This window comes from Falco peregrinus, chromosome 5, assembly GCF_023634155.1.
Source record: "Falco peregrinus isolate bFalPer1 chromosome 5, bFalPer1.pri, whole genome shotgun sequence".
In the NCBI taxonomy this organism is placed as follows: domain Eukaryota; kingdom Metazoa; phylum Chordata; class Aves; order Falconiformes; family Falconidae; genus Falco; species Falco peregrinus.
This window is the reverse complement of record NC_073725.1, coordinates 31182149-31254237: the sequence shown is the minus strand read 5'-3', so window position 1 is coordinate 31254237 and position 72089 is coordinate 31182149. Positions and strand designations below refer to the sequence as shown.

Here is a 72089-nt window from a genome sequence, read left to right as displayed (position 1 = left end):
ATAGTAACAAGCTATTATTGGTGCAACTATCAATATAGTTACAGGACAAAATACAGTTTTACTTCCCTAACCCTCTCTTTGCTATGTGACAGAAGTGAGTTGTACTAGCATGCACTCTGAAAAAAGAAAAGAACAGAAGGGCCAAGTAAATACAAAGTCACCTGATCTCACTGGAAGCTTTATACAAATGTTTGTCCTCTATAGTCAAGAAATCTTGGCTCAACTCAGAATTCAATACAACTCTTCATTTGTAGTCCAGGGGAACACAGAAAGCTGAACGTTTATAACAATCAAACTTCAGAGAAACTTTTATGGTTCAGCTTCTTTCCTTTTTTTAATTTCAAGCATTGGAAAATCTTACTTTTAAAGCAAAAAAACACCCAAAGAGAAGTGATTAAAAGTCATGATTAGAGTGACAATTAATTTCTGAAAATCCAAATTTTCTTGCCATGTTTAGTTAATGCAAAAAGATTGTCTACATCAACAGTGCAGCTGTGAGACTGCCAATTTTGCCTCCAACTGTGAAAAAACCTTTTCTCTTTTTTTTTTTTATTTTAAATTTTTTCTTCACTCTTCCCCTTCCAAAGACATAAACCAGCAGAAAACAGTCAACTGTTTTGTACAACTGTCAGGCAAAGGAATCTACAATTTTATTTTTAACCTATTAACCTAGCAAGAATTTAATGTAACATGTTATAGTATTTGTGACATTGAAGCAACAACTTGTTCAGCAATCATGAAATACCAGCTTCTGAATTTAAATATTTTTAATTGCTCTCTCCTGTTGTATGCCAAGAAAATAAATCAAAAGATAATACAAGACGGTGCTGGCCATACTTGTGTGCCAAAAAAATCCCTGGCTTTAAGGCCCCAAAACTGACAGATTACTAAGTAAGACTTTCAGAAAAGTTGCTTAATACCCTCAAAAAAACCAGTTTGCATAATTTGCTAAATTACAATAGGCAATTCTCCTTCAGTAATAGAATGGGAAAGCAGCAAAAGCAGGAAAAAGAGTATTCAAAGTGCTGAAATAATTTATACTAAGTTACTTGATTCATTAGTTGCAACTTCAGTTTTTCTGCCCTGAAGGTCTCCTTTCTCTCCACACTGATGAAAAGCTGAACATGGCAAGACAAACTCTTGGTGCTACAAGGTGCTTCTATGAACTGGTGGCACTTGTCTCATGCCCCACTCCCTCCCCAAAAATGGGTCTGCTAGAGACGTGTTTCCCTTCCCTAAAAGGGAAAGTGAACTATAACAATTATTAAGGACTAACAGACCAAGTCACATGACTCTCCGTCTTCAGCTAGTTGCAATAGCAACTGCCACCATTCTTCTCTTCCCATAGACATCAACAAAAGCACCTGCACTTGCCATCCTCTCCGGTATGGCCTCCATACCTATCCAGGCAATTTCTTCCCTCTACATCAATCCATTAAAAAACAAAATATAAACAAACACACACACACAAGAAGAGGAGACAGTAGATAATTTCTAACTGTAAATTATGTCCCAACCCTCAGCCAGCCCTGCATGTTTAAATGTGAAGCACATTAGGGTGGGACTTTCTGTGCTACTCTCTGTAACACCTAGCACACCAGAATACTGCCCTCCGTTGGCCTCATAGCAATCTGTAACAAACGTGTAAGAAAGGTGTAACAAACGTTACCTGACTTCTCAGGCTTTGTCACAGTACAGGAAGAATGGACAGACCACTGTCCATGAAATTGCATGCAATTCAAGTGTCAGCATTGCCATATGTAGAAACACAACAGGGACAGTTCATGTTCATCTCAGGACTGTTTAGAAACTGCTTTCAAGATCAAGGACACTGAAAAGCAAGCAAAACAGGATATACTGAAGTTTCTGCTGCCCTTAAACAGCTATTTAAGCTCATCTTACAGGTCTTTGAAAACTCTTAACTTGGTTCTATAACTTTAAAATATCTATGATGTACTGCCATGCCATCAAGTCTGGAAGAAACTTAAGAGTTGCCTTTGTAAATTTGGAGCTTTGAAGATACATAAAAGACATCAATATAGCAAAGTGAGCCCTAAAACAAGTACTGTTACACTTGAAATTCAATACATGTTCAATGTGAATGGCTATGTTAGTAGGCACTGTATTTAAACCTTAGCGAAATGAGCTAACGGACCAGTGATGATCACTAGAGCAAAATGTTTTGTCACCTAAGGACAGATGAACAGCAAGTTTCCATATACAAGCTGTTTAGTTAAAAGGCTTCCACAGAGCTGGTTATGTCTTCTTCTAATAGGTTAGTCAACACCAAAGTAATCATGGCCTTGTATCTCAGTTAAAGACAGCCTAGAATGTGTCACACTACATTTCTCCCCAGAATTCCTCACAACAGAAAAGAGCTGCAACCAAAAGTACCAATATTCAAAAAAATTATCATACATGTACACCAGGAAAATTAGTTCATAGTAAAGCCACATTTGTTAATGCTTGTCATTTTCCCATTGTCGGAACTTTCCACTAACACCAATTCCAACATTTTAGAAAATACTGACGGTAGGTACCTGCTATGCTAGAGAGCAGTACTTGAAAGTTACAACTAGCACAAAAAGTTGGGAGTTGCACTTCAGGGGTTTTGTTTGTTGTTTTTTTTGTTTTTAAAAGAAAACTGTGAAGTCAGTGAACTTGATGTGAAAAAATGAAAGTTACTACAGTACGTCCCATTACCAACTGCTTTATCAGCCTGTATCTCAGTAGTATTGTAACCTGTAAGTGGTACTTCATTACACTAGATTAATTAATCTTCTCCCATCTTCCCTGCTTGCTCTGAATCAACTGATCATACCCTAGAGTACTGCGGAAGGTGTTCTGAAAGATCCAAGATGCTCGAGTTTGCTTAACCTTTAAATCAGGCTGTAGTTTCATTCACAGGCATTCACAGTTCCTTACTACAATAAAATAAAATTTAAAAAATAGTATCTCTTCTCAGCCCCTGAAAATTCAGGTGTATGTTCCAGAACCTCAAAGGTAAGCCTAATCTAGTCTAATAAAATTAAGGCACTGAGAAGCAAAAGATGGAATAAAGAATAGCAAAGATCATTGGGTTTTACCATGGCTACATGGTAACCAGTAGTAAATGCGTGGAACCAAGAAGCAGACACAGAGGTGATGCACGTGTTCCTGTAATTGCATTCCACTGTTCTTCTGGCGTCTTATTTTCCCATAAATAAAAGATAGATATTGCTTCTATCACATTCTTCCTATCACTTCTTTAAAAGCTCCTGCCTTTAAAGCTGTTGGTGTGCATATACACACAAACATCATCCCACCTGGCAGAGCAGCAGTAAAGCAATATACACATACATTTTGAAAACAGGCTTTTATTGGAACCTTATCAAAAACATCGGAAATCTTATTCAGGAAAAGCACTTCAGACTTCAGTCCCTTTTCTTTTTAGCTTTGGGTTCTTTTGACAGCTGAGATAATTTACTTTCTTCAACATCATTACAATGCTTTCTTTTCTTTTTCTTTGACTGTTTATGGTCACTTTGGTAACCACTGGAGTCACTAGTAGGCAATACAAGTCCCTGTTCTTCTTGCTTACACTTTTTCTTTTTCTTCTTCTTCTTCTTTTTATCATCACATAATCCATTCACAGCACCAACACTTTGCTCTTCTGTGTTCTCTCTCCCAGTGTTATCTGTCTCACCTAGAGGCTCCTCTGTGATGTTACCTCCCCCAGAGTCATTGAAGCCATTCTCCTGGTAGTCAAGATTTTGAAATTCATCTCCATTTGCACTGCCAGTGATAGTCTCAGATTGTTTGGGCTTCATGCTGTAAAGAAATACACAAAATAAGCTGAAGTGGAGATATCTAACTGTCCCTCACACAGTATTTATTTACATCAAGTAGATAAAAGATAAGCATTTGCAAAAAACCAGCTGGAGAACATGATACTGTAGCTACAGAAAATCATAAAGCCTGTTTAATAATTTCAGGGTATTTTAGGGTAATTTCTGTTACCCGATGAGCTTCCTTCTTACTGCAGAATCAACATTCTCTTTCAAATCCAAGGCTAATTTTTTTCTCTAAAATGCTGTACAGACCACTTTGATATTCCCTCTTTCCTTGTACGCCTTCATACACTAATTCCTACTTACACATTGTGTAGTAATTTTTATTTTTACATTTTTCACAAACATGCACAGTCAACAGCCTATTCAGTCATACATGAGACACACTGCTGGTTTTACCAAGCAACTACCTTGCTAAAGTCTACACAGCTAAAACAAAGGTGATGCCAAAAAAGGCAAAAAAAGAAAAAAACCCACCCAAACAAAATAAAAAACTCCAGCAGGTACCTTGCAACTGAGAGCACTGGAGAAAATGTCTAGAAAGACAAATATGGAAAGCATGCAGCTAAAAGGCATGGAGATGTCCCCAGAGGCACTGAGGACAACATTGTTAACTTTCATTGTAAGTTCACTGAAACAATTTAGAGCATCCTTCCAGATTAAAAAAGAAAAATCAAACAAAAAATATTATGATTTTTCCAGTAGTAGTCACATTGTACATTTAATTAAAAACATAAGCACATTGGCAGAAAAAAACACTGCTCAGCAAATGACCATCTAAAAATCAATCTGAACAAACTTTTAATCACTAATAAGATTTTTAGGAAGCTGCTCTAAAAGGAGGCATAAGCAAAAGGAGGAAGGTGATGCATTTTCTTGTATCATCTTTTATATTCCTACATTTTAGCAAGCATTTAAACCATCCACATGTAATGATTTGTGATTATGGAATGTGCGCACCTGTGTGGGCAAACACCAACATGAACACCGTTTTCAGGAACTGGACAGTTTTCACTTGAAAAGCCTGTGCACATTCACCAACACAGCTACTCTAGACATCTGGGGGTGCTATTTTGAGCACGTATTACATACACAATCAACAGTTCACAGGTCAGCACACCAAGATTTTTAAATCTAAGAAAAAACAAAGATCTATTTTTATTTTTCCAGAGAAAATTTTCATATGAGAACTAACACTAGGAAGTTTAGTTTAGGATAACTAAAACAGGGTATATATAGTCATGGGTTTGCGTAAAAATAAGAAAGCTTGAAGATTAAGATGTTAATTCAAATCATTTAGCTTGTAACAAACCCATGCAAACAGTTAAAAATATTCTCTAGTAGGTCACAATACCTGCTTTTAGTAAGTCCTCCTCGAATGAAAAACACCCCAGCTGCATCAGAATCCAAGTGCAATACTTGAAACTTCAGTTCGTCCCCTGTTTTTAACCCCAGCTCTTGCCATTGTGCAGCTGACATTTGTTCAGGTTTAGGGATAGAAGCGTTGAAGCATCCATGTATCAGGCAGCCAATATGACTAGGGGCCACTTTATTAATTACACCCTAAAAAGACAAACAAAAAAAAGGTCATATGAAGTTATAGAAAGATCATTCCTTTAAATGCCTATGATATAAATTTAATTTCATATATGGGCACTTTTCAACAAGAGTTTATGCGCAATTTATGAAGTCAATTTATCCAGCAAATAAGCTAACTCTTCTTCACTAAAATCAACACTATTCCTGTAAACTCTTCATACAACTCCTCCAAAAATAGAACTCAACCTGTATCTGCATAATAATAGAATCATTTAGGTTGCAAAAGACCTCTGAGATCATCAGGTTCAACCGTTAAGCCAGGACTGCCAAGTCCATCACTAAACCATGTCGCTAAGCACTGCATCTACATGTTTTTTAAATACTTCCAGGGATGGTGATTCTATCACCTCCCTGGGCAGCCTGTTCCAATGCTTGACAACCCTTTCCGTGAAGAATTTTTTCCTAATTATCAATCTAAACCTCCACTGGCACAACTTGAATCCGTTTCCTCTTGTCCTGTCACTAATTACCTGGGAGAAGAGACCCACCCCCACCTGCCCACTCCTTTCAGGTAGTTGTAGGCAGCAGTAAGATCCCCCCTGAGACTCCTCCAGATTAAACAGCCCCAGTTCTCTCAGCTGCTTGTTCTAAGATATTCTTTACACCCTTTACCAGCCTTGTTGCCCTTCTCTGGACATGCTCCAGCACCTTTACATTCCTCTTGAAGTGACAGCCCCAAAACTGAACACAGTATTCAAGGTGCAGCCTCACCACTGTCTGAGTATAGGGGGACAATCACTTGTCCTGCTGGCCACACAGTTCTGGATACAAGCCATGACAGCAAAACATAGCCACAGTGAGTATCTGAATAAAACTGGTAACTCTTTCCCCACACTACAGCCATCAACTTCGTTTTAAAGCCATTTAAAGTTTGATTTACTTGCCTAAAACAGCATTCACAGTGGCACAGCACTACTTAGCAGCTAAAGATACAGACGACACCTAAAAGGCTTTCAAGTACTCCATTCAGTGGGTTTCTGACACGCTTGTACATCAAATGCTATTCACCTTTGTTCTCCCCAAGGGTGACTGAGAGGCTGAGGGTTTTTCCATTCTCTTCCTAGCAAGAAGACACATTAATTTCTTAAGACATAAGCTATGCTGCAAAAGGTACAGCACACAAATGAATGTAAGCCAACTCTCAACCTATTTTTCCCCACAAATACTGATGCAAGGGTCTTAACAAGCTTAAAGCTGTTCTGTGAGCCATACATCTCTTTTTACTGAAAGGTAGCCTTCAACGTGATGTACTGCTCTTGTACTTGAAGGAACTAAACTCATATGAGCATCCTAAACACTCCTGTTACTATTAAGTAAGAACATGCATACCTGTTTGAGAATTATCAGCTCTTCAGAAAGAAGCATGGATATGATATTCAAAATTCTGAAGTATTTAATAATACGTAACACAATATGTTAACAATACATATTATGTAGAAGTTTGATAAATACAGGGCCAGTACAGACAGACGAAAGTAAGATCTACTACCACGCACTGCTAACAAACTACCGTGAACTACTCGTACACGCATAAGCCAGTGTTACAAAGTAAAACATAACTCCACCCCATGTCCCAGACCTCTGTTGATGACGGAGATAAGCCAAGCTTCGATTACTTTATAAAAAAAAATGCCCCGTGAGACGTCAGCGCGTTTACGCACCACCAGCTTTTTCCCCTTCTTGGGGCTGAAGATGACGAAATCCGCCTCGACGTTCAGGTGGATGAACCCCTTTTCGTCGTTAATGTCCCCCAGCTCGCCCACCACCTTGATGTTGTCGTACGCCAGCGGCACGCCCTGAAGGCTGGAAGGAGAAGGGGGCACCGTTAACGGTTAGGCCGGAGGCAGACCCGGCGGGGCGGCGAGCGCTCCCCCGGCCGCGGCGGGCCCAGGCGGCGGCGCGGGGCCCCGGCGGGCTGAGGCCCGAGGCCCGCCCCGAGCCGCCCGCCGGCCGCACCTCTCCGAGTAGCGCAGGAGCTCGGCGTCGAGCTGGGCGCGGATGCCGCTGCGCTTGCGGCCCAGGTAGCGCGGCGCCAGGGCGACGTGCCGGCGGTGCGGCGCCACCACCAGGCAGGAGTAGCGGCGCCCCACCAGGCCGCGGGCCACGGCGAAGGAGGGCACCGCGGCGGCGGGCAGCGGCGGGGCGGACGGCGCAGGCTCCCCTGCCGCGGCCATGCTGCGGGCGGGCACCGGCGGGGCCGCGCGGGCGACAGCGGCAACTGCACACGCCGCAGCGCGCCGTGATGGCGTCACGCACCACCCGGTGGGGCGGGGGCGCGGCGCGGGGAGTGACGCGTTTCCGAGCGCCGGCGGCGGGCCCGGGTGTGAGGGGAACCCCGGCGGGGCTGGCGGGCCCTCGGCCCTTGCCGCCCAGCTGGGCCCTTCCTTTGCCTCTGCCGCGGCCCTGGGCGGGGGCGTGGTGGCGGCCTGTGGTAGCCCCCTGTGGTAGCCCCCTGTGGTAGCCCCCTGTGGTAGCCCCCTGTGGTAGCCCCCTGTGGTAGCCCTCAGAAGCGGGTTTGCTCCCAAAAGCCATACGCCTGTGCTCGGGCTCGCTATTTCGCGCCTTTTCAGATCGTTCCTCCGGGTAATGACCCTCCTCACGCATCCATTCTACCCATAAACATAAATCAAGCGTTTGGTCATTAGACAAAAGACATGGTGTTAGGATGCTATAGTAAATTTAAAGTGAGCATTTGGTAATTCCAACTAAAGAAAAAATGTCAAGTTGTCTTAAATAGTGTTCTTCACACATGGCAATTATAAACACACACAATTTGTTTTCTGTTGCTAGGGCCTGCATCTAATTTTTGTACGCAAAAGTAGCGAGAACTTTCGTGACACTTGTTAACCATGTGTTAGAAGATAGAAGGAGAAAACAGATAAAACTTAATAGAAGTCACAAAAAGGGCTGTGGGTGCACTGTACGCTGAACAACCTACAAAGTGAGGTGCAGCAACAGCAAAAAACCCCACCCTTTTCCTCTTGTAACCAGTGGAACTCATGGCTGATTGGTGAAGACTTTGAGCAAACAAGCCAGTCAGACTTTGTGTGGGCCCACAGTTGCACAGTATTACCTTCAGATTTTATTTTAAACTGATGTAACTGAACGGTGCAAAACCTTGAAAAAGCATTCTCATTGATGGAAGTCTGATTTACATCAGCTTACCTTGTTTTAGTAAATGGATGCTTTCAAACTGAATGAATCCACAAGGAGAGTTACAAAAATAAATTTTTCATGTATCGATTTCATGAAAGGTATCAAAATTCTTTTTGTGCTGTGGAGGCCTCAGAAGCACTGTTGTTGCCTAAAAACAGGCCTCACATCAGATACCAGAAATCCTTGAACTCCCTGTGAAATGTTAAGTGATGCAAAAGCCTTTGCAACTACTCAGATACTACATCACCACAAGGTTTTCTTTGACTGGGTATACTGTGAAAACAGAACATTGTTAGTTTTCATGGGTAAAACAAATGGTATAATATTCCCTACATTACTGTGAGTGAAATTGGATTAGTATGAAAAAACTGGCAGAAAAATGGCTTTCAGATGTCATCCTGAACTTGCAAAATTGAAATGGAAAATGTCTTGAACTGTAATCTGTATTGTCTTGTAGCTGTAATCCTCCAAGGTATTTAATATCTGTTGAAATTAATTGTATGTTATATGCTCACTGGAAGAAATACGTGCATTTTTTTATTTTATCTATTTAGGTCATACTTAAACCTTGCAATGTACTTTCAATCTCAGTTAAAGACCTTCTACAACAACTACGGGCACTTGTATTTCTAAATGAAATAGATGTTTTATAACTCCTATTTATGAGTGGATTTAGTTTGCAGTGAGAACATATAATACACTAACGGCTACACTCATCTTTATCCAGGATAATAAAATCCTAACTGTGATTCTTAAATAAAAACTCAGAGTAAGATGGAAAGGCAACATGAACAGGAATGTAGACTTTTGTCTTTCACCCTGTAGGCAGGTTGGACAAAATGGTGCCAGAAGGGCTCCTTGTCTCTGCTCCTGCAACAATCTGTGTACGTCTGTCCCCAAAAACAAAAGCTGCATTTTCAATCAGTGCTGTTCTTTTCCTTTCTGTTTTATATGTGTTTGTCTTGTTTTGTCTTTATGGAAAGAAGGCCAGACTCCAGTAAGGAGATTCATTAATAGCCACATATCCAGCACCTCTCAGCTGGTCTTTTCTTTTTTTTTTCCCCCATACAGTCATTGCAATCTTCTGTCCAGGTTTCTGAATTGACATCGTATGTTGCGTAGAAGCCTCATCCAACTGCCCATTCATGCTCTTCTGTGGCACCTGCAGCTCATTCATTCAGAGGGCAGCCTCCATCCAGGATTAAAATTCTGGAAGTCCCAGCTGCCACGGAATATACTGCATCTCGTGCCGAGTGGAAGAGTGCCTGTGCCACTGTGCTGGAGTGGCAGGTATGCTGCCTCTTTGGGCTGTGTGCTCAATGGCCTCGCTGCATTTTGAAATTGAATCCATCCCAGGTTCTTCATCACACAACTCACGCTCTATGAAAAAGAGAAATGCAGAAATGTCTCACAGTTACAAAGAAAGGGTGGATACAATAGAAAATATGTTTGATTTTTTTTTTCCAAATATTTATTTGGCTTCACATTTGTCATGTGGTATCATAAAACCCTACAGTATTTTTAATGACAGTTGTTGCTGTGGTACTTGGAATGAAGAGTCAGTACTGCAACTCTCAGTTTTGTTTGAAGTTGTGTGGTAACAGATTTACTTCAATATCTTTGACCCTCATCCCAAATAGAGACTAATGCTAGCATGTTTGGTCAGTGAGAATTAGGCAACTAAATGTCATAGAGGGTCTGCTGTTAGGCTAGTTTTACAGAAGTTTTTTTGAGAGCGCCACCATTCAATTACATATAAAATTGATCAGTGTAAGGGATTAGCTAAAGTTACAATAGTTACAGTAGTAAAAACTCATTTGACTGGAAATGTGAGAGAAATTAAGTTATTACTCTCAGGCAAAAAATAATCTGAGCGAACGCAGGATGATAAGATGAATACTATCATTCGCTAAAGAAGGTAGATACGTCAGTATATCGAGCATCTCTGTGTCACTGGATTTGTACATAAACAAAATGTACCAAATGCTGAAAGTCCACCAGATGGCACACGAAAGCCATACTGAAAAGTGCCGTCATCCAAGAGAATGATAGTAACTGCATGTCAGGCTGAACATTTAATCTGTGTTACAATATGCAGACTGTGCTTTGTTTTGTCAGCGATTGCTAGGTCACTTTAATAGCTAGGAAATTACTTAGAGAAACATTAAGGGAAAGAAGCAGGTAAGACAGCAATTATGTTAATTTTTTTCAGCTAATAATATGTCTTGATTTGTAGTGGCATTTATGATGTCTGGGGTGGACATCTCCCAGCAGTTGGGGACTGGCTGGATTTGCCTTTGGCCCTTGATTCTCTAAGTAAGTTGCTGCCTGCCAGGAAATGGCTGATATGGCTGGCAATCAGTATTGCCTACACAGTGAATCACTCTTCTGGAGAGAAAACATCTTGTCTGTAACTATATTGCTGAAAGAACTGTATTCAAGTAGCTCCCTGGCCTCACATCTGTGGGAATGAGAGAACTTGCCTTAGGATGACCGGTGCTGGCTGAGGTGCCCCACTCCAGTTTTGCTGGTGTTTGAAGGCACAGTTTCAATGGTGGAGACATCATGGCCTGTGGAGATCTGGCTGTTGGTCTGATGCTGAGTCTCTCCTCCGTGTTTTCAGCCAGTGAGTGAAGTGTGTTCAAATACTGGCTGAAAGTACAGCAAATAGGTGAGAACATGACTTTTCCCATGTATGCAAGAGGTGATGTTGCCACAGAAACAAGGGAGGGAAGCAGTCTATGCCAATGTGAAGAACAGTGAGGCTTTTCTGCAGCATTTTAAATGCTTGCGACAAATTGTGCTAACAAATGAGATGGATGCCCAGTTTGTAAATGGGGTAAATGTGTCTCTTAACATTATCTGACTGTGTTATATTGCAGTTCATACTCTGAAAAACTTCAAGTAACCCTTTACCCCAGCTTTTTTGAAATTGTCAGGAAAGATGGGAATTAAGGATCCACAGGAGATTGCTTCCAGAAAAGCTAGCTGCTATTAATTTTAAGAGTAGAAAATGTCTTTTTGCCATCCTGCTTTATGACTCCTGTACTTCTTCAAGATACTACAGAAGACAAAATCTTCTGGTTCTACTAGTTCTCTGTCTTTTTAGTGTTCATGCCCTGTTAAATTGTGTAAAGGACTGTGAAGACATTTCTAATGAAATGAAGAATGTTCAGACATTTAGACCCAAATCATTGCTCAGACAAAACTCTAGAATATATATATATATATTTGATGAGGCACAGAAACACTTAATTTACAGTGGTATTCCCAATTTTGCATCTCTTACCACTTTTTTTTTTTTTTTTTTTTTTTTCATAATGGAAAACTGTTAATCCTTCTGGCCTGGAGACCAGGTCCCTAATCTGAGTTTGCCATTTAAGAGAGATCCAAAGTAATCACCTATTTGAATGAAATATACTGGATTATATCTGCTGGGCTGCTTTCAAACTAAAGCCCCAGTCCTGCAATCTCATTTTTGCAAGTGAGTTTCAGGACAGTTGATACCTAAGAAGTATTAAAAACAATGATGAGGAATTCAGTTATGTGGATTTTTTTTTTCTGTTCATCTACAGACTTTAACAGGTAGATTATCGCATATATTTATGGTGACAAATCATTCTGTTTTGTCTGTATTTTCTTCTGCAGTTAAAGATATATGCTTTTCTATTGACAGAATGGAAAACTGAAGCCTTTAACCCAAATGTAATGGAAATGAGAGACAATTCCTTTTTGGTGTTCAAGAATGTGATTGTTTTTGTCTTGTGATTGTGTGGTTTTGTTGTGGATTAAATACGGACTTGTTTGGATGTCATTGAAAAAGTTGTTCTTGTGTTTCCTGTCTAAAAGAATGAAAAAATACCTCAAATCTGATGGGAATTCTGTTCTTGTATTGTAAACCAAAGAGGCTGAGTAAGCATCGTAACATTTGGCTGTTTATTATGTTTATTCTCCAGAAATACTGGGATTCCGTTTCCAGGAATACCCTTTGTTAAATCAAAGATAAACTTTTTAATCAGTATATGTTATATAAAAATCCGCCTAAAAATATGAATAAATTCTTCCTGAATCTCTGCTTGAAGATGAGCATAAAAGTAATGACAACAGTGTAAAACAATTCCACATTTATTATTTTTCTGCTGCCCTTCTCAGGCAGTGTATCCTTCTTCAGAAAACCTTGAATGTCATTGATTTTCTTAGAAAAGCTGAGCTTTTGACTATCAATAGCAGCATTATCTACCTTCAGGCAAATAAAGAGTAGCAGTTATTATTCTGAGTGGACACTGAAGAGCTCGATGTCACCATTTGAATTTGAGTACAGCAGCTTTAGGTGCCGAAGCAAATGCACCTGCAGTAGTTCAGGTGATCTCCAATGTACTGTACCTGTAGTAGTTCTTATCTTGAAAACTACTTGAGTGTCACTCACCTCTGAGTGATTCAGTGCTAGGTATTACTTGACGCTTGAATGACATTTCTGAATGATAGGGCTTAAGAACAGATGTAGCGTAATGTTTAGGCAATTGCCAGGTTGTCCTAGTTTACAGAGAAACTTCTCTGTTCTCGTGTAACTTCCTGCTGAGATCATGGTTTAGTTTGGCAGCTCACAGGGTTCTCGTTAAACCGGTTCAACTGCTTACCATCACATCCATCCACCCACATGCAAAAATCCCAGGATAACAGAAGTCATGTTTATCGTAAAAAAAAAAAAAAAAGACCAAAAAAAACCCCAAACCCAAAAAAACACCACCAAAAAACAAACCAGAAAAACCAACAAAACAAAAAAACCCAAACCCAACCAATCATACAACAACCAAAGCACAACAAAACATGAGAATGAGGGACTCTTCTGTGAGAGCCGTGACAAAGGTACAATTTTAATGTTCTCTAGACTGGTGAAAGTAGTAAAAATATTAATGCAGTGTGGCTAAAAGCCTGCTCTCGTTTCAGATTCTCTTTTCACTTACCCAAGTCCCTTAAGAGCATGAGAAATTTCTGAAGTGCAGAATTGTCCTTTATGCAAATTTAAATGTGACATTAGTCACAAGGTTCTCCTTGTTATTTTTATCATCACCATTTTCCTGGAAGGAAATGAGATGCAGTGGTTGAACCCCAAGATATTTGTTAGTCTTCGCTCAAGCAATTTCAACTGAAGCCAAAGGAATTTGTCTAAGTAAAGACCATCACAGCATGCTTGCTCCATCAGAGAGGTACCCCAGTGTGGCCTTCAACATCACACCCATTCTCCAAGGCAAAGGTGTCTGTTTGATAGAAGTGTAACCCTTAGTTGCCATCTGGAAAATGCAGTGCTGTGCATTTCCACTCCAGTCCAGCAGATAGTATCCTGCCAGCTCTGCCAGTACTGGCTTGCACATAGGATAGGCAAGTTATTCACCAAGTAGCTGGTGAGGAAGTCCCTTGTGTGTGATGGACGGAGGGTTTGATGTCTGCCATGCTCCTGTTTGCTCTAGAGGTGGACCCCTGGAGTTGACTTATATCAATGCACATAGTCAGAAATTATTGCTGTCATTTTAAAATGGACAAAAGCCAGGAAATATGAGTGGCATCTTTATGAAACAATGGCAACTGGGAAAATGGCTGTAGTTGTTAGCATCATGCAGAGTAATATATTATGATGCAGTGGATCTGCTTCTGTTTGGACCTTAGAAAACTGCAGAGGCATCTGAGCTCTTAAGAATACATTATGAAAGTACATCTGTTCTGTATATGAGGAATAACCTACTCTCTAATTCTTTATTGTGCTTAATGCCGTGGAACTAAAATACCAAGTTGACTGTGATTGGGGAGAACTCCTCTTTTTCTGCTTCATCGTGAAAAGAGATGTAAAGGGTCTGAACACTGGACTGCGTTAAAGCCAAGACTGAGTTTTTACTTTGATTCTGGATTGAGCCTTTAGAAATTGTTTCTGCCTCTACTACACAAGATTAACATGGTAGAAAACCTTGAGCGCTCTGGCTAGTAAAGACACAGACAGTTGAGTCCCACTTCAATACCCTTACATACCCTTCACTCACTCTTCACCCTCAATACACTTCAGTTGGTATCATCAATAAATATGGTTTATGTGATATTACTAATGTCTTCAGTGAATCAAGGACATACACTGCTGTGCCAGATTTGTCACTGGGAAACAATAGCATAATGACTGTTTAATGGAGACACTGAGAGAAGTCTTGTTTGATCTGGAGAAGAAAAGGCCAACAGGGGAATTAACTGGCTGTCTTCAACAACCTCGTGATTAGCTATGGAGAAGATGGACCCATAGTCTTCCTGGCAGTGCACAGTGAAAGAATGAGAGGTGACAGGTTCAAGCTGTAGCTGGGGAAAATCTTGCTAGATACAAGGAAAGGATTCTTTACAGTTAGGGTGATCAAATGCTGGAACAGGTTGCCTGGAGAAGCTGTGGCATCCATATTATTTGAAATACTAAAACAATGTTTTGGACCAGATGGCATCCTAAGGTCCCATCTGACTTAAAATATTCTATGATTCTAGATTAAATGACAGATTCATTACAGAACAATAAATATTTTTCAGTGACACAAACAGGGCCAGGGCAGTCTTTTAAATCAGAGCTAACACTAGTAAAAGTTGAGGAAAGCAGAACAGATACGACTGTGTTCTGCAGCAGCCCTGTCTGTCCTGTGGTCTGAAAAACTCGTTATTTATACATCTACATGGAAGACAGCAGAAGCATTCTAGATGCCTCAGGGAGTGCTTAGAAAGTACTCTCTAGTTACAAGATGTGATAATATAGGCTACACATCACTATACTCCTGCTCCAGGGACAGAGGTCATGTCTCTGTTGTGTCAATTTCTCATGGACAGAGACTTCTTCAGAGACCCTGGTGGCTGTTAGCTGTAGTCCAGGTGCAGCCTCATCAGTGTGAGTAGAACGGAAGGATCACCTCCCTCAACCTGCTTGCAGTACGTTGTCTAATGTAGCCGAGGACACTATTTGCCTTCTCTGCAGCAAGGACACATTGCTGGCTCATGTTGAACTTGGTGTCCACCAGGATCACCAGGTCATTTTCTACCAAGCTACTTTGCATTTGGGTGGCCCGCAGCGTGTACTGGTGCATGGGATTGTTCCTCCACAGATGCAGAACTTGGCACTTATATCCATGTGGAACTTCATGAGGTTCCTGTCAGCCCCTTTCTCCAGACTGTTGAGGTCCTTCTGGATGGAAGCACAACCCTCTGGCAGATCAGCTACTCCTGCTCCTCTCGTGTTACCTGCCAGCTTGTTGAGGTTACACTGTGCCCCATCACCTAAACCACTAATGAAGATGTTAAACAGGATGCCGCTGTTCAGTTAAACAGATGTTAAACAGTAAGGCCACTGTGGTTGTTATCCATAAACTAGCAAACACCTTTCACCAAAAATTATGGCACTGCGGTTGCTGAGTTCTGCAGTATTCATCTCAACTTGCATCAGGAAATAAATGTCCTAGGTACCGCTGTGTGCTTACTGTTGGTTCATTGACATTTAATTAATGATATTTGTTTTACTGCTGCTCAGCAGGTATATCAGATTGCGTAGGATATGGTGGATGATGCAAAGCATAACTAACATGTTCACTCAGCACAACAGCAGTATATTGCGTCAGTGTACTTTGCAAATTGAAAGAGGCTTTTTCAAAGCACTCTGTGCTCCAAAAATAATGTCACCCTCCAATTGCAACTCTCAGTACTGCTCAGTAATGTGACTTTGCTGATATTTGCTAATAGTCAGGTGCTGAAGGAAATTCAGAAATGTCCCATTGCCAGCCTCCAGTTGCCCAGCATTTTAAATCTCAGCTTGTTGACACTTGGGCATACAGATCGCTTTGCTCTGAATGGACTTCAATGAAACTGCTCATGCTAACAGATGAGCACATGTCAAAGGGCTGGCAAGGGCTGGAGCCTTGAGTATTTCCTCAGGCAGTGTAGCTGCCCAGGCTAGTCTGGCCTTTGGCAAAGAGGGTAATCCAGCAAGATTTTGCATTAGGAGTTTAAATTATTCTCTCACCAGTGAACCAGTCTCCTGAGCTCATCCAACACTCTGCAGTCTCCCCACAGCAGTTAACTGTGGATAGTGTGGAGCGGAGAGGAGTCTAGACCAGGACATCAGGGCACAGAGCAGTCATTTTAGCTACTTGTGCTTAATGCTGATCTTGCATATAGTCTATATACAGGTTCTGTGTCCCCCTTATATATTCTTGTAAGTCTTGTAAGATGCATAAATGAGAACTTTTCTTGACATCAGTGTAACTTTACACAGGTTATTTCTTCATTGCATGCATTTTGGCAAGGACGATGTTAGATATGTGAAAGATGAGAGACATGAGTGGGAAGCTGAAATGCTAAGTATATTTATTTATATAAGTTTTTATTTGGAACTTAATGTGCTAATTGTGAAAGAATTTAAAGAACACATATGTTTTAAGGAGGAATTTGAATCTACAGACATCTTGACTGAATTGTGCAATTAGAATAATTTGCACTTACCACATAGACATTATCCATGATTTATACTTTGTAAACATCTATAGTAGCATGTTTTGCATGGCTTTAAAAATATTTGCTTTTGTTTTCTTTAAATTAATTTCTTGTAAATATCTCCAGCTATTTGTGATACTTGTGAGTGCTCCCATCAATAAACAAACTCAAATATGCTGGAAAAAAAAAAGATCTGATTTCCTGAAATACATCAGTTAAACATGCAGCTTAGCTGTTTGAGTATTCTATATGCAAAATCAACTAAAAAGCGTTCCTCTTGTGGCTGCTTACTATTATTATTATTATGGCATTATTTGAGATTAGTAGGAGGCTCATGATGTGTGATTTCTTTTTTATGTGTGTGTGTGTTGCTATTGGTCAGGTTAATAAGTAGCTAAAGGATATAATAACCCTGTTGAACTGGTGGGGCAAAGCATGCTGGAAGTTCTTACTGGTAGGGATAAGAAGCCATATATTACTGCTGTTGAGGCACATCTTTCTGCTGTTGCCATGAAAGAGCTTCTGGGACACCTAACACTGTGGAAATACAAAAAAATTGTCTTTTAAAATTATGATTGTGTAATTTGTGTTTTCCTATACCATTTTTGTAAGCCTACCTGTGTTTATGTTGAAATGCGTGTACCTGTGTCTGTAAGGCATGTTGCCTACTAGTTAAAGTTAAAATTAGGTGTTTGGTTCATTCAGCTGACCCTGCTAGCGACTGCCAGGGTGCAGCAAGGGCAACATCCCATAGCACCTGAGCTAGAAGAGTAGACCATATCCTTGTTGGTAACCAGGGTCAGCTGGGGTCCGCTATGAGCCAACAGGTCTGTAGAGAGGATGCAAGTCTGAGGTCAAGCCTGAAAGTCAAGTTTCTGAGTCAGGTTCAGGTTCAGAATCAGAGAGATTCGAGACAAGCACAACACAAGACCTGCAACAGGGACCCAGGCTGAACCTCCACTTAAATGCATCTCCCAAGAAATGGGGAGAGCTTTTGCTGAGGCTTCTCCAGCTTTTTCTCAGAGAACTCTTTCTTCATAACCATTTCAAGGCCTGACAGCTGCTTGTCGAGGTTGGGTCTTTGCCCAAGCAGTCAAACTCCCAGGGGAGAGGAATGTGCTCAGGGTCCTGACAGTGATTGAGTTTGAGACTCTGGGCCCATCAGCTTGACTGCATTTATCTTGACGTCAAATTACATATCAGTTTGGTGTGATAGTATCAACCTCACACAGATGTTGTAAGCCTTAATTCGTGCTTATTAAGTGCTTTGACATTGCTAGATGAAATATGCTTTTTTACTTATTACAATGTACTATTTTTGCATGATGTTATTTTAACCACTGAGCTAGTAACATGGCACATATATTTGATTCTTTAAATAGAATTTGAACCCCATGTTTCATCATTCCTCATACAAAAGCAATGATATTGTGTAGTCAAGGCTCCCTTTGAAGCATTTGCAAGTGATTACATACCTACTCATCAGTAAGAGAGACAGAACTACAGCTGCATTGTTATTATTAAGGAAAGGTATTTTATCTCACTATGAAAAGACCGTATGAGTAATCAAAACAGTCAGACTTCGCTATTTCACAGGAGTTGTATTGCTTTGAAGTCTGCACAGTGAGGTCTTTTCTTACCAGTAGTCTACACCATAGAACACAGTGACATGTACATAAGAAGAACCTGGGACTTGGAAAACTGCTGGCTAAAGTCAGCATGAGTATTCATACTGTTGTCAGCATGCAAAGAATCAGATAGTGCCACAGCAAAAGTAGGACAAAAATCTTGGGGAAAACTAGCTTGCCACTGCAACAATGGGGGGAAAAAAGTCTGTCTGGTCCCTTTTCAGCTGGGAAGGATAAAATGAAAGTAATAAATGAAGTCTTTGAACTCCGAGTTGCTTTGCATGAAAAACAACTTTGTACAAAAGCTTCAGGTTAGTAATAGTGTAACTCCCTCAGGTTTATTGCAATAAATTATCAAAACCTGATTTTAATTTTTTTTTATGTAAAGTATTTTAATTTATTTTTTTAATCACAGATAGAAAAAGCAGCTATTTGTCATCTTTAAAGTAATTCCGATGGAAGATGGTTTGCAGAGTAATGGAGCCTTTCAGGTGATCTGATCACTCTGGTGGGTTATCAGCAGTCCTTTGGGCAATACTCTAATGAAGAAGGGAATACAAAAACATTGGACATGGTTGTTTTAGGAAATAGTAGGAAGGAACAACCTCAAAAACACTGCCTTGCCTAAGTTTTTTATGCTTTCCAGTTGCAGGTTGTGTACCTCACTAGTTAATTTTTTGCATGCAGTGTAAGTTTGGAGGGTTTTGAAGGGGTCTCACTGTTGGCTAGTCAGAACTGATTCTTCTCCCATGTCTGCTTTTAACCTTACTGACTTAAATGGAGGTAATACTGATTTTCAGCTGGGGTAAGAAAGAGGAGGTAACAAATCTGAGTGTTTTGCTTTGAATCTTTACTTCTGAGAGTGAAGAAACAGTTTGCTAATTAAGTCTGAAATGGAAATTTCAACTAATGTGGGGTGTTTCCCCCCTTTTTTAAACTGGATTTCTTATGGCAAGGGCAAAGGATCAGTGATGTTCTACAGATTCATGCCTGGGTGTACTAGTGCAGGAGCTGTTGTTAGGCTGCATTGTGTTGGTGAAACAAAGATCTGAACTGTCTTGTACAAAAAGAATCAGATCCTATGAAAGACAGAAGCAGCTAAAATATGACTGAGAAGGATTTCAGGTGCTGATTCAGAAACTCCATTTTAATCCTGGGACAAAACTCAGTGTAAGTTGTTCTGAGCTGTCTGAAGCTCAGTGTGGTGCCCTAGGCTGACCTGTCCCACTTCAAAAGGCTCCTTCTCCAGCTCCGTTCTAAACATTGCTTGGAGCCAACCTCTAAGCAGAACAGGTCTTAAGAGCCCTAAGCAGTGTGGTAAGATGAGAATACCTTTTAAAACACCTGCATAGTATCAGCTGTCGGCTCCCCTCAATACATTTGTAGTCTTTTATTTTTTTTTTTTTCCCCAAAATGCACATGGATAACAAGGCCTTACTTTATGTAGTGGCCAGAAGACTGAACTGGAAAGTAGCTTTGATTCCCTTCCCAACTGGAGGACATACAAACCTGCAGTATCAGGGAGTGCTTTAACAACCCATCTGTATGGCTGAGAGGGGACAGGAAAGTCGACTGGATTAGAACTAGCTGTCCTACCGCTGCTGGAGGTGGAGGTGGCACTGGGTAATGCTGACGTTTTTTCAGCAGTCTGCTTCTACTTCCAGGTTTGCTTAGGTGGTCGTGGAGGAAAAAAACCCCAGCACCCAAACCTGAAAGAAATGGTGGGACAAGCTGATGGCAAAATTCAGGGCTTGTATAGCTGTCTAATCAGTAGTTCCCAGAGCTGTGCTGCTGTGTGTGCTCTTCTGTGCAGTAAATCATGCATGTTTCATTTCAACAGAAGAGGGCCTCCCAGCTTAACCTTTAGCAAGACATTTGGTCAACACTCCTGAGAAATGGGGTTAGGAGCTTGAATGCATTCAGGCTGAGCAAACCCGGGTCTTGTACTGAGGTGTGATTCAAGAGGTAGAACACGAAGTCCTCTCGAGGCAGCCTGAGTTTTTAAGTGCCTGGTGCTTTCACAGGTTCCTGATTTAAGGTAAAGATTCAGAGCTCTGGGTCCAGAGAGCATGAAATATTTCCTGTAGAAGGACATGCTCACCCCTTTCTCGCTGATTAGTCAAATATCTAAATAAACTTTGGATATTCTACTTTGAGAGCAAGGAATATAAGACATCAGGCTTGCCAGGCCTAGTTTGCAGCTACCCAAATTGTTTATCAGAATCTAATGCCTTTTAAAGCTTATCATTGGGATTTGACTTTACATGGCCTTAAAATATTCTTAGCCTCAGTTTGAGTCCATGTCACACTATTTCCATTGGAAGCTTTCTAAGAAAACCCAGATCTGTTTTCAAACTTGGGTCAACCAGCAGAACCGGGCTCAAGCAAAACTCTAGAGCGCTGTGAGGACATGGCGTACTTTAGTATGCTGCTGACTTCTTCACACTTAAATCCATGCTCAGGCTTGCTGCTAATCTCTTGCTGCTGACCTATCCAAAAAGTTAAGTAATCTGGGCTAAACCAGAACCGCGCTCATTCTTGATGACTCGTGTCTGCTTCTCCAGTCACCTCCTGTGCAACCACTGGGGCTGTTCACGTGGCACTGTGTATTGAGGGTATTAGTTGGGAAAACAGACTTTTTTTTTTTTTCATTCAGTTTTCATTTTTTTCGTTCTGTTTTCATTCTGTGTCTCAGAGAAGGCAGTGTGCCTGCATCAGTGTTGCGCATCTTTGGACCATCTCCACAGATGCTTGCTGGCAGGAAGAACTAAATGGCTCCTGCTGGCAGTCTCCTCCCGGCCTGGTTGTGTGCATACCAGCGAAGAGGACAACTTAGGGTGACTTTCTCTTCCTCACATTTCGGTAATTTCCAGCTTGGCAGAGAACTATGGACAGTTTTAGGAGGAAAAGGTCTCCCGTCATTTCTAACCACAACTGTATTCCAATGAACCTATGGGATATTCTAGCATACTGTATAATTTTTCTGGCAAGTTACTATTTCATACTTAGAGAGTATTTATTTATTTACCTTTACTGGACATGCATATTTGTAATTATGCTTCAGTTGATGCATTATTATGGGTGAACTGTTTTGCACAGATTTACAGATGGAGAATAATTTTACTTCTTGGCTGTCACAAACTTTTGGTAGGAAATATTACATATGTTTATATGGAAAGGGATTTAAAGTTCTTATATTTATAAAGTGAGCATGAGCTTGCCAAGTTATGAAACTTTATTTGGAAACAAAGATTCTACTTAAGTGTTCTTAAAACAGTAGTATAAACATTGGAAATGTAAATGCCAAAGATATGGGTGTCATCAAAGAAGGAGATTTGAAATCAGATTCTTCATTCCAAATAAATATGCTGTTTTGAAAGAATCTCTTCTCTTTGCCAGTAAGCTGGTGGGCATCTGTTATGTTTCCGTTTCTTGATAGACCCAGTGAATATTCTGAAAGACCCCAGAATGTACATTTATTTGAAATCAAAAGTAGATCCTTCCAACCAAACCTTCAGATTTCAAGCATGAACCATTTTGGGGGTTAAGAGCAATGTATTTGGGGGAACAATTAAAAAGAGTAATCTTAAATATTTGCAAGTATTGTAGACTCTAAATATAAGTGCCTTGAGGGGTGAAGGATGGTGCAGACTACCCTGGGGGACTGCAGGCAAGGCAGCTGTGATTGCATTGACTGATAGAAATGAGCATATTTCACTGTTGGGTGCTAATGGAAAGATGGGGTGAAGGAAGTAGAAATCCCTTTGTCTTTTTCTTTTTTTTTTTTTTTCCTTCCCCTGCAGTAAATCTGTGCTTGTAAAATTCATTTATTCTAATTGATTACTTCTGTGTCTTTGGTCTGCACACCCAGTTGCTATTTTTGCAGAATTCAGGGTGATGCAGGAGTAGTTACTAGTCATTGGACTCATCTCAATGGTAGGCTGTCATTCGCAAAAGAATCCTTGTTTGAGGCAGTTGTCCAGGTTTAACTTTAAAAATAAGTCTTAGTCCCATTGCTCTCAGAGGAAGCAGTTCCTTAAGGACATATTTGTATACAGTCCTCAAAAGGAACATTTCTTTAGTATTTGAGAAGTTAAGCCACCAAGGTACATGTACATACTACCCTTTGTTCGTAAAGCATGAACAGTTAATTTTAAATCTTTTTCATTATTTTTTATGTGTGTGGAATTTTCAAACAAAATCTTGAATATAATAATGTACAACATAGGGCAGTCCCAAACATGTGACATAAAAGAATAAATTGAACCAAAAAAAAATCTAATATGAAAGTGAAGAATTTAAAGATACATTGAACAAACCTACCTTGGTTTTCCTTTTTTTTCCTCTTTTTTTTTTTTTTTATGACCATTAGATGTATGACATGACCATATATCATTAAACCCTTTTCCTTGAAATTAGGTTTTATTTCCAAATTTTCCAGTCTAGCAACAGGGATGCAGTTGGTTTCTCTGTGCCTACACAAGCTCATCACTGCAGCCACAGAATTACCACAGAGCTAAGAATGTCGCAACACTTTCTTGAATGGCAAATTGCAACAAATTAATCCTTATATATCCCTGAAGCTCTCTTTTTGGATGCTCATTCTGGCTGCATTATTTGCCAAGAGGCTGCTGTGACCCAAGCACATAGCACAGACTCTGAAAAAGCTAACATATATCATGAGTGGGAAGAAAGGTCTTTCCCTCTTGAGCAAGCCATTTAACATAAGGCAAGCATCTGTCTTTTGGCAGATAGGAATGTAATCTCCACATAGACTTTCAGCTTTGTTCAACATTTGGCTTTGAAAGCTGGTAAGAGCAGAGCTGTCTCTGTGCAGAGCTCATGGGTTTGAAGCAGTATAGGTGTGCCTGTGCCACGCAGCGCATTACTGTACCTGATCTGTAATGTGCAGAAGCAATATGTTTGTATGTGTATGGTTCTGTGTTAAAGTTTGTCAGCCCTGCCTCAGCATGTCTAATTAGCTCAGGTCAGGAGCACCTCATTAATACAACTGCACCGTAACTGGTTCTGCATCTGAGGATTATGGTCTTTCTGCAGAATTCCTTATTGCCTGGTGTAAACCTTTTAAATCCTAGGTGTATAGGTGTCAGTGTAAAAGTAAACTTGCCAGCCTGAAACAAATTCACACAAAAGATCTCTTTATCCATTGATGGAAATCAGGCAAAGATCCTAAACCATGAAGAACTTCTTATTTTCCTTATTACTGCTAGGGGTAAAATAGGCCATTGGTCTGAGAAGAAACCGGGGAAAGCAAGCTGAAGAGAGTATGAAATTTTATTCAATTTTAAACCCTTATACTATAAAGATTAGTTCAAAGCAATCAGGAAAAGAGATGAGATGAGAACTCTTAGCCTGCTGGCTGTTGGTCCAATGAAACTTTGGTAAGGCAGGGATGAATGGATAAGTAGTTAAAGATGCTGTCATAATGCCAATGCACAGGAAAGAAATAAGTTTATGTGGAAAAATCGGAAAGGGTTTAGGAAAGAAGTAAAATATTATAGATATTTGGTGTCTAGAAATCTGCCCCACAGTGAGGGAATTAAAAAAGCTCACCCAAGAGAAGGTTAAGATATGACTTGATCCCAGTTTCTCCCAGGTTCTTTAATTTAGCAGACAATAGCATAATGAGAGCCAGCGCCTGGGAAATAAAACAAAAAAAATTATGCATAGAAACAAACTGCTATAAAGTGGGAAAGTTTCTGCTCACTGAAGTAAGGGAGGTGATAGGTTGCATCTTTTGAAGTCTTTAAACAAAGATCAGATTTCATTCTAAATATAATATGTCACTTAACCAGATGTTATGTGATTGATGCGAGAATAGTCAGGTGAAGTATCATGTCTTGTGCTATACAGAAGGGAATCATAAGGTGCTTTCTAGTCTTAAAAAAACCATTCATCTATTTCTTCATGTTTGAATGTCTTAATTTACAAACTTAACAGTGTTATTCATGGTTTTATACAATATTTTTAGGAGGCATAAAATAGAAACAAAACAATGCCTTGCATAAATACGATCATACAGAATCCCATGCCTTTTGTAACGTTTAGATCCAGAGCTCTTGGGCCATTTCAGGATCTCTGCTGCTGCCACCAAGGTGTATCAATATTAATCTGCTGTCCTTTACGTGTAATGGTTACCAAAGGAGCAGCTCTGACATTCTTTCCCAGGGTGCTACACAGTTAATACATAGTCCTCAGAAAAATATTAGCTGTCAGCATTCCTGGAGGTTATGTCTGGATTTAGGGGGGGAAGACAACAATGATATCAGTAAGTGTAGCAAACCACAGGAATTTAATACTGTCAGTGTGGGTGTTTGGATTTCATGGTTTAGATTTAGATTTTCCTTGTCTGCACTCTTGCTGTAAAATGAAGGCAATGATCTGTTTGCTTTTGCTGGGCAGGGAAGGTAAGAATTTATACAATACTAAACACTTTAAAGGATAAAGCTGTGCTTTAACAGAAGGGGAGATAAGGGGAGATAGAAGACTTGACTTCCTAGCTTGAACTGGCATGAAGTGGGAGGAAGATAAAAAAGGGTTCACCTAATGATGTGGGAGAGGAGCTGCACAAGTTTGTGGTCCCAGCTACATCACTTGATTTGTCTCACACTAGCTACTAGTAACAGCATGTGAGAAAGAGGGCAGGAAATTCTAACAGCTCGTAGCTCCTTTTAAATCTATGCCTGCTTTCTTAAGAGTGCAAAGAGAAGTTGTGTTGACTCATACACCTGGTATATATCAGTGGAATTATATGCAGAATTGTAGTGACACTTTGCAGTTCAAAGCATTTTTAGTTGGTCTTGTGGTCTCTCTTCCTGCCTGCCTTCCTCGTGTGTTCCCATTGCACATTACACCAGTCCATCAAAACAGCTATTTTCATGGACGCAGAGTTATTTTTAATTAATGGATGTGGTCAACCTGTTCATCATGCAATAGCTGCACATATTTTTAGAAAGATATATTTTGCAGTTTATGGCAGGATTGAAACTGGATTTCAAAAAGGATCTCTGGAAAAAAAACCCATCTTCTACTGGTTAGAAAGCAAAATTACACTGATGCAGAAATCATTGAAGCAGCCTGCTGTTACTCAGTGGTTAAAGGACATAAAAGATAACTTACAGAAAATCAAATGTAGTGCAAAGGGGAAAAAACCCAAATAAACTGCCACTTCTCTATATGCTCAGGGTTCATTTGAGGGGATCACAGAAGAATTGTGAGGCTGCTCTGCACAGCTTACTGTTAGTTCCCTGGCAGAAGTAGATGTGTCTGTCCTGTGTCTTCGGTATTTCTTCAACTACTTTGTAGCAAGATGACAAGAGAGACCTCGGTGCAGCCCTCTGGACTTTTTCCTCCAAATCAAAGCTGCTTCTCTCTGAAGCAAAACAACATTTTCACAGCCAAACAAGTCTCTCCAGGCCACAGCTTTCTGCTGAAACGCCAGCTACGGATTTATCTCACTCGATTCCCTCTTTTCCTTCAGAACATTGAATAGCATTTTCATAATTTTATAATTCAGGGAGGGGAAAGCCTTCCTGAGCCAGCTTCCCAAGTTCACTCAGATTTCCTCAGGCTGATGACATTAGGGTGGGTTTATCTTCACTCCAATCAAATTATGTTTTATCAAAAACATTCTAGTGTTTTCTTTTTTTTTTTTCTCCTGCCCCCTGGAGACTGTCTGTCTGGCTAGCTCTTGTACGAGTTCTAAAAAGGTTCTTCAAAGTCTGTCTCCAGCTGCATGTACAACAGCTTTGTGGAACTTGCAAGTTTATAGCGGTGCTAAAGATGTCACTTTGATACAGGAAGGGAAAGCTAGTTAGAATAATTTTTAGTCAGAAACAGTATGCAGTAATATCTACAATGATGTGATAGTCTAATACTACTCTGCTTTTAGATATTTCTAAGTTTTCAATCATAAAATACTACTTTTAACTCCTTCACCTGCTTGGGACTGGGTTCTCAAAGTATTAAAAATGGCTAAAAAATTATGCTCTTTCCCTTCTATTTTCAAAATCATACTCTCCAGGAAAATTTTGGTATAAGTATGAATATTTATGATTATGGCTTACTGCATAATAATATCTTATTGAATCTGACCTGCTCCACTGTCCTTCAAACCTCCACAGACCATCTGAAGCAAAATTTTTATATCCTAATGCAACTAATACATATTGAAGACTATGCAAGACAAAGATTTAAAACATATTATATGCACTTTTCTTCACAGTGCATATAAGTGCATATTCTTGCAATAAGAACTGTTGATTGTTGTAAATTCAAAACGTGTGTGTTTCTCATAGGCTGAGGTTCTATGAAATGCCAAGTATAACCTAAAATATAGCCTAAAATATTAAAACAGACACTAAGGACTTACCAGCTAAATCCTACATACAAAGTTCAATAAGTAATCCCCTTCAGGAAGAGTGTTGCTTGACGTAGTAAATAACAGCTGAATACCTCTCAGAGAATTTGAGCCAGCATTTGCTTTTACAGCAGAATGAATTAGAAAGAACTGCATCAAGGACACTACATGCTTCATCTTATATAGATTAATATCAATGTTGGTTCCGAGCCTTCAAGCTATTGGTGTAGATATGTTGGCTGGTCACATTCTGAAAAATGAAAGTTTTGTTTTTCATCCAGTTGGATAAGTGGAATGAGTGTCCTTTCAACTGTACTGGTAATGAAAACATACAGAACATGCATTGCAGTTGAAGTCTGCATGCAGTTATGGAACAAAACTTCTTCAAATGAAGGGAAACATTTCTTAGAATTGCCCTACCACATCCCTATATTACAGTAATTTACTTTGAGTTTAAGAATTCTGATCCTCTTTGTATCTGTCAGGTAGGAGCAGTCTTCTTCATCACATTTATTCCCAAGTCTTTTGAATTCCAGCTTCGCATTTTCAAGGCTTTTATTAATACAGGGACCAGCCAGTTTCTCTGCATCCTGCAGACTTGGCAGCAAAAGAATTAAAAAAACCCACAACCAAACAATTGAATATTGTGTCCTCTGGGGCCCAGATCTCTTCTCTCTCCTTCCGGCACCTCCTGAAAAGCAGCAAAAGTGGTGTTGTATTTCATAAGTTACAGTAAAGTTTCAAACATTGTGAGCTTGGAGAATGTATCTTCCCTTCCTTTCAAAGCATGAGAAAGTGGGTGTTGCACTGGTCCACTGTTTTTGCTATGGAATTATCACCTATTCTTCTGCACCATCTCTGGCTACCAAGTTGGGAAATGAAGTGTTTGTGATAAGTAAATGGGTGGTGTTATGGTCTGTTCGTTCATGTCATTCCTGAGCAGATTCTGAACTGCAATTCCAAACCACTCTCTAGGATCTGAAGCTACCATTCCTAGTCCTGAGGTGCTGCGAGATACCTCTGTACGAGCTGTGATTTTACAGCTGTTCTACAGAGCTAGTGATGAACCTCAGCCAGGTATTTCTGAGGTGGATTTTTGAGTAATTTTTTATTCTACTCTTGCTTTTCTTTGAGAAGGCTCTTTTAGATGCTTTGTGCCGATGCAGTGAGGAAGGGAGCCTTACACAACCACCTCCTCTGGTTCTATGTCCAGTGAATATTTCCTCAACTTCTATGAAACTCTGCAGCCCATTTAGACAGTAGTCCTGCCTTGACAGGTTGTCTCCAGAGCTGCAGCAAGAGTGCTCCCAGAAGGGGCACATACTGGCGACAGATCTGTCCCATGTTTCCTGCTACTGAGGAAGAGAAGCATCAAGCTGAAGAGGCAATGGCACCTATAAAGAGTCCAAACAAGATGGAATGTATTAAGGCAGACAGCCTAAAGGCTTGTAGGACCTGGGAAGGGGAGCACTTTCCTTGAGCAGAGATGCCTTAGCATCTAATTCTTTTCCTATGACAGTATCTATATTCTTTATGAACTTCAACAGTCTCATTAGCAATTTCTAATGTACACAATACATAGTATAGCAGGGGCTTTGAGAAAATTCAAAAGCTTTTTTCAGACAGTAGGTAATTGAAGAGAAGCCTTATAAAGTTGACGAGTTTTGACTCACAAGCTTAGCCATCCAAGTAATTTGTATGAAGTTTAAAGTGAGAGACTTAAATCACAGTGAAGATGTTTCCTATGTTGTCTTTAGATGAGAGACTCCCTTGCAGACTTAGAAAACACTAAAATAATAGAATTACAGATTATTTTATACCGTGCAGATTCACAAAAAAATTTAATATAATTTCTAGATGTTATTATGGCATTTTTATCTAGTCACACCTATCTGGGGACATGGGCATAAATCGCCAAATGTTGCCAGTCATCAATAAAGCTCACGTCTCAAACTCATGTTAAAGTGTTGGGCTTTTTAGCATAGTCATAGACTCACTATGTAACATATGAGAGATTTTATATGAATATTTTATATGAATATTATGCTGTATATGTTCTGTTACAGGCTACATCTTCCATTTTGCATGGCTATATGGAGCCAGTAGGTCCTACGATAAAATTTGGGATCAGTTAAAGCTGCTGCTTTAACATACACACTGCTTAAACAGACTCCAAACTCTGCTCTGGGTGTGCAGAATTGCCAGCATATTCTGACCTTGACCATGCCTTTGTTCACCCTTCATTTTCCTCCTTTCTGATCTTTCTGATCAACCCTTTAGGAACCTTTTAATGTGTTGTGCAAAACTGCAAGCGTGACAGTTTAGCTTTGCAAGATCTTTGTAACAAGAAAAAAACCCCAAGCTTCTCTCTAAAATCTCTGGGTTAGATTTCATTTTATTTGTCATCTTTTATGAACAAATTACGAAATATACTTCATTCACAAATTGGAAATATTTACAATTTCTTTACAACAAGGCATTGTTGAGGTTTTGATTTATGGCATTCTTAGAGCATTCTGTCTTTCAAAACAAAGACATTGGTGGTGTTTTCAGCACACTGTTAATTTACACTCTGTGAAATGGGAACCTTTGGAAGAGCAATTTGCACTCTCTTTTGAAACGATCTACTGGGAAAACTGAGGCTGGATGCATCTGCAACGTGTGGAGGGGGACTGTGCAAATGCATTGCTGGTACCATGCCACATGATCTGAAGCCATCATATTACACCAGATACTGATAAGTGGGGAGGTGAGAAAGATTCCCCTGAGCCATCCTTCCTCTGCCCTCTTCTCTTCTCTTTAGGAATCCTGTGACCAGGTTAAATGTGGTCTGGGTTAATTATTTTTTTCTGGTTTTTGAGTCTTCATGAGAAGAAGAGTCTTGCAAAGTCTATTTCAAATACTATCACAATTCTGAAAAGTTATTCAGACAAAAAAAAAAAAACCCAAACCAAAACCAAACCCAAACAAAAGAGAATAGCCAGGAAGTGAATAAATATTATATATCCGCAAAATGTTTATGAGACAAATTTTGAACATGTTTCTAAAAGGGAAATGCAACTGTGCTGTTCTGCAGTTGTGATATTTGAGCCATAAAAGCTAAGATAGTTCCATTTTCTCAGCTCCTTGGAGTCTTTTTTTTTTTTTTCTGAAGAAAATTCTAAAACCACTTTTTCCCATGGAACTTTTAAAAATCTCTTAATATACACTTCCATTATAAATCAGATGTGGGCCACCATTGCTTAGGTTGTCTGTCATTTCCTGGAACAAGAACAGAAAACACAGATTAAAATTACAATTATTTTATGGTGTTCAAAATTCAGTTAGCTAAGGTTGTAATAAAAAAATCAACAAACTCTAAATTTCAAACATTCAGAAAAACATTACATTTTTTTATTTAGCTTGATAAATCTCACTGTAAAAAAAAAAAACCAACAAAAAACCAAAAAAGAAATCACGTTTCTTCCTACATAAATTAAGTACATTTGAAAGCTCATAGACTCATTGGTACTGATTGAACTGACATTACTCTCAGACCACATATACAGCATCGATGGCATCCATGCAAGTTTTGTGACGTTGTCCTTTGAAAGTGCATCAACTCAAGCTTGTGTGCTAATCCACAAAGGAACAAGTTGGTAATTAATTCTTTGTTTCCATTCAGACCTTTTTCTGTGCTGACATGCTACAAACAGATGCCATTGGATGCTAGCTGGGATAGACATTTGGGGAGTAGGTCTAGATCCAAACAGGATCATGGGGTTTTGATTGCTTGCCTTGGGATGCAGGTTTTTTTTGGTTTTCCCTTAGTATGCCAGACTAAAAATTTTAGCAGTTCAGCAATTGCTATTCAAGTGGCAGGTGAGTCATCCTGGAGTAAGCTGACCTGATCATGAGTCAGAATCCTAAGGCACCTAAACCAAATTATGTTTGGAGTTAGATTTTCTAACTCAAACTGCAATTCAGACGATACCTACTTAGCAGCTGTCTAAGCCCAGAGATGGCTACATTAATTAAGCAATTCCCTGAACTTCAAGGCTGCAAAGTCACATAGGGTTTATGCTCAGAACTGCCCTGTTCTGAACCTTCCTAGGCCTATTTCATACCAAATAGAATCCAGATGCACAAATTAAGGGATCTGCTGCTTAAGTCCCGTGACAAGTCCCAGAGAACATCCAATTATGCCAAGAGAAATGGGCACACATAAAAATGCAGTTTGGGCTGTTCTTAAAATTGAGGTAGATGAGGTGGAGGTGCTACTGTTGGTCTAGTTCTAAACTATTTGCATAAGAACCAGAAAGTCTCTGCATGGAAAGATTAAATTCACCTCTTCTACCTCGTAGGTACACTTGGAGAAAATGTGGAAGAAAAGGGATTTGTTTGTCCCCCTTCTTGTGGAAGTTTCTGTGAAAAGCAAGATTCATTGGGTTAAACAGAGAGAGGGAGAAAGACAGAAAGAGTGAGCCTGACTGTAGCATAGTAGCTGAGATTCTTGGTAAAGAGAAGAAAATTCTGGGACCTGGTCTTTTTGGCTAGTCTGACTTTTTAATTCTCTTCTTTCAATCCACAATATTTGATTTATAAATAGTTTTGGAGGCAGGGACCAGAACTCAAGAGTTTAACAAAAGTGGAAGCACTGGTGCCTCCTCTGTCAGGTGTTACCGGCTACACTTTAAAGCAGATCACAAAACTTAATTGTTCCTTGCAGTTTTTGGAAGAAAGAATGTCCCGTTTCTCTCCACAAAGTAAGCATAAGGGCATTAAACCAAGTAGCCTTGTCAACTAATACTCCTGAATCAAACGTAAATAAGACAAAATAAGGTGTGTAAACTTACTGGATTTTGAGCATTTTCTACCATCCAGCTGTCCATTTGGCAGGTGGTGGTGGGTGTTTTTGTATGGAGCCTTATTCTCCCCATATACTGAAGAGGAAGCTGCGTGCCTGACACTGGGATCTGGATCCCAGTTTAGGGGCTGTCTGCTCTGAAACAAGTCTCTACATTTTGCTTATTTGTAGTTGCCTAAACACTGTGTTGGATCTACGCTGAAGATATCGGTCAGCTAGGAAAGGGACCAAGAATACCAAAGCCATTTAATATTAACTATCAGTCAGCCATAAGTTGATAGTAATGATCTGTCAGAATGCTACTCATCAGTGAGTGGGAGTTTCCTTTTGTCAGCTTTCTTACTTGAATCCTCTGCAAACAACAGCTATTAGAATATCATCATAATTGCGGACAATATTGAAAACCATTTATTTTCCCCAATATTTCTTTTCTTCAAAAATAAAAGTATTAATAAATTAAAAAATGTTGCTGAATTCAAGAAATGAAGGAGCACACAGATTAGAAGCAGAGTGAGTCAATGGTGGCAACATCCAAATAGGAGCATTTGGATGTCTATAACTAGGGTGAATATTTTAAATACTCAACTTACTTCCAGATTGCAGCGTTCGCCACGTAGAATTATGTCACTACCTGGAAGCACGGTTCCTGACTCAGAGTGACATCACAGCATCAGCCAACTTCGATTAGCTGAAACTGTGACTTCCTCTTAGAGGTGGCCCTTCCTGAAGTGACATAAGAACATGGTAGCTCCCTAGTGTTCAGCGTACCTTGGAGGTAACTCTGGTGTCGGGGGAACCACCGGGCAGCTGGGCAGGTCGGTTATTTCAATACCCCTCAATCTCTAATATAAATATAACAATTATACAATAAATATAGCACAAACAAATGCACATGCAGTACATGTCTATATTACTGTATATCAGTATAAATTACAAAATAGTCTTATATATAAAACACTTTAAAGCTATTTTCTAGATCAGGGCCTAATTTAATGTAAATTTTTAAATAGCCTTTTATTTTTTAGGGGCATGCCTTGAGCTAATGTGTGCTCAAACCTGCCAGCAGCAGGCAGTCCACAGGCTGTAGGTCTAAGAAGTCCCAGATCAGACCATCTACACATGCAGACCTGATTCAGCAACACACATGCAGGAAGCCCACCACCTGGGGGGCACATCCCACATTCACTGAGTGTGCAATAGGGTTGCACTGCACATGCATCGTGGCCCTTCACCCAAGATAAGTGTGCACCTGGCAGTGCTCACTGCTAAGTGTCTAAAAGCTCAGTAGGTCAACAGGCCGGGAAGGAAGGCAATGAAGTAGTGCTATACATGGTCATCTTGAACCCAAATTGATAGAGTTGGCAGGTGTTTGAATTTTGAAAAGTTTTTCTTCCTAGGCCATTTCTTTTTATTTTCCCTCTCTCTTTTCCTCTCAAATGAGCTTTATCTTTGTCCTTGTTGAGGCAAGAGCTTCTTTGAAAGGCAAGATCTAACCTACCATCTGCAAGACCATGGTCGTTCTTACATAGCACACATAGCTCACATAGCTTACAAAGCTCATCAGATTTCTGCTTAATTTTAAAATGAGAGGGGAAAACGTATCTCTTCTTTTGATATTATCACCCTGCTTTATGTTACAGTTGTAACCTGTACTATTTAACTTTATAAAACATCTTTCAAACATCTTCTAAGGTGAATTCATTCTGCATTTTTACTTGGACTTTCACATTGGTTAAGAAACCAAAGAACAGTGACAAGTAATTTTAACTTAATGGACAATTAACTGCTATGTCTTGTTTTGTCAGGGAATCCAAAAACACCCTACAGCCTGAGTGAATTAATCCTCACCCTTCTGTTCAGAGGTCTCAGTAGATATGATGTAGACTGTTGAATTTCAGCGTAATGCAAACTTGCACGTGGAGGCTTAGATGGGAAGTCCACTTGGCTTTTGTCCTTTTGTCTACTAATTTCTCAAATGAAAGGCATTGAATACAGTGTCCAAACATAAAGACAGTGTCAATGAACATTTTACTCCTTAAATATTAATCAGATCTGTAAACCCAGGGAGCTGATTTTAAGAATTCTATTCAATTTATTCTTTTGGCCTTACATGCTCAACTTCAGGAGCTTAAGTGTCAGTATGTAAGCACAGACCCAGACACCTTGGTAAGCTCCCTTTTAACGGAGAAAGGCAGTAAATGCTCAGTGCTGCTGCAAATCAGACCAGTTTCATTTAGGTGTCTAAATATGCCCTTAGGTGCTTAGGTTTAGTCATCTAGGTTTGTGAACTGTGGCTTTTGTGTTTAAATTACCTACTTTATAAGCTGAGTACTTGGGAGACGAAATTGATTAAATCCTGGAAGCATGCAATGATGTGGTTACAGAAAGCATTCTGTACTTTTTCACAGTACAATACATGATAATCCATATTAATAAGGCTTCCAATTATTTATGAAGTGCCTATATTTAGCAGCTAAGCCCTTGAATAGCTATACAATGGAATTATGTTGAAAATGGATGTACTTCATTGAAATGGATGTACTGCAAATACACAGTACCTAAAAATAGCTCCATATAATGCAACATAATAAAGCTTGCACAGAATAGCAGCATTTCATTTCCCAGAAGGTCTTTCTCATATAAAACTGAAACTGAATACATCTCTTGCCAATTGTAAATGTTAACACACACAGTAGCATTTTAGGAGAAGCAGAACAAATAAGGGAGGACACACAACTCACTTTTTCTGCCATTTCATGGGAGTGATGCAGTGAATGTTCTCTTTCTGAAAACATTCGCCTTTGTTCATAGCTGGCTAGCCGACAAGTGAGCCATGAAGAAAGGGTGCAACCACCGATTCCAATGCATGCAAGAGACATGGAGGCAAGGTGCAAAGAATAGAGAGCAGACGACTTCTTTGTCAGAGCACGAAGAAATTGAAAATTTAAGATTCCTCCAATTAGTCCACAGATGCAACAGGCAGAAAAAAGAATCATCTGTCAGGAAAGACAAAAGAGGTTATGTCACAGTAACATTGTTCAAAGACAGATTCATTCATATAAAAAGTGAGACTAAATGTAATTCAATGCTTCGATAGCATCATGGACAGCACAGACATTCATTTTAAACTCCCTCAGTTCCCACAGAGCTCCAAGGGAATACAATACCTTTTGTGTACAAGAGTTGAGATTGATGTTACGTGTAAGATAAAGTTGGGTAAGATGAGCTGGTCATGTTAAAAGCTAGTCAGTGCAAGGACTACTAGGGCACAAATCTGTTTTCCAGCATTTCATTCAAAACAGTAACATCAGAATGTGTCATAATTTTCTGTCGTGCAGTTTCTCACCACTCTTCAGTGGTGACTGAGTATTCAGAGTGACTCTCTTGCTTTGCGTGCCCTCTGACTCTGCCTCCTGTTCAATTCCAATTTGCTCGGTCAGACAGCAGTCTGGAGGCTTTCTATAGCTTTTGTGGGGACTTAGATGTGTTCAAGGTGAATGTGCTGGACAAAGAAGCAAGAGAAATAACAAATCTGTGATGCAACTCTACAGCAGGTCAGTGTGGTGACTCCGTTTTTGTTTGTTGTTTTTAAGTTTGCTCCTATATTTCTGGGAAGTTTAGCAGAATGTGAAACAGGCTGCAATTAGACATGTTTAAAGACCTCCTACTACTTTAAACACAAAGATGCCACCCTGGTTCAAGATGTCCTTGAGCTACAAATGACTCGAGGGCAAAAGACCTTATTATGGAGACACTGCTAAACTGTTGTCTTATTTACTTCCCTTGATACTGCTGGCCTGTCAGATGTTGATCTAAGATGGGCCTTTGATGTTACTTAACATGGCTTTGTACATGTACTTATGTACTGTGGTAGGAGGAGTTTATGGAGCCTTACAGACTACTTCTGTACACAACTGGGGTGAGAATTTAATCAGGAATGTGGCATTCAGGCTGTATGCTGCAGTCCACTGGGAAGTGACTATTCCATGAGACCACAAGAACAGAAAGCTTTTAGAAACTGGTTATGGTCCACATGTTTTAAGAACTGTCATTGTAACAGGGTTTAATATAAATCATTGATATTCAAAAATAATCTGAGAGAGATCTTGATTCCTGTCATGCTTATACTGGTTCTACATGACTTCCATCTGTATAAGGCAGAATAATCAAGCTGACAGAAAATTAAGACAGACATTATCACTTACAATAGGATCATGTATTAAACATAAATTGTGACTTGAGTAGTAATAGCACCATTCTGCTGCAGTCAGAAAAATTACTGTACTTCTGATTCTTAGAAGAGACAGAAAACATCGGCCATCACTTTAAAACAGGCTTATACATGATTCTGATTGCAAAAAGAACTTATTAAAAGTGAAAAGCTATGATATTGAGAATCAGACTTGGTCAGCAGCCTCATCAAGGCATCAGCCCAATGTTTGTTTTTGAAGGATAGAAGATACAATCCAGTGATTGGAGAACTTTTTATTGACTTGGAATAAATTTGTGTCAAGAGGGCTTCCATCCAAGCGGGACAAATAGGGATGTATGGCTTAAATAGGCATGTCCTAAACAGGCCATTTCAGAATTGCCTTGTTTTGCATGATTAACCCAAAGTGCTTATTGCATTTTTAGACTGCTGACTTGCAATTTTTCCTGACTTTTTATCAGAAACACTTAGACACAGAAAGCCCTCAGTAAGGAGTTCAAGTTAGGTAAGCATGCCTTTCAAATACTTATATATCGTATATGCAGTGGAGAAACTTACAACAAGTCCAGATTTTTTTTTGGCGCACAATATTCCACATATGCCACAAAGCAGAAACTGCAAAGAAAAGAAAAAAATCAACAACCAATTATTTCATCATTTAACGTCTCAAGTTTACATCCTGCTGTGTTGCTGTAGTGATGACCTCAACAGTATGTTAGGCAATGGTTACAGTTGTCAGCATTTTTATCACAAACCTTATGTTTCAGGAAGTTATAACTCAACCATAAACACACTTATCTAAGAATAAGAAAATGGAATGAGAAGTGAGACTGAGGATGATTACTCATTAAAAAAAAAAATCCTACTTTTAAGCTGCTTGGGTAAACAAAACAAAAAAAAAACAACCCCACAGTGTTGCAAACAGAAGATGCCTTTTTAATTGGTTCCCCCCCCCCCCCCAAAAAAAAAAAAAAAGTTTAGCAAGATTGTAGTCGCTAATCCAAATAATCTACTTTCAAGCACAGCTGAGGTACTTACTGCCCTGATTCTACCATGTGAAACACTGAGGGTCCAGACATGGATATTTGTCCTCAAGACAGTGGAACTCTGGGCAAGAATGCAATTCAGTCACCTGCATAGGTGCAGGTGTAAATTTGAATATATCTGTTGGTGTGGCTACACTGACCATGCAGGAAAACCGGTTCCAGGTTCTAGATAGCCCACTTGGCAGGAGGTAACATGAAGGTATCTGTACTTTTTCATGGAGTTCCCTTTCACAAACTGATCTACTAATTGTTCCATCAAGCATTAGACAAAAACTAACAAAACCAGAAACAAACCTACCAACCGATATGAATAGATGTTAATGCTTTTCAGTGACCTGTCTCAAAGACCGATGATGCTCTCTGATGTCTCAGTTTCCTCCAACAAAAAAGTTTAATGAGGAAAACAGTGAATAGTCCCTGATGGAGCAGTTGTGGTAGGCACTGCAGTAGTTGTATGAAAGCAATAAGGCCTTCTTCAGGTGTTTGTAATACTGTCAAAAGATTTCTTCGATAGCTCATAAACTCCTTTATTAAGAAAACTGTGCTACTTATTTTCAGTAAAGCTAACCTTACACCCCTATGGGGAAGTAATTTTATACCTTTAAAACTGTTTTTTTCCACATCCTTTTTGCACTGAGATGGTATATCTAGCAAAAGGTTCTGTTTGACCTTGATTTAAATTACAGAACAGAGCTAGCTTTTACATAAGAAATGGAAAAAATATTTAAGCAGCTTCTATACAGCATTCAGAGCCCGTGTAATATATTGCAGGTATCTCTCATTTATCCTCCAAAATTTTGCAGCTTCAGTATCTCAGTTGAGGAGGTGACTAGTTTATCTCCCTCCAGCTAGAGTAGTTCATGCATATAGCTAACCATCTGCCTTGAGATGTATTTTTACTCTGAGTTAGTCCATGAATCAGTTCCCCACAATGAATATGGTTCAATTTTGTATATTATTTACATCAACACTAAGCATGGGATGTGGATTTAATGCCAATCTGATTATGGAGAGGACTGGGTCATGTGGACCATGGTGCTGAATGGCTCAGGACAGTCCAGGACGTACAGCTGGTAATTGCTGCTAGAGATCATCCATTGGAATAAAAATCCAAAAAAATGATGGGTAGGGCTCCCCCTGCCCCTTTCCCACAGTCAGAGGAGATTTCAGCTCAGAACTATCATATCTGCCTAGTAATTTTTCGCTCAGGCTTTCTGTGAAGTTTTGGAGTTTCACTCCCAGTCCTGTCATTGCAGATTACCTTCAACTGAAGGCATGCTTCAGATTTTCACATGTAGTATTTTGTATTTCTCAACATTAATGCATAAACCTAAAAAAAAAATATATTTTTGAAGACATTGCTGTAATTAAGTTCTATTCAGTCAGACTTGATGAAGCAGATTAATAATATAATTTCTCTCTGAAATGATTGAATAGGATTGAAAGGAAAATTCTGTATGAAGAACTTATGAGTTCTAGAGAGCTTACAGAAAGGATCTGGAAGATACCATCAAAGATCATTTCAACTTGTAACAAGTGTATGTTAACTAATTAAAAAAGCGAAATGTTTGATACTTTACCTTCAAAACTGAAAGAACAGGTCACCCATTTTTTTCAAGAATGCTCTAATTCTGCTCCTGTTAGAGTCAGTGGATTTTTTACTACTGATTTCAATTGAAGAAGGCTTTCTATTTCCATTGTACAGTTTTTGCTAACCAGAAGGGAATGCAATGAACAAGTTATAGTAGCCTTGCATATCACCAAAGGAACAACAAGCAAATTACAGATTCACTCAGCGTTAGAACCCACCAGTTCAGGCAGTTCTGCTGTTCCTTACTATTTTTCAAGGACAGGACACACGCCCTTCCAAACCACCTTTACACAGTGCCATATACATATATATTACCTAAGGTATTAACCAATTGAAATCCAAATAATAGTGAATGAGCTAATCTGCAAACCCTAAGGTCCTGCCTTCTCAAGAACAAGGGGTGACTACTGTATTCCATAGTTGTTGAAGTATCTGAGGGACTACCTTGAGTAAAGGTCTGGATTCAGGAGTACTTATAAGTTAATTTGCTGATGATACTAAACAAGGAGGAGCTGTGGACTCCCTTGAGGGTAGAAGGCCTTACAGAGAGATCAGGTAGACTAGAATACTGGGCAATCACCAACCATATGAAATCTAACAAGACCATGTGCCAGATTCTGTGCCTAGGATGGGGTAGTCCTGGTTATATGTAAATACTGGGGGGCAAGAGGCTGGAGAGCAGTCTCATGGAAAGAGATCTGGGGGTCTGACTTGATGGCAAGTTGAATATGAGCCAACAGTGTGCCCTGGCAGCCAAAAGGGCCAACCATGTCCTGGGGTGCATCCAGTACAGCATAGCCAGATGGTTGAGGGAGGTGATTGTCCCACTCTGCACTGCACTGGTGCAGCCCCACCTCAAGTACTGTGTGCAGTTTTGGTCGCCTCAATAGAAGAAGGACATCAAATGATTAGAGTGTGTCCAGAGGAAGGCAACCAAAATTGTGAAAGGTCCCGATGGCAAGACTTATAAGGAGCAGCTGAGGTCACTTGGTTTCTTCATCTTGGAGAAGACACGGCTGAGGAGTGACCTCATCACAGTTTATAACTTCCTCAAGGAAGGCAGTGGAGGGGGAGGTGCTGATGTCCTCTCTCTGGTGACCAGTGACAGGACACAAGGAAACAAAATGAAGCTGCACCAGGGGAAGTTCAGGTTGGACATTAGGAAAAGGTTCTTCACTGAGAATATGGTCAGTCACTGGAACAGGCTCCTCAGGGAAGTGTTCATGGCACCAAGCCTGTCAGAGTTCAAGGGGTGTCTGGACAATGCTTTTAGTCATCTGGTTTAGTTTTAGGTAGTCCTGCCAGGAGCAGGGAGTTGGACTCAATAATCCTTAAGGTTCCCTTCCTGCTGGACATATTCTATGATTCTGTGATAATATTTTATTGTGTCATGGTCTGTATGCATGCTCTGTATGTATTTTCTCTCACCGTACATCTACAATATTTATACATATACACAAGGAATAAGGTGTCCTGTAGTTAAAGAACTCAACAGAGAACCAACTGAAATTATTCTATTCTATTCTAACTCAGAGGAGTTGGGTGTGAGCTTGAGAAGGTCGTGCCAAAGTTTTATAATCCATATGACTACAAGAAAAGCAAGCTGTGAAACTGAATGCAGCAGTATGCCTGAACATGTTAAAAACCTGGAAAGAAAAGCACTTGGGCAGTAGCAAAGGATTAATACTGGTTGGAGTTTTTTGGATGGCAGTGTGTTACATTCACAGAGAAAAGGTTTTCCCGAAAAAACAGTATGGTTATTTATTTATGACAGCGGTCTTTTTGCTATTAAAACCAATGGATGAATTTTAGCCAGAGTGTCAGGCAATTTAATGTCATGCAAAGCTTTGAAAATTATGAGAAAAGTCTTCCACTCTCTTCTGAGTCTGCAGAGAATTCTAATTCACTGGAAGCAATGGAAACCTGCTTTAGAGAGAGCATGTTAGCAGTACCTGGGGCTCAGGAATTCTGCTCATGACAAGTTGCTTTAGCCAGGCTTCTCAATGTGGAGACCTCTAGAAAGGTTAGGAAGTCAGTGAGACATTATGTGATTCACTCTGATCATTGTTTTTTGATAGAATAGGTAGGCACTTGGGAATATTTTTTTGGAAGCTACAATAATTTCCTGTAAAAATTTGGAAGTCTCAGTGTTGTGATCAGCAATAGTGAAAAGTACATGGGAGAAACTATACTAGCTCTTTGTACCAGCAAAAGGATGTGAATACAAATGATACTCAAAAGGAATTTCCTGTGTTTGTTCCTGTTTGTCTTTTAATTTTGAATGCTTCTATTTTGTAGTACAGCTAACTGGAATAAAGCCATTGAGGGCTCTGTTGTCTTGCCACTTTCTGTCTGTTCTTAGCTATACTGAAAGACATCATCTTCATGTCAATATGTTGTACCAGTTAAACTTGACTTGTACTGTTGAGCTACCCGGGACTGCAGTTTACCCATGACTAACTAATACTGCCATGGTGAGGACTTGCTCCTTTCTACTTCATCATTGATTATCTTCAGTCAGTTTTTGCCAACCTCTTGGACTCTAAATATAGTTACATTTTCTACCTATGTCAAACCTGCAGTAAGTTAAAGCAAACACACTTATGCTGAGAATACAGTAAATCAGGAGTGGAAATGAAATATATCACTGAAGATAAGTTCCTTGTAAAGAATGATCAATTGTTGAAGTGTTCACAACTCACACCAAGAATAAGGCTGAAACTTTTAATGAAGGATGAGCTAAGTTAATAAGCCCTCCAAAATGCCCTGGGAGCCAGAGAAGGGCCTTCAGCCGGCACTTGTTGAAACAGATGTTTTACTGTTGGACTTTTGTTCTAATTATTCATCAGAAAAATCATAAAATGCTAAAAGATCCAAAATCTCACTTAAAAACCTACAGAGACCAGTATTTGCAACCAATTCCCATTGCTTCTGGGGTTACTTTTGGTTGCAGACTTATTCATATTCTCCTATGACACATGATGTTTCATGTCAAGACTAGCAGAGGAGACAGGAATTGAACATGTCATCCGATAATAGATAGGAGAAGAACCACTTTTGGATGATTGGTAAAAAATCCAAAGAAAGATACTACAAAGCACAAAAGCTATGTAGAGACTCTGGGCTGTGAGTGCCTCAGTCCCTCTTTCAGTGGAGATTTGCTGGAGACCTAGCAGGGGCAGAATCCCTCTGGACAGCACTACTGTGATTGCAAGGTGATGCAGTGGTGTCCATTTGTCTGTGGAGTCTTTGCCACTCACACTGCAGCTGTGCCTGCTTATGTTCAATGCGCATATTTGAAAATCTGTCTTTTGGTCTGTTGAACTCAGGAATAAAGAACCAAAGACCTCCCAGAAAAGGATAATGTTTATTTTGAGCCTGGTTTAATTTACTTTTTATTAAATATGGGCTTGAAATAAAACCTCAGATCAAAACACCCAGAAATTTCAGTAAGGAGGTTGAAATCTCAATTTAGATTCAAGATCTGTGGTTTGGATCCATCCCTATTTCATATTTTCTGGAACAAAAGACTTGGCCTCTTTCACTTTCTCCTGGAAAAAGTGGGCTTTCTTACTGGTAGCCTGAAAAAAAGATTCAGTTTTAGTTATATCTGCGGAGAGCTGAAGATGTGTTATTTTCCATCATGCAGAAGAAAATGAACTATTTTTATTTTATATATTGAAGGTAAGAAATCTTTCTTCTGTTTGGAGGAGGCAAATCAATGGTGAGTGCAATTCCCCTGAGAAAATGAAAAATGTTTGCAGAAAATCTTTCTGGACAGAGGCTGAAGAAAATAATAGAGAAAACCTGTTGAATATAAGCACTGTTTGATCCCTAGTCATTGTTCATGACAAAGAAGCAGCCCAAACTGCGTATACTCTGTGGAAAGCCCTCCAGTGTTCTGTGTCATCCATACACATCTGATGAAATAGCAGAAGGGAAATTATTCCAAATTTGAATATTACACAGTGAAAATGCAAGCATATCATATCTATTCAAATAATCCTCTACTTGGAAGACTAAACCATCAAGATGAAATTAATAGCTTCACTTCTATCTACTCTTGTCAGGTGGTAAACCAGAAAAGTCTGTGTTTTACACTAAAAGTGCATAAACATGTGACTCCATGAGAATACCCAGGAATCTGAAATTAGTAATGTCTAAAAAGGACCATCCTATTGGATAAACTCATTGCTTCAACTCCATCCAAGTGAGAAAAAGCTGAAATCTCTAATGGATGAACTGAGCAGAGATGGTATCTGTAATTGTAACTCCTCCTCAAAGCAGTATTTCAGGACAAGGATTAAGTTTTCTCAGTGCAGGTGCAGAGGGCACAGAATCCATTCATGAAAACAAAGACATCCAACTAGAGAAAAATGACAACAGGCAAAAAGAGCGAGCCTAGGTAGTAGGTTTGCCTGTTACCCCCACAGAGAAACACAATAATCTTTGCAAAAGGGGGATGGAAACTTCTAATGATGGTGCTGTTCCATGCAAGGGGTTGTGGGGACAGGAATGTCTAGCTGGCTGCAAGTCACTCTGACCCAGAACTAGAAGCAACAGCATTGCCACAGCCCAACCCTGTGTCCCACCAAATCTCTCATGCGGGGGGACGGGGGGACAGGGACGGACTCTGCTATTTGAAGTGAGACAGCATTAAAACATGTCTAATCTGAGTGAACACCTTGACCTGGCAGTGTGCTGTTTGGCCATTTCAGCTCAGGTGGTGCTACAATTCCCACTGACTGAAGTAGTTTAAATTCCATCCCAGTCCCTGTGATCATTGTTTCCGTTCATCTGGTTCTAGGCCTGCAGGAACACTTTCAAAATGGGGAATAGTGTTTAGAAACACTCAAGGATATTTAGAAGTGAGTCTCTGAACCTGAAAATCTGCCTGCCATCAGTGAGTCAAAAAACCTCTGGTCATCTGGAAAAACACTCAGAGTCTCAGCACAAAATAAAATATCTATTTACCTGTTTAGGACCTATCAGAATAACAAATAGTAAATAATTCTTTTTGTTGTTTTGTATCAAGTATTCAGTTTAGAATATGACTGCTTTCATCTCAAAAAGTAATAAAGATTATTCCCTGCAGGCGAACTAAAGTCTTATCTCTGCTAAACATTTAAGTGTATGCTTAAGTCAGTCTATGTTCAACAGATCCTCTTAAATATATACCAGGAACTACAAGTCCCCTTTGGACAGACCATCTTCCAGATTGGTTTATGCTTCTGGAGTGTCTGAATGATAAAGAAAACCTACTGAAAGACTTTTCAGCTGGAGTGAATTGTTCTGGTTCCATGCAAGGCCAGAAGCTCCCACACCTGGTACAACCTCCCTCATCTACAGGTACAGAACTCTCTGCACCTTCCACTGAGCTTACTGTGATTCCTTTCATCAGGAGCAGGAGCCAGCCAGAAATACGGTCAGTTTGATGAAAATGCAATGCACATGTTAAAATAAAGTAGGATAACATCTGCATTTTGTCTTCATGCTAAACAATAATGCTATTTTTTTAGTGTTCTTTTGGGGGGGAAAGAAAAAGAAAAAAAGAATAGTTTGATTGTTCTTTCCAAAGGAAACTTGGCAGCAGTAATAAGTAGATGCAAAATTCAGTGTTTTAAAATTTTAGGCCACCAACAGTCTAAAATGATGTTCTTGCTCGCGGAGAGTTCCATACTGACTGGCCCATTTTCTTTTCCTTCACATCCTGGGTAAAAAAAAAGTAATTGAAATGAAATATTTCAAGTGCCAACTTGGAGCAAATTTCTGTAGTCAAACTATAAATGCAGAGTTTTAATGGGAAGGCAGACTTCTACTGTGCTGAAATCACAAATCATGGAAACAATAACTCTGCCCCTGCAGACAGACAAACTGACCAACATCCAGGGAATGCATAACTCTCAAATACATTTAGGTATTTGTCTTTATAAGGGAAGAAACTATTACTGTTTAGGGGCATAGCCATAAGTGAATCATCAGGTATCTCTCTTGCATATGAAGATAGATGGCATATTTGACTATTTGGCTTTTGTCTTTCATTCTTTCTCTCTGTGAGAGAAATCTCATTTATAGCAAGAATTTATTCACCGCTATAGAATAAATGGGAATTAAAGCCACATACATATGTGTGTATAAATATATAGTCACTACTCATAGTGATAGTGATGCAACCATTATATTTTAAATATAGATAAGAAAGTATGTGATCATTTAAAAAACATCTGTGAATACTTTTTAAATTAGTATTTTCTGGGTGTTTTTTTCTTTGTGCAAAAGCCTTTGTTATGGATACGGTCATTCTTGCTATGTTAGTGTTAGTGGTTCAGCATGCTCCTTCGTTTGATCATTTCTATAGTATGTCATATAATTGAATTGGAATTGTGGATTTCAGAAATATACCTCAATTTCTGGAAAAAAGAAATCTGGGAGATGCTGAATACAGCCTGTGGAGTAGATGATACCAATACAATCATAACAAACAGAAAGAAAATCCAGAAATCAACAACACATTCAACCTGAAGTTATATAGCAATGTTTTTCTGGTGTTTGTTTTTGTTTGGTTTTGTTGTTTGGGTTTTTTTGCAATTTAGGAGCTGTGGCCTGTTTTTAAAAGAACAGATTGGATATGATGTAAAATAAACTGGATATTTGTTTCCACATGCTCCAGATAATTTGAGAAGTCAGTCACACCTTCAGTTGTCTTCTTTCAGCTACTTTTTAAAAAACTCTTTCTATCTTAATCCAGCTCAACTCCAATGAGAACAATGAACTGAGAAGCTGTTTTCCCATTTCTGTGCATTTTTGATGTAGACATTGTCTAGGCTTTCCATTTCTTCATTCTTGTCTACTCCACTTTCCCTGACCTGTTTATACATAATGAAGAGCACGCAATGATCTGAACACTTCAGCCCATGCTTAACTTCATTTGTCTCTTTAATCCTGTGGGTGGGATTCACATGCTTAAAGTTAGGTACGTTGGTAAATTATCTGGCTGAATGGAGATAGTGAACAATAAGAACAATTCTTTTAAGAAGAAGCTAATGTGTGTCAAATGCAAAGCATTATAGGGAGGCAGGTATAGGATATAGAATGTGCATGATTTTAAGATGCCCAAATTTTAGGAATTCAGGTTAAGGTTTCCATGGTGATGCTGTCTTCATCTACTTCCTTATGAACTTGGGCCTCTGCTGAGTTCCACTCATGTAAAAGGATAGAACAGGGTCAAAAGTTTTCAGCATATTTCCAGGTAAATCACAATAGGAGACATGACACACTGTTCAACTTAACTCTAGTGTTTTGCAACCTAAGATTTCAAGTATTAGTTTTTCCTTTAATGTCCCTTTTCTTTTCCTTAATGTTAATTTCTGAAAGGAAAACCTTGATTCAGGAGTGTGAGTTGGAAAAAGCATAGTTTATGCAATACATATTATTTAATTATTTGATTATTTAATACAGGCAACCTGAGTTCAGTGTCAGATCCAGTGAGCTGAAAGGTGTCTTATGCCATTTCTGCAGCAGGACAATTCTGAGGACTGTGCAAACAAACCTTCCTCCAGTTGTTTTAATTTGGAACTAGTTACCCATGGCCCTAAGCACCCCTGGAGAACAGTAGATCTCTGGCCCCTTTCTTGTCCTGTCTCACTTGTTAGTCTTCTAGTAAGAAGAACACAACCTAACAGACATTTTCAGCTGCTGGAGCAGTACAAATAAGGCGTCATAATGGTGAAAATTTAGACCATAGATCTTTAGTTCAAGGCAAAGTAAGCTTTTATAACTGTGTCACCCCACTCTGTGTACTGCTGTGATTTCTTATTTCCTTTACTACAGGAAGCACAAACTGCTTGCTTTCACTTTAGTTTCTCTATGGCCTCTCTGCCTACCCAACCTGCAGTTGTTTGCTCCGTTCCTAGCAGCTGATGCCTGCATCTGCTGGCTCTGGTTGCGGGCATCCTTCACCCACCTGTTACATTTTCAAACAAGTCCCTTTGGGTTCCCTTCCATGCTTTGCACTCACACATGGGGAGAATTTCCTATAAACATCTGAAAAAATTCTTCTTTGTCCTCTCTCGTATTCCTATCTAAAAATCTAGCTATGAACAGCTTGAAATCAGCCAGACTGCTGGTGTGTTAATGCAACCACCTGTTATACCAATCAATTTTGGTTTGCTGTTTCTTTATACTCCCTTACATCCTTTTATCCTACATCTATCTCTTGCTTTGATTATAAGGTCCTTGGAGCCAGCATCTAATGTAATAGGATCTTAATTTTTGGCTGGTACAAACTCTGGGGTAACAGAAACCATCAAAATGAATGAGGCAGTTGTGCAGGAAATTTGCATCGTCATGAAATGGTATCAGCTGTGACAGCGTCACAAAATGCAATCGCTGCATAAAATACTGATCTCATTGACTGGTCAGAACTCTTTGACTTCAGTAAAACCCGGGATATTGCGTCCTGTCATTAACCTTCAGATAAGCAGATATTTTTGTGTAATCTTTTTTATTCATCAGCAGTGTTCAGAAACCTCCTTCTTTGAAGTGGTTTTGATAATATTATTACATATTGGCCACTGTCTTATCTTATCTGGTCTTCATTCTCATTTCTCACCTACCTGTTCTGCAGTGCAGAATTATGTGTGCGTTTTTATACTGCCGAAAATATTTATGACTGTTGTCAACAATTAGTAACTATTGTCAGTGAGAATGTTACATGAAGCACTTTGTCAGAATTAACCTATAAATTACAGGAGGTTACACTGATGAATAACCAAGAATGTTTTGCATTTGTCATCTTATCTCAAGCAAAGCAAACAATCCTTTTAGAAATACTGCTGTACAATCCCAGCTGGCCAAAACCAGCTTTGTAGTTCAGAAATGCCCACTCATGTTTAGGATGAGTATTCAGTATTTCCTTCTCCTTGTTTTGTAAATATAAATAACCATTTGGAGGAAAATTCATCCTCAAAACATGCGTCTCTCAAACTGAAAAAAAATAAGAAACGTTTCTGAGAAGTGAGAAATGCTCTGTGATATGAACATGCTGCTTCTTTTAACCCATTATTGGTGTTTGGTTTATTTGGTCATTTTACAAGCAGCTCAGCATGCCCAAATCATGAGAACATATCTTTCCTTTTCCTTCCCATTTCCTCTGTATCTTCTTCCTCCAAAAGCTCAGAGCTCAGCTGACATGCCCTTGACATTATATTAAAGCACCTTTTGAGAGTCTTATCATAAGAGACAGGACTGCTCATTTTTAAAAGCAAAACTCACAGTCAATTTAAAGACAGTAAAGCTTATGGCCCACGTTCCACTGGAGGCATTGGGCTTTCCCAGGTGTGAGGTGGGTTCACAGAAAGTTCAATCGTTCACAGCAAAATTGAATAATGAAAAGAAGTGAGAAAGAGGTGTCCCGCCAACACACACATACACCTCTCGCCCCCGCACCTCCCCCCTTGCCCCACGAGTATGCGGACTGTACCCCATGCACATCGGAAATGGACCCGGCAAGGCTCCCGGCGCAGCATGCACACGCGGAAGGGAAGGGAAGGGAAGGGAAGGGAAGGGAAGGGAAGGGAAGGGAAGGGAAGGGAAGGGAAGGGAAGGGAAGGGAAGGGAAGGGAAGGGAAGGGAAGGGAAGGGAAGGGAAGGGAAGGGAAGGGAAGGGAAGGGAAGGGAAGGGAAGGGAAGGGAAGGGAAGGGAAGGGAAGGGAAGGGAAGGGAATGCCTTCGCACGGTCTGATCATCACCATAAAGAGTTAAAGAGAGAGTGAAATGGCTAACGTACACACACCCCGCTCCATACCGGAGAAGAGTCTCCCAGCTGAGGTTTATGCTCTGTGAGGACCAGGCTGAAACTGACCGCCCCCACGGCCACGCTGGACACCCCTAACCCTATCTCCAGCACGGAGAGCACCAGGAGGCTCCCGATGATCTGGCTGCTGGTGCACATCCTCCCTCGGTCATCCTTCCTTCCCGATCAGCCGGGGAAACCGCGCATCCTCCTTCTCCTCCGGCGCTCCCGCGGCCTTAAGTCGCCCCCAAACTTTTCTTCCTCGGCCGGCAGCCGGGGCGGAGCGGCGCATCCGCGGCCGGCGGGCGCTGCCGGGGGGCGGCGGGGCGGCCCCGGCGCACCGGGCCCCGCAAAGCGCCGCGCAGCGCCGCGCCGGCAGCGAGCGCGGCCCCGGCGCCGCGGAGCTCTCCAAGGTGCCGGCCCGGCGGCGGGGACGGGCCGCGGTGCCGCGCCGCGCTCCTCAGGGGCTGCGCCTCCGCCGGAAAAGTCGACCTCGTCTGGTCGCCTCCTGCGCTCTCATTGAAATGACCTCACTGGGATTTTTCTCTCTCCCCCCCCACCCCCCCTCCCTTTATTTCTCTCCCCCCGTCTCTCCCTGGGTTGGGGTGGGGGGGGAGAGGAGTGTGGCGAGCCCACCCCGGCTATCTTTATGTATGAATCTAGACCCAATGCCGGGGCGAGGCGCCACGCAGCCCCGCCCTGGGGCACACGGCACCGCACCTTCCCGGCCCGCCCCCGCCCGGCCCGGCCCGGCCCCGGCCCGCACACCGCCTCCGGCCCGCGCCCGGGCGGCTGGCGGCGGGGCGCGGGGAGCGCCGCTCTCCGGCTGCGGGCTGCCGCTCCGCCACCCTTCCCGCGAAGGTGGCCCCCTCGGGGGGTGCGCAGGAGCCCCCCCGCCCCCAGGTGCTGCCGCGAGCATGCAGGAGGAAGTCCGTCTGCCTCTTGTGTGAGTAAAAGGGCTGGAGCCAGTCTCACCGCTGCAAAACTCTCTGGTTCCTTCCAAAACACCGTTGCCAAAATAGGCAACTGCTGTAGCCATCCTCGTCACTCTGACAACGGCCAGGAGGGTGGCAGTCCTAAAGCAAATGAGCCGCAAAGAGAAACGTAATGAGAGACCCAGAGCTGCGACCTGAGCCGTGCCGGGTGGCTTGGTACCAGCCTTTATTCCCGAGGCACAGATACAGGGAATGCTTCGCCACTCTAACTGCAGTTTTAGAACATGGGTGTGCTGCACAACACAAAAACACTCAACCTAGTACCTTGGCTTTCCCAAATATCCATCACCAACCTTTGGACATCTACCTTAACAGCGGGGCAAAAGCACTACTTAATTACATCCCCAAAATCTAGATCATGATACAAAAACATCAGCATCCTGGGGGATTTAGCTAGTTTTCTCTATATACGTGCTATTTTTTTCTTCCAAACAAAGCATATGTGGAAATTTCCCTTGTATGCAAAAATCTAGAATTCTTAATATTCTTTAAACATCTAGAAATCCTATGCTCAGGCATCAGGATCCAGAAGGGCAGTCTAGACTTATCCATTATTTTGATGGTACAATTTGGAAGCAAGAGCATCTGATTAGTAAGGTCCTGATTGAAATTATTTCTTTGAGCTCCAAAACCTGTGTCTTGTTGAGAAGACAGCAATTGGACTGCTGTCATGTGCACTTGCTAAAGTGCAAGAGAACAAGCCATGTGTAGGTATTATCACTTGAGAAGATCCACCATTAGAGGCCAGAGTTTAGTTCTCATTTATAGAAAGCTTGCATGCTTAATTGCTGTGAGTGAAGTTAGACTGGTGTCAAAGTCTGGCCCCATAAGCTGTTTATGTTCTTCTGGTATCCGAGAGTGAGAGAAAGGGGTCCTAAGAAAGGATCTTAATGCTTTCTAGCTTAAAATTTTAACTGTTTCATATTTTCACACACTTTTGCCAGTTCACAGAAGCAGAATGTGTGACTGTAGAGGAAAGCTGTGTTATAGTTAAAGTTGAATTAGCCCCTTTCCATCTCCGATGTTTTAAATGATACCTGACATCTCTTATCATTAAAAATCAAGGCACAGCATAAAAGTTTCTAAGCTACTATCTTTATGTAGGAGGATGGAGAAAGCACAGATTTTCAAGTACCCACATGGGTGTAGGAAGGTGTTTCTGCAATGACAGTATCCTTATTATGTCAGATTGTTATAAACGTTAAAGTGTGCTAAGGTACAATGATTTTACCGTTTAGAGTATATTTTACCAGGACTATAAAAACCAGTGGTGATAAGAAGGGAATTGCATAATGACAGATATAATTAATATATTTAATACTTGCAGCCAGATAGAGTGCCTGTCATATCAGGATAGAGCTCATGTGACAGAAATAAGATTTCCATAAACAGCTTGTTTTATGTAACATTTCCACTTCAGTCATAATAAGCTGCCAGAAAGATGGGGGGAAAGAGACCTTGTGATAAGTGTGTCCTAGATGGAGATCACTTCATGCGACAGCTGTTAAAAGAGGGACATAAAACTGGAGCCCAGTGGCAGGAGAGGCAGTGCTCCGGGTGCCTGCTTTCCAACCTGCAGGCTGCAGAGGTGCAGAGCTAAGCAAGGCCTCAGCCGGAGTTAGTAAGACTGCCCAGGAAGAGCTGCATGAGTTATCTCTGCTTTGCACCCTTTCAAATAAAGACAGGAAGGAAATGTAATATTCTAATTGTTATCTTTTTAAAATGAAAAGATACAGCCTTTGTCTGTGTAATCACTTTATTTGTACTATGGTGCTGTATCATCATTATGATTTGATCTAGGCAATTAACTTTACACATGGGGCTATTCATGCATACGTTTCAGCACATGCTTACATCTTTGCAGCATTAAGGCACTCTTTTCCAGAGTTATTTAACTGCTTGCTGTCTCAGCTGGCTGGTTTTGAAATGTTTCCTGTATGTGTGATTCCCATAACAAAAAGATTATGATGTTATACTAGGGAAAAAAATATCTAAAATCATTCAATGTGCAGGCAAGTGTTCACGACTGCAGGAAGTTAAATACTGAAAGCCCATCCCCAAAGTACCATTAACTAAAGTCATGAGGTCTTTGGATCTTTAATTTAAACTGTTGGATTCATGAGCCAAAGTTATCAACCTTATTCTTCTTGACTTCTTTGAAAGAAAACTTTTTTTTCCCCACTTTTTTATCATTAGAGACTTTAAAAATGTCTCATGACAAAAAAATTCTAGTCACATAGTGGAATGAAGGGTAATTGGATGACACAGTACTGGCAATGAAGAAATAGAAATCAGAATACAAAGATTCATTTATGCTAAGTCCCTTTTACATGGCTCTGATGACCAAAAGGAGAGACACTGAGAAAGTTATAGCCTCTCCACTGGAAAAGACCAGTTTTATGTAACACTTTGAAGCCTCTATCCATAGCTGAATGCATCCTGTTAGAGTGGTTGAATTTATTTATTCCCTAATTCCATGAGTCTTTAAAACAATACTGTAAAGATCTATCTTGTGAATAAGAACTGGCCTATAGCATTAAATCAGAATTCAGGCCACCGGATCCAATTCAGCCTGGGTAAATTGTGAATAAAATTGAAACTGTACAGCCATCCTATGGCTGCTTCAGAGATGAGATATAAGTTGATGCAGTTCCAGGATGGGAGGTACTCACTTCCTAAAGGTTGGTGTTGCTAATATGGTGTTGCTAATATACCTGCGTATAAGGTAGCAGTCTTGGGCAAATAGACATTTGATCTTAGAAGCTGGATTACTCTTTTACCTTGTGGATTTATTTTCTAGCTTGGCACAAGGAATATCAGTTGAGCTATCCTGGAATAAATGGCACAGACTAAATGACTTTTACCAGGACATTCTTTAGGAAATGGAAAAATTCAGCTTCAAGGGCAGATTGTGAATCCTCCTCTTTTCACAGGCACACCTTGCTTTCACCGTACTTTGCAGATTCCATCCCTTTACACTGCTTTGTCACCTAGACCTCTTCAATTAAGTTTGACTGAAACAAAAGCAATGGAGAGCAGCACTCTAACAAATGTCTTTTAAGTGTTTGGGGTTGATACAGTGCCTTGGGTTCTACAAAGAGATTCCTATTGATTCCATTCTAAAGCCAGCTTTATCAGTTCTATCCTATCTATAAAAATGTGTACAAAACAGCCTTTAGAACATTCCCTTTTTTTGTGGAAAATCAGCTCAGTACATTTTATTCCTTAGTTTATTCATACTCTAAATTAGCATGCACTGATGTACTAAAATGGGAAGCAAACCCTATTAGAATCTTGTATGGGAGAAGATAAGGGACTTTCATTGGTTTTGTCTGTTTAAAATTCAACACTCAGGCAAACTTTCTGCTGAATGAGTAGCTCAGCCCCAGAAAAACTAGGACCTGTGACACATGTGTGGCTGTTAATGTTGTTAGGTCACAATTGGTTTTCTTGGTTCAAGTCATTAAGTTATTGGCTTATAACACACAAAAAATCTGATGGCATATTCTAAAACTACTCGGCACATGGTTTTATTCAAGAGAGGTTAGAGGATTTGTGACAGTCATTGATGTTGGATGGAAAATTTCACATTTTCAGCTTTGGGTTGGGTAGAGAAAATTGGATGGACTTTATATAGCCCAAGTGAAAAGTGAGTAAAAATTGCTTTTTCTTGGATTTATTCTAAATTATCCCCTTTCTTCTACAACTTAAAGAAATTCTATTCCCCTCAAGGCACCTTTTACTAGTTTGATTAGATTAGAGAAGGATCCTCCTTCAGTAGAAGAGATCAGAAACCTGCACAACTTCTAAGTCTCCTGCTACTCATCAAAACATTAATTAAGAGTGCATGTGAATTTACTTACCTCCATGTTACATTCAAGGATATGAGTCACAGGATCTTTAAAGTGACTTGCCTAACATTGTACATAAAGACTAGCTGAACCAAGGTCTCTTTCATCCAACATCAACGTCCTGTTAAATAAAGACTCTTTCTACATTAATATGGTTTCTGTGGAAACTGCAACAAAGTATGATCATTGGAAAAGACTAAGTTTTCCCAGGAACTGCGATCCCCCGGCTTCACAGCAGATAATTCTCTGCCAGTGAAGACCCTTGGATGGATCTGCAGACCCATGTTCACCCAGCAGCTCTGTTCATGAATACAATGTACGGCATGAAATGCCTAATTAAAACAAGTACTTCTCTGTTACTAATGTGAATTTAATACTTGTAAAACGGTTCCTGTCCATTTCTTGGTGCAGTAATGTCATGCTAAATAGCCTCTCTTAGAGATCTGAGGAACATAAATCAGATGAAATGACATTTGGTAAACTAGAGGGATGAGCTTTATAGACACATCTCCTCTGATCCACTACAAGGAAATGTCACTCACTGGGGAATCTCGAGCAGAATCTAGAGCTGGTTGCTCTAGGAACTGGTTTGAACTGCATGGTCAAACTGTGTGTATGAAGTAATTTTATATTTACCAGACAATTATTGAAATATTTACATTCTTTCACAGGATGGACAGGCTTTTTACTAGGGACATGGGAGAGTTCAAAGTACCCACTTTCCGAAGTGCTTTGGGCCAGTGGTGGCCCAATGAGCACAGTTACCTTTGAGAAGGCACCCTCTCTGCTTGGGGTAAGGAAGTCATCTAAGCTCTTAAGGAAAATTTTTCTGAAGGTAGTATCTGCCCAGGATCGTACCCTGCTGGGTAAGATCTAGATATAAGGAAAAATGATTTTGACATGGGATTTCCATGGGATTCAGGATTAAAGAAGAATGAAAAGCAAGTTCACTCTACCTTGGAGAAGAAAGGCTTGGAACTATCTGCTTTTGGGGGACAGGAGCAAAGAGGGCTGGAGACTTACAAGCCTATAAGTCAGCAACTTATTCTGAGCTGAGCCGCTGTTTTGTGCTAATAGCCAGAGGGAGAGAACATTTTAGTGGAACCTGTTGTGTTTGTTTCCATGAGGAAGGTAAACAAAGCCAATATTAGTCTTCTTAACAATGTAGGCAACTGTTACATTTTGCTGTCCACTTTTGGGGATAGCAAATGCCGTTTTGTGATGATGACAGCATAGCTTGTTGGAAAAGGGTGAGGAAGAGGTCAGAGAAGGATTGTTGGAGACTGACAGGGCTGGCAAGTTTCAGCAGCGGTCATGGAGGTAAAGGAGTTTAGAAGGAATCAGTGGTTATTTTGGTGGGCTGGGACAGTTCAGTAGAGGCATGAAGGAAACTGGAAGTGCGAGTGTTTGGAGAGTAATGCAGGCTTCTTGTCTCTTGCTTATCCCTGCAAGTATTCATGGACTTGCTACAAACACGAGCCCTTGTACATGAATATTTTGCATATATGAGGAGAAAAGAAGGGCTGCATAATGCCATTCTTTCCACAAGAAGGGGAAAGAAGAAATAGAGTGGGATAGAAAACTCAGAAAAACCTTGCTGAGGACTTTTTGTTTTGATGCCAAGGGGCTGTGAGATTAAAAAGTATTGGGGCAAAGACTGCTTTGCAGTCTAACAGGACAGAGCTCCGTGTTGATCTGTTAAGTCCCCGTTTCATCTGACTTATATCTGATCAAATAATCTGTTCCCACCAGCAACCTGAAGACTTTAAGCTATTAAGTATGTTGTTTATAAGAAACTAAGGCAGGAACAGGGTCTTGTACTGGGAGTGAGTCCTTGTTGCACTTTTCAGCTTCTCTTTGTCTGATGTGTATATTACGATCCACATCTTAACATCTCTTAAGGTTTCTTATTAGGAGAGGACACCGTCAAAAAAATGGGATGAGGAGGAGCATTTTTAGACCAACTCTGAATCTAAGTTGGGTAGAAAGGTTCTATCTAGGACCTTTACTTAGGTGATTGCCTAGAAGATGATCTACAGTAGCACAGTAGCTAGAGGCACTTTGAATTTCTCACTTTTATTTTGAACCACTGGATGAGTTATTCTGTAGAGCTATAGTACATCTCATAGCTCCACTCCTGAAGCTGTGAAGCTATGGAGAGGTGCTATAGAAGTATATAGCATGCATGCAGCAACTCTGCAAAGAACAAAAAGTAATTGTCATGGGCTGCCTTCTTATACTCTACTACTCAGTAATCATTAAATCTACTGAGACAGTGGACATTTTGTTCAGACCATTTCTGAAAACTGAAATCTTGAAGCTATTGCACTTCTAACTAATGCACTATCATACTAGGTGTGAGCATACAAAAGTTACCAGATACAGTTCCTAGCACCAGCTATGTTGCAAAGGCCTCACTGACATCTTTTGAACACTGAACACCTCATTTTCATCTTGTCCTCTGCAATAAACTGAACAGTTTTCAAATGACATTCATGTTGTTGCTGCTTGCAAGAAATGTCCAATTTACTCTTCCTGGTTGGGTTGAACACTAAGCATACTGATCTGAAATAAAAAAGGAACATAAATCTTTATTGCAAAGAATTCATTTGAAGCAATGCCTGGGAAAAATCCTGACTTAGTCACCTTTTTTGTTTTAATACATTAACCTTGGATGTTCAAAACAAAGCGAAAGTGAGATAACAACATTACTGCCTTGCTATATAAACAGAATGTATAAACAGTCTCTGCAGGATAGTAAATTAATGCGTTCTTTGAATTGCATGACTTACATAACCCATCTGACATTCTGCCATCTTTCGGTCTCTGGCCTTCACTTTCTGGGGTGAAGTCCATTAAATTGAGATTTAATTAAACCTTTCCAATCTGAATGCAGTCAAAATACATTCTTACAGTGCAGGCTGTAATAAAGCATTCTCAAACCTAAAATGCCATGAAATGAGTGTCTAACTAGGACCTCAGTACATTATAGATTTGCCATTCATTTTTAGAATCCTGCTGCGCATTCAAGTAATAAAGGTTAGAAGGTGTCTTAGTAAATCAGCCCTCATACAGTACAGCACTCAAGCGTGTGTTCAAAATTCACCTTATGAATAACGCTCCCCTGAATGAGGATGAACCTAACACATGCAGAACTAAATATGCACTAAAGGGCTTTGCTGAATCAGAGTCATTACAGCCTCCATCATGTAGATGCACAAAGCTCACATTTGCCTAAATGGGAGCATGGCCTGAATGAGGACTGGAACAAACCTGCACATGTTAAGTGGCCTGACAGGCTGTATAACTCATGCATGATAGGGATTTATGCTGCTACAGTAACTAGGAACAGTGCCAAACCAGAAAGCAGCACTCAAGAACCTCAGGACCGGTATCTGCTCCCATTTTTGGCATCCAATACACTGTAGAAAAAGGCAGAGTCCAGGCTCCAGCTGTTGCCTGCTCATATTCTTTGGATGAGTCACGAAAGAGATAACAGCTGGGATGAACCCTGTTAAGAGCCCTAATCTGAAGCCTATTAGGATAGTTTTGGAGATGAATAAGGAGTGTGGTTATTTCCCCTTCACCAGGTCTTTTAATTAGATCAGACTCTATCTCCCACTGAGTAATTTTTTCCACTGATGAGATGCATTGTGTCAAGTAAAGTCCTTGAGCATGGGGCATCTGGGCTGTTATTTGAGAAGGTTTGGAACTGGGTTTTCTTTTGTTGCATTGTAATTTGTGAAACAATTGTTAAATTTTTGTGCCCAAGGTAGAGTACAGAAAAAAAATAATCAAAAATCCAAAATAAAAATGAAAGCATTTAGGGACTAAAGTTTAATTATTCCCATCCTTTCAATGTTAGGCAAAAATAGGAATTATTGGTTAACACAAAGGTTTTCCTTCAACCGTACATGACTCCATCAACCCCTTTTCTCTGCCAAACTGTAATAATAATTTTTATAAGAAACACGCTGTATGGAGCAAGTGAAAAAGCAGTCCAAAATGGTAAGCTCAGAGGGCACAGAATTGCAAGAGTGATTTGTCAACATGCCTGTAAATCATGGTTTATCTTGGACTATACCCAGCAAATTATTAGTTTCTGTAACGTATGATTTTATTAAAGATCTGTACTCTGATCCAATTTCTTGTCTAGTTGGTAGAAATCTTACTACTGAATAAAATGTAAGTTGAATTGTGTATCACTGTGTAATGGCTATTAGCTGGTCAACATTTACAAATAGTTTTTACAGTTGAAAAAATACAGGGTATATTGCTAGACTAAAATCCTACTATACCTGTCTATAAAACTCAGACCATTTTTTGGTCAACAATGTCTGTACATTGCCCTCTGGCTGGGAAGGTTGTCTGGTCCCATCATTGTCATGAGATTAGGTAGTTTATGCAGAAGTGGTGAGTGTTAACAGCAGGAGGGAAGCCAAAGGCACCTTAGCTCTTTCTTTTGCCTAATCAAGGGCTTTATATGTATACATACTGTAGATGTAGTATTATAAGTTACATTCTGGCCATACAGTTCTGAAAAGCAAGCATATCTGAAACAACCATCCCTGGAGACACACCTTGAGTCCTCTGGACTGCTGGTTGCCCTCTATGCATTTGTTTCCCATGGGTTTCAGTCAGATCAATTCATACATATCTGACAAGGAAACCAGGGTCCCATCCTCAAAATCTCCCATCACTTAGGTACAGCCATGCTTCATGCCAGGAGAGCTCTGTTGCTCAGGTAATTGCCACCTGCATGTGGTGAGACAAGAGAGTGCACTTAGGTTTACATCTGAGTTTTAATGATCTGTGCTATCATACTGTACTGCTAATCAGCTCTCTGACTCCTTCTAATTAAACGTTAAAAATAACAGCACATCAACAAAGCTATATTCCTTAGCTAAATTGCACAATGATTAATTTAGTAGCATTTTAACATGGGTGAGCAAGAAAAGACTCTTATCTCAGCAAAAAACTGCTGAGGAACATCTTAATTGCAATTGTTTCAAGATAAAAAATACTGAGAGCAAGGAAGGATTACAAATAATGATCTTAAAATTGCATCCATCTGGCAGCAATTACAGTAGCTGACCAATCCAAAAAACCCCATACCTTCCCAACTAGCAGAACAGTAAGTACTAGCTAATAGTAAAGACTGATTTTGTAATAATTTCTAACAGTCGTATTGCAACAGTATTTTCACTTCTGCTTAGTGCTTTCCATCTTGAAAAGGTGACCACAGAGCTGTTTTGGTTTATGATTAAAAGCTCATTCCCCAACATTCCTGATACATTTTTTGACATTGTGAGTTATATCTCTGTATGATAATTGCACCAAACTACTTTAAAAACTGCTCATTACTGCATTTTTATTTTTGAGGGTTGGCTTGGTTGTTTTCTTTTTTTTTTGTGTAGAGAGAAAATCAAAGCATCTTCAAATAAAACAATAGTTATCTAAGAAATGTGTATTTTAAAAACCTTCAGACTCTCTCATGCCTTCCTCACAACACGTCTGCAGGTACCATGGCCTCTGATGGAATGGAGCAGGCTATCTTCATGGGGTGGACATTTTCTTTCAGAGCGGGGACTGTGCTACCGTGAGAGAGAGCCTCCATCAGACCTTTGGCTGGAGAGGAAGAGCACTGCCTTAGGCCATCTCAGCCATCGCTAGGAGACTTCATTCCCATGTGCTTTTAACATTTGTTGTTTCACTGGGCTTGAGCAGACTGCCTCTTGTGAAAGCGTCATTTCCCTCACCATTGTTCCAAACTCTCGCAGTTTAAGCCATACTCACAGAAGTCACTGATTACACCTTGCATCTTTTGACTGCTTTAACAGTACCATGAGAAACAAAAATGTGGAAACTATTTTTATGACCTGCCTGCTATTTCAGGATGTTTCCCTTTTAGTACATTTGATATAAGTCTTTTTTCCTGAGAGTGTTAGGAATAATTTTTAATGCAGTTGAACTGTATATTTTTCTCAAAAATTTACTTTTAATCTCAATTAAGTGCCCCCAGAACAGTGTTCTCCTTTTGAAAATGAAATGCTAAACGTACATTTAATTAAAAAATATCATAAAGTTATTTTAAAAACTAAATTAAAATATAATATGAATTGTATCAAGCCTGCAAGATGCCTACATGAAAATTGGTGAGACTTCAGAAATAGATGCTTTTATGGAAAAAATATTTTTGCGAAAAAAAAATCACTTAAGCATAATAAACAGAAAATATAGTTTCCCTCTGGCCATGGTACCTCATCTCCCTTCAACAGCATTCTAGAAATAAAGGCATAGGTTTCTGCTTACTTTTGGTGATATCTGGGAATTGGAAGGAAAATATAAAATATCACTGAATTAAAAATATTTTAATTGGTTCCTATTAATGTGGTCAAATGCAAGCCAACATAAATCAAACAAATACATTTCTGTCATTTACAGACTTAAATAGGCTTAAAATTAAGAATTGAGTGCATTCATCTATTTTAAATCTGGTGGACCTGAACCACTGAATTATCACCCCAGGGGCTACCCTGTGGGAATGAATATGAATGAAAGACTCCTGCACGCATATTTAACTACAGAATAATTATGGCTTTCAGCTTGCCTGCTCCTACCATATCATATACACCTTTTTGTTCAACAGCTATTTCTTAGAGCTGTCGTACCTCAGGGAAAACCATCACTGCTGGAAGATTGTCTTGTGGATAGAAATTAATTTATTCTTCCCCTCACTGTAGATATAGATTACAAACCAAGATACAGAATTTGAAGGATATAAAACCACCACCACCACCACCATGTTGTTTACAGGAAACTGTCTTTATATATTCTATTGGTTTTAGCATTGCTTCAAATTATTTAACGTTCCTCTGTCTGGGTACTGATTTAGAAGGAATACTTGCACTGCAGATACGAATACAAGCCACAGCAAAGCATTCAAATAATTTAAATATGTCAACCAAAAGATGTTTGTACCTGATTAGGATGTAAACAATGCTTTTTCTGAAATCTTCCTAGCCTGCAAAGACAGATAAGCTATTTGTCTACGGCCCTATCTAGATAATATTGATAAAGAAGAAAACAGGATATCAAAACTTTAAAAAAACCCAAACCAAACCAAAACAGAAAACATTCACCAGAGTAAAATCTGCAAGGCTAGTAAAATATGACACAAATTTACTAAACCAAATTCATAGTTACATTTAAAGTTAAATAGAAAAAAGCCCCATCCAGATATAATTTGTATTCTATTATTTCACTATAGATCAGGGATATGTGACTGAAGTGAGTGTGCCACCAGCAGATGCAAAAATGAGAGGAAACACTTCTGTGACAAGGCAAGTCATTTCTACACCACATGCTCATGTATAACCCCTGTGTTTCCAGAGCAGCGTAAAGAGATCTAAGTATATATAAGAACTAGAATATTTGTTCTCATTAAGTCATGGAGTGTACTAAATAAGAACCTGTTGTTCCCTGAAAATAATATAAAAATGAGTGAATAAACTATTCCACAAATAACCTAAGCTCAGAGGCACAAAGTAAGGGGCTTCCTGCACCGTTTGATTGCGGGTGAGCAGTGGCAGAGTCAGTTTCCAGATTTTCTGATGAGAGAGAATCAGCAAATGACAAGATGGTTGAGGTTGGAAGGTACCTCTGGAGGTCATCTGGTCCAACTTCTCAATCTGGGACACCTAGAGCCAGTTGTCCAGGATCATGTCCAGACAGCTATTGAATATCTCCAAGATGGAGAGTCCACAACCTCCACAGGCAACTGTGCCAGTGCTCAGTCACCTCACCATTAAAAAGTGTTTCCTGATGTTCAGGCAGTGTCCTGTGTTTCAGGTTTTGCCTATTGCCCCTTCTTTTGCCACCGGGCACCGCTTAAAAGAGCCTGGCCCCATCCTCTTTGCACCCTCCCTTCAGGTATTTATGCACACTGAGACTATGTGACTCCTCTGACTAGGCTCTTATTTTCTTTCTGCATTTTGCATTTGTAAGATAGAAATAATCCTTGCACTTTCCTTTCTGTCTGATTTGATTTAGAGCATGCCCTTCTCAGAGGCTGGTTCTTGTTACATGTCAGCGCTGTGCCTACTCCAGTGCCATTCGTTCACGAAGAAGAAAGCAGCAAGTGTTGTCACTCCAGTTCTGAATCAGTAGGGTTTTGCTGTGGTGCCAGCTCAAGGCACAGTATTCCATGGTTTTGGACAGATATAATGATGTTTCAGCCCAGAGCTTGTCAGCAAGATCATATCCTCATTGAAAAGAAGGTCCCCAACTGTTTAAGGTTTCCTTGTGAGACGGTTCATGATAACCACCCTGGCTCTTGGGGACAGGCCATGTCCATGACTTCCACTGTTGTTTCAAGCAGGATAAAGGCTTCCGATTAACTGCAGAGCCACTAAACCAGCCTTTCCTTTTTTTGGAAATAAATGAGTACTTTTTGGTTTAAAAGTTTTTGCTCTCCATATAGAAAACCATGTGAAAAGAAACATTAATTACAGAAATTTTTATTTTTTTTTTTAATCTTTGCTGCTGTGAAGGGAGAATGCTGTATGGTCTTGAGAATTCATAACATGTCCGTAGGCACAGAGTTTTCTTAATTTAAATAAACAAAACAATTAGTAGCTTGACAAAAAGGGCTGAAGTTAGTTCTTATTATTCAGTTTCCAAAACAACTGACTATTATTCAGTGTACTTTAACTCCAGAATATTTTTCAAATTAAATTAATTCGAAGAGATCACAGGAATATGCCTCAGGGTGAGGTAAATACAGCATAATATCTGACACAGGCTATTTTAATAGATGACACTGGCTTCAATCCTTTCTGTTGCCATATAAGCATAAATCATGATTTGAAATTATTTGAGCAGTAATGCCAAAAGAAATAAATAAGAAGAGCAGAACAAAACAATACCTATAAATAGATAGGGTCAAACAATTTTAAGAGAACCATTCTTTTGAGAAAATATAAATTACAAGGGAATGAGTCAATTTCAATAATATTTTAAATTAAAAACTGTGAAAGATTTGCTGTACTTCCTCTTATTTTGCTTTCCATTTTTTGTGGATTGATGTGAAATTATGCTATATATAATAATAACTATTAACTTAATGTTTTCATCCTGTGGCAAAAGTAAACATTTTAATTTAACTTTGTTCCCACAGGACAGAAATCAAGTTAGAAACATTTCTCGCAGAAAGAGATGTAAGGTTTCTGACATCCTCCACAACTTGTTGTACTGGTCGTCTTTAACAGCAATAGCAATTGAGGCCAACTAGTTTGCCTGCCCTGCATACCACTCGAAAACTAACGTTTTCCATGTATAAAGAAATTGCCTGACTTAAACTCCTAAGTCAGGTATAGACATTTCCTGCTCCACTGGACAATCTGCAAAAGAAAAATAGTTCCCCTTCATACTCCGAACACCTTGGGTTGTTCCCTGCTCATCCTCTCTTGTCTTCCATTTCTCACTCTTCAGTGGGTAAACAGAAGTCTCTCAACGAATCACTGTGGTATTGTAGAAATGCTCATATCTGTGAATATTTCTCTTCTGCTTTGGGTTCTTGAAAGTCACATCTGTTTGAAAAAATATTTTAAACTATTGGGTTCTTCCAGTGTGTCTGTAGGTACTGGTGTCACTTATTAAAGGCTTGGTCCTGCTGTCGCTGAAGTCATTCAAAAAACTCCTGCAGAGACCAGGTACACTGGAATAGCTGCTGCAGTAAACCCCGCTACAGGGCTGTAGAAACTAAATGATAGCAACATTGTGGAGTATATTCATTTTCTACTAGGTGGAAGTCCATCCCACTGATTTTGTTGGGCTGCCGATTGGGCAGTGTGGATGGAGGTACATATCTGCTTACTATTCCAACACCACCACAAAAAGCTATTATATCGTCAACATACAGCTAAAACTGATTTGGAAGAACAATCTGGATTTTCGTCTGCCTCATGTATCAGCAATGAAATTGCCAGCTAAACCCCAATTGTGGATTCTTTATGACAGGTAATAATAGGAGATTCAGAGAAGAGCACAGCTTGTATTTCAGCCACCACGCTGATCTGAAAGAGCTAGCAGCTTCAAAAAAACATTTTGATTTGTAAGCAAAGCACATTTTATTTGGGTGTCACCAAGAAAGAATACACAAGGGACTGCACTCTAAATGAAAGCTGACCCTGGGGAAGTCAATAAAATTTTTCCCAATGACTTTAGTGGAACCAGGATTTCATCCAGTATCTATTTTCTCAATATCCTGCAGTTTGCAGGCTTACAAAAAAACCCCCACTAAAACCCCCCAAAAAACCACCCACAAAAACAAACAAAAAACCCCAAACCCCACCAAACAATAAGCCAACAACAAAACAATACTTGCAAAGAGCACAAGAAAGATTTCTCTGCAGAAATTTATCTTTGTGTCTTTGTTAAATGCTCTGCCTTGCAATGCAGCACGCTGCTCCCACTGACCTTGGCGGGAGCAGGGCATACTCATGCAGTTAAGAATTTGGCTCCTGAGCTTGGTGCCCACTCAGTGGCTTGGCACACAACCACCAGACCCCTTGGGCAGTGGTCTTGTTCCTCCTGCCTATGTCTTAACTGGAATTTAACATTACATCCACAGCTACTCTAGCTCTTGATAGGTCTCTGAGCAAAGCACAACCTCAGATCACAAATGAAACTAATTCTTTTCAGTGCATAAGTCCAGCTAGAAGTTTTGTGACAGAAGACGTTTTCCATGTTAGCTTTGCTGTAATGTAACATCGGCTATTTTGTTTTTGTCAGTACAGTGGAACTTTCCCTACAGCTAGTTTTGTGCAGTAACTGGCTCAGTAAATCTCTCATTTAAAACTGTTCTGGAGACGATGACTGAACTTGGAAACACACAGCAGGGTTTTTCAGACGAATCTTAGACACGTTTCTTAGAATATGAAGCCTGCTCAGGTTAGCAGTTTTAAATATAGTCTGGTTGGGAGTGACTTTTGCCCTCACTTCATTGTAGTTGTCAATTATTTAGACAGGAATCTGGCATTACTAAGTCTGGTGTCTTGTAAAGTCTTATGCCTGGCAGCAGAGAATAGGTCTTTGAGCTCATGCTTTTCTGCTTTGCACCCACCAAGCTCATGCTCAGACAAAGTATGAAGTGATTCCAAAATGTCACAAAATTGGGATAAAATCATCTCACTTCAGGAATGTGCATCACGGGCAAGACAAGCTAACAGGCAGGGGAGCTGTGGACAAAATTCTGCTTTCTAACACATAGCATTGTTCTTTTTTCTATTTATTCTTTTCAATGGCAAGTTAAAGATGTATTTGATCTCCTATATTTTAAACCAGGTTTTCCCTCACTATAATAAAGTATTTAGACCAATATCATTAATTTTTATTCCATGGTCTTTGTAGTTAATCTTTATCTAAAGGTTTCCATTTTATAGAAAAGTGTTTATTAAGAACAAGATCAATTAAGTAGGTACAGAATTTGACTTACATGCATTTATCAACATGCTACCTCCTTTTTTTTATATGTTTTATGTTGATACTGCAAAATACAGGATACTTTTTATTTATTTTGAGGAGGAAGTTTTAGGTGGAGTATCCCTTGATCTAAAGCTTCACAGAAAGGTAATAAAGTTCCTAAACATAGATCCACTAACAGCTACTTAAATGTATGTATTTTCGTGGAATTCAACTTTTCAAATCTTATTTTTAATAAGCCTTTGGAAAGAAGAATGTTTAATGAACAAGGTTCCTTTAATTCCACATTTGTTTCATTCTTTTGTTTTATTTTTTTTGTGCCACTATAGGACTACTTGGCACCAGGAGATTCTTGCTAGCTGCAGTTTCCTTTTCATCTTTTCGAATAGAAAGCATCTTTCAGAAAAGGAAAGGAAAGGAAGCACAGAGGTCAGGTCTGGTCTCCATCACAGCAAAGCAGACAGGTGATTCCAGTCTCTCTTGGCTCATGGAAGCCTCTGAGTTCAATGGCACTTTGCTGCTCCATGCACTGGCAGTTAGGGTGAGACCTCATCTCCAACAAATTGAGTGGCTGGGACTCAGGAAAGAAACCCAAGTTATAAAAAAATAATAAAAAAGGAAACAAATTGTTTCCTTCTCATCATTTCCATGAAAATAATTTCCCTAAATTTAGCTGCACTGAAGCTAATTTTCCAAGGAGCTTCTCAGTCTTTTCTGCATTAACCTGTGGGACAGAGCAGCAAATGTGTCTGTCAGTGGCACACACTGGACTGAACCCATTCCAGAAGGCTGCCCACCATTACTCCACCTGATCCTTTTGAGTCCAGGAGTAAGAGGTGGCTGATCCAACTTCCCACACACTGCTCACTACACAGTCAGTTCTGCCTCTGACTCAGTGGATCCTCGAGGCTTGAGTGAGTATTTGATTGTTCTCTAAAAGAGCTAACACTGCTAATTATTGCAGCTGTTAATTATTCTTGTGGAGATTTGGTCTCTCAGCTTCTTGAAAAAGCAAGTATCAGTCTTGTACTCCATTTTTGCCCTGCAAGTCTTTTTAGCTGATGGGACATGCTTTGTGTCTGCAGAGCATTAATGGGTACCAGCTCATGAGCTGGTACCGGAACAGTATATTAATAGCATAACTGTTACAAAAATGCAGCTAATTTGTATAAATAAGCATATACTCACCCTAACGAGACTGGTTATACCAGTTTCTCCTGTCAGTAACACTCTTCAAGCTCCACTAACAGTATAGACGTTCAACTTTACACCCTTCAGATCAGTGGCAGATTTAAAATTGCTGTAGGTTGTCTTAATATTAGAGAGGAGCACAAGCCATCTACCGTGGGTGCCAGTCAGGCTAGCTAGGTCTGTCTAGCAGTTTAGCAAGCTCTCGAGCTCTGCAGAGCACCTTGTGTCTCCATTTTCATTAATACTCAACTCCTCTGCCCACATTAAGGCCCTCATGGACTGCAAGGCCAATGCTGAAAATCAGTACCCTGTGTAAGGTGGTGTTAGATACCAAATCAGCCGGGACTCACATTCTGGCAAGTTATGCCCTGTAGGCTGAACTTTATTCATGGGGAGAACATCATCAGGCAACCACTGCCGTATGCTTTTCACAAGCAGGTAAATTGGTTTCCAAAAGCATGACTTCATTGCAACTGAACTTATGTTCTGCAATAATGCTGTTAATGTGCGGGTATAAATGGCAAAGCTGGAGGGTGGCCCTAATGACCTACATCTGTGGGAGGAGGTCAGGGACTGCCCTGTGTCAGACACAGCCAGTTCCAGCCACCTCCAAAATGGACCCACTGCAGGACACAGCTGAGCCCAGCAGTGGAGTTGGTGTTGCCTCTAAAGCAGTCAGAGGAGTTTGTGGTGGCTCAGTGAAAATTTATTTCAGAAATTAGAAAAAAAGAACAAGGCCAGAGGAGGAAGAGGTGCCCCATGCTGAAGCAGGGACACCCCTGAAGGAGCTGCAGTGCGTGGATGAACCCACACCAGAGCAGGTACACCCATAAAGGGACTGCAGCCTCTAGTATTTAAATGTTTGTCATCTTTATTTCCTGGTATCTCTGAGTAATTAAATATTGTAAATTAAGTTAAATTCCACAAGTCAAGTCTGTTTTACCTATGACAGTAACTGCTGAGTGATTTCCCTGTCTTTATTTCAACCCACAAGTTTTCTCTTGTTCTTCCTGTTTCCTTCCCTGTTCCACTGGAAGGTGGGGAGTGAGTGGCTGCATGGATGCTTGGCCATGTCAGGGCCAACCCACCACATAATGCTTATTTTTTCTAAGGGCTATTCCTAAATATTTCTTGTCCTTTGTGTATATTTTAACTACTTTAAAATACAAAAAAGTAGACTTGAGAGAAATTCATGATGGAAACAGGAAGAGGGAAAATAATTAATTAGCTCTAAATACTACCAGGTGTATGGGTAGACTTAGTAACAGGCATCATACAAGGTATGAGCACATATTTGGGGTCTTTAAACTCTGAGAAAAAAACTAACCACTTAAAGGTGCATCCATATGGATAAGGTTTACTGACAGATGCACAAGTATTATTTCCCTAATAGCAATGTTCATATGTTTCTTCATTTGTTTTCATATATTTAAGGTTTTATATGTTACCTATAATTTTCATTTCAGTTCAAAGTCACCTATTGGGGTTAGTTTCTTCTAAGTGTACAGAAATTAATCTTTGAAGAATACTGTATTACTAGGCATGCAAATATTCAGGAAGTCAGCTATCAGTGTCAGGGTCAAATATTCATGTTTCAATCCATGTCAAAATATGTCCAGCCCTTCCTCTTCTCTATACAATAATAACAGTCTAATTCCTCCAACCACAAGTTGTGAAATCATGCTCATTTTTTATCTGAACACTGTGCAACATGCCCAGGTATATGCAATAGGTAGCCTATTTCTGTTTCAGCTCAGATGAAATTCAGCATAGACAAAACTGCTGCAGCTCATCTGTTCAGTCATCCAGAATAACTTTTTACATTTCTCTACCTCTTTTTCAAGTTTCAAATATGGTTAGAAATGTTTTTTCTTTTCTTTCTAGTGTGCCTTCTGCCTCCGTTTATCCTCACCTTTTGGTTATTTCACTCTTTAATTTCACCTTGCTTATTCTGAAGATTCATTTTTCATGGCATTTTTATTATTTAAGGAGAGGTGCTCTGAAGGGAATAATGGCAATATTTTTTATTAAACACAACATTTTTCTAAATATAATAGTTACTGACCTCACTAAAAATAAAGGCTGACCAGAGGAGTGTTGAGCAAAAATAATGGAACTTACTAATAGACTTTGTGAATGTCATGTGCAGTACAACTTGTTTGAGAAGACTCACTTCACTTTTTAATTTTCAGTTTCAATTTTCTATTTTTTTCCCCCCTTCAAGAGTGAATTCTGTAATATGAGTCTTTCATGAGTGATTGTCCAACTGGAGACATTGCTGTGCAGGTGCTTTGAAGTACAAAGAAGTATCTTTAAGAATAAAGCCCTACATGTATTTCAGAAAATGTCCCACATCAGCAAGAACCCACACAGATAAACTGGTGGGTGAAAAATCTAAAGAAAGAGGAAAGAGGCATTCCACTATAAAAATCTCTCTTAAAAAGTGGTAAAGTTACAAAGTACATGACAAAAGGATGGGTTTGGAGACAGTAAGAACTGACTTTGCTTTACTTTTGTTAAAAAGGGAAAAGTATATGAAGAGTTAAAATTTTCTTGTTTGTTTCTGTTAGTGACTAGTTTTTCCTTTCCATCTGTCTCAATACACATGGACACCTTATGATGAGGGTGATAAGAAAGTGGTTTGCTATATATATAATGAAACATCCTGCACTGGTATTTCACAATGTTATTTTTGGAAAACCTTAAATAAACTCCTTGTAAATTAGAAGCTATATACACTTCATAAGGTTAAAAACAGTGTTAAGCACACCAAGAATGAGTACTCCACTAGTATTTTTCTCCTCGGTGTCTTAGGGCAAGGTGGTTCAGCTCAAATCATCTAAAGTGTGAGCAAGAAGAGAAGGTGGGATGTTCGCTGCTGATTCAGATAGGGTGCAAGATGCTCAGTCTTGATCTGGTCAAATAATAAAGTGATTGCTTGGTGCTGAGCTATGAGCACTTTCATGCTCTCCTCTTCTGTAAAGCTTATCCTCTGTTCTTCTCTGGATATTTACTTGGCCTTGCAAACCACTTTGACTATCTTCTCACTGTTTATTTTGGTGAAATTGCTAAACACTGACCTCCCGCTACCTGCTTTTTTCTAGATTAGTGAACCATATCAATGCTGCAATTAATTTTTCTACCAGGTGACAGAACAAGAAGGAAACTGTATTTTCTCATGCTCAGTTTTATTTTAAATACAGGTCCACTTAAGTAATCACACTTACTGATATCTTTCTCGTATAGTATGTTTCTAGTCTGGAATTGTTCATGGAATATTTTCTACAAAGCGTGCATTAAAAATTAATGGAATCAGCATGAACAAACACAGTAAATCGCTTCTTTGTTTATGTGGCCACATAATTTTGTAGACCTTTCTTCTGTTTAATGCGAGAAGAAAAACATCCACAGTATTAGTCCTACATGGTTGTGGGGGTAGATGGTTTCTCTACATCCTAATGATGATGGAGGTATATTGTCAGACTGCTGGTTCTTCATTCATTACCATTTACAAATGATAGGTCTTTAACAATGATGGCAGAGTATAAGATAATTATTTAAAGAAAGAATTAGACAAGTGAAATTCACAATACAAAATGTCAACCCAAGATAGGCACATCTTCTACTGTTGTAGCGTAAGTGAATGCTGAGTCCAGGACTCAGTGTGAAATTCTGATGGTACCAAGACAATGTCAAAATGGGAAAGAAGTCCTTCAGCCCTGACTTTATGGGGGTGTGGATGCAGCAGGGCATGTTTTGGATGCTATCAGAATGCAAATAATGAACATTGATAGCTGTCTACAGTACCTGCTGTTATAGCCCAGAGCACTCAGGTGCCTAACAGCATGTGTGGTTTTTCAGGCACTCTTCTTTCGGAGGCTCACTGTGATCCCGTTGGCCTTGGAGAGAAGACTGTTTGCTCAGTGCTGAGTGTTTCAGCATCCCCAGCCAAGGAAGCCATAAAAATTTCTGCACAGAGTCTAATGGTACACCTACAAAAGTTCCTTCTGCAAAAAAGAGGTTAGGTTGAACAAAGGAGACAAGCTTTTTTCTGTATTAATCAGGAGACTGAATATCTGTCTGGATAGCCAGATTGGGCTGTAAATCACATTGGGAAATCTTGCCCGAGGAAGAAAACTTTCTAGATAGTATTGGAGACAAGCCAGAGGGGTTGGTTATTGTAGGCTGGCCTGAGAAACAATCAGTTTTCTGTGTTGGTTCACAAAAAGCTAACAAAATGTATTCTGTAAGCCTTTGCTTATTCTGAAGCAGATAGCTTTCTTGAATGTTGGAGAAATAAAGCTACTCAGAACTTTCCTTCTAGCTCCTTCTTCCTTTGCGGATCACCGGGGCATTTATTGTTATCCCAGGAATGACTACATAAAGCAGAGGTGAAGCTTAAGCAAAACACAATGAGAATCTAATGTGAGGTCTGCCACAAATCCTTAGTGAGGTCACAATAAATTATGGTCCAAATAATGGTCATCTGTTATGAGTCCAAGTATCACTGCAAATTAATCACTGTCTATACAGAAAGAATAACTGTAATAGTCATGTCAGCTCCTAAAAATTATTAGACTTCTAAAAAACAATCCTTAGGAAACTATTTGAACATGTTTTCTTAATATCCTGCCACATCAATCCAGCTGGGCAATTTGAGCCACCACAACAGACTTGCAAAAGGTTGGATTTTGAATGACATTTTACAGTCAATGCATTTTTTTGCTGATGAAGAGAGAATAAAATGCTGTTAGATGGGACTTTCCTCAACTCCTCTCTCTCAAACACATCCTGGCTAGGAAGATTCTGTGGACAAGGCCATACTGACCATGTTATGCAACACATTAGCCTCAGTTTTTAATGTTCTTTTTTTGAGAAGTCCTAATCATGTTTAGAAAGTGGGGAGAAAATACTTGTTACTAGCATAATCCCCCAAAGAGGAGGAGGAATCTATCTAAGAAGAAAAAAACCTCAAGAAATTTCTCCATTTCAAGATGAATTAAAAAATTAATAATAATGTTCAGCCTAGAACAGCCAACATCATATTCCTTTTTATGTTTTTTTGTTACCCCAAAAGAATCAATATATAACCTAGGTGAAGGATACTTGGTGTACAGTATAAGCTGTGCTATGCTTTCCAAAGCTACAAAATAATTGTTAAAGTGAAAACCTTGCAGCATTACTTTGATCACCAGAGTTGTCCTCCTGCTCAGTAAATCTGTCAACAAAGCTACAAGATGCATGATTTACACTTTGGGGAAGAAAAATAAAACATTAGAAGGCTCCTAATTTTAAGAGGGTGGGAGAAAGAAGGGAGGTCATAGCCTCTAGCAGGAGAATTCTAGGTAGCATGATTTACTGATGAATGCAAAAGTCTGAACAGGAGAACAAGTCTCCAAATAAAACACTATTTAATAAAATAATATTTAAATGCATCAGTCTTGAACTACAGCAAAGCACACTTCAAAAAGCATTGCTAGTATCATCTCTCCAAAGGTCACAACCCAAAACCATCACATATATTTTTGTGCAGTCTTCTATACATAGTAGCTTCATCTGAGACAAGGCTGAACTCCAGATGTAGTTCTGTAATACAGCTTGATTCTGTAGAGGTGTTTTTCCTATGTATGTGCACGTATGTATAATTGTGCACAATAAGTCTTTTATATGTAGCACACATACAAATATTGACAAGGAATTATATCTAACATAGTAAAATGAATTATATCTAACATAGTAAAATGAAGTGAGGGAAAAACACGCATCAGATTCACCGTTAATACATACCGTTATTGTCTATGAAATCATACCACTGTGATATTTATCTCAATTCAGTTACAACAGAGATTAATATAGCACAATGTCTAATTTACTGAGAGCTTAAGAACTAAATATGCAGATATGTTAAACCTGTATGTATCTAATTACAACAAACCAATAGAGAAAGAGGGGAAGATGAAACCAATATCCTATTCATGTCTATAGCTAAC

At 39.7% G+C, this 72089-nt stretch overlaps 2 protein-coding genes across 6 annotated transcripts; both read right to left on the bottom strand.

Annotated features, from left to right (window-relative positions):
- Positions 1 to 3340: 3340 nt before the first annotated feature.
- On the bottom strand, positions 3341 to 7676 carry POLR1F (RNA polymerase I subunit F). The gene is made up of 4 exons (XM_055806638.1): positions 7386 to 7676; positions 7091 to 7232; positions 5185 to 5393; positions 3341 to 3810 (listed from the first exon to the last, which is right to left on the bottom strand). Exons 1-4 carry the CDS (start codon positions 7601 to 7603, stop codon positions 3414 to 3416), a joined length of 966 nt encoding a protein of 321 aa, XP_055662613.1. The 5' UTR covers positions 7604 to 7676; the 3' UTR covers positions 3341 to 3413.
- A 21799-nt stretch (positions 7677 to 29475) lies between these two features.
- Positions 29476 to 49223, bottom strand: TMEM196 (transmembrane protein 196). Of its 5 annotated transcripts, none has more exons than XM_027784138.2 (5): positions 48573 to 49223; positions 36707 to 36763; positions 34680 to 34934; positions 32707 to 32780; positions 29476 to 30353 (listed from the first exon to the last, which is right to left on the bottom strand). In XM_027784138.2, the coding sequence occupies exons 1-5, from the start codon at positions 48735 to 48737 to the stop codon at positions 30347 to 30349; spliced, it is 558 nt and encodes a 185-aa protein (XP_027639939.1). In that variant the 5' UTR covers positions 48738 to 49223; the 3' UTR covers positions 29476 to 30346. The 5 variants fall into 5 exon arrangements, with proteins under 5 accessions (XP_027639939.1, XP_005235696.1, XP_027639940.1 ...); XM_005235639.3 differs by having other exon boundaries at positions 48579 to 49223; XM_027784139.2 differs by having other exon boundaries at positions 48591 to 49223.
- Positions 49224 to 72089: the final 22866 nt, after the last annotated feature.

Bases quoted from the DNA above. Each gene is read 5' to 3' on its own strand.
- POLR1F (XM_055806638.1), bottom strand. From the start codon at position 7,603: ATGGCCGCGGCAGGGGAGCCTGCGCCGTCCGCCCCGCCGCTGCCCGCC. The intron at 7,233-7,385 runs GTGCGGCCGGCG...TTCTCCTTCCAG, and splicing joins CTCCTGCGCTACTCGGAGAG to CCTTCAGGGCGTGCCGCTGG. The intron at 5,394-7,090 runs GTGCGTAAACGC...TTGTCTTTTTAG, and splicing joins AGAAGGGGAAAAAGCTGGTG to GGTGTAATTAATAAAGTGGC.
- TMEM196 (XM_027784138.2), bottom strand. From the start codon at position 48,737: ATGTGCACCAGCAGCCAGATCATCGGGAGCCTCCTGGTGCTCTCCGTG. The intron at 36,764-48,572 runs GTACGTTAGCCA...TTTTCTTTGCAG, and splicing joins CGGTATGGAGCGGGGTGTGT to TTTCTGCTTTGTGGCATATG. The intron at 34,935-36,706 runs GTAAGTTTCTCC...CTTTCCTGACAG, and splicing joins AAAAAAAATCTGGACTTGTT to ATGATTCTTTTTTCTGCCTG.